At 39.9% G+C, this 72,089-nt stretch overlaps 3 protein-coding genes across 3 annotated transcripts; all 3 read left to right on the top strand.

Annotated features, from left to right (window-relative positions):
* The first annotated feature begins 14,891 nt into the window (after window positions 1-14,891).
* LOC133788834 (L-galactose dehydrogenase) lies at window positions 14,892-17,232 on the top strand. The gene is made up of 5 exons (XM_062226455.1): window positions 14,892-15,178; window positions 15,383-15,611; window positions 15,793-16,092; window positions 16,383-16,511; window positions 16,694-17,232. Exons 1-5 carry the CDS (start codon window positions 14,997-14,999, stop codon window positions 16,823-16,825), a joined length of 972 nt encoding a protein of 323 aa, XP_062082439.1. The 5' UTR covers window positions 14,892-14,996; the 3' UTR covers window positions 16,826-17,232.
* A 3,525-nt stretch (window positions 17,233-20,757) lies between these two features.
* Window positions 20,758-21,574, top strand: LOC133817218 (auxin-responsive protein SAUR21-like). The gene is made up of 2 exons (XM_062249709.1): window positions 20,758-20,982; window positions 21,110-21,574. Exon 2 carries the CDS (start codon window positions 21,130-21,132, stop codon window positions 21,430-21,432), a length of 303 nt encoding a protein of 100 aa, XP_062105693.1. The 5' UTR covers window positions 20,758-20,982; window positions 21,110-21,129; the 3' UTR covers window positions 21,433-21,574.
* A 3,267-nt stretch (window positions 21,575-24,841) lies between these two features.
* On the top strand, window positions 24,842-25,257 carry LOC133817147 (auxin-responsive protein SAUR15-like). The gene has a single exon (XM_062249597.1). It carries the CDS (start codon window positions 24,842-24,844, stop codon window positions 25,244-25,246), a length of 405 nt encoding a protein of 134 aa, XP_062105581.1. The 3' UTR covers window positions 25,247-25,257.
* Window positions 25,258-72,089: the final 46,832 nt, after the last annotated feature.

Below are 72,089 nucleotides of genomic sequence, written 5' to 3'. Positions count from 1 at the left end.
TCGTATTATAAATTTTGTAATTTAAAATTTGATAAGTTATTGGTTTTTTATTTTTGTTATTTATTCATGTTATTATGTATACTTTTATTTATTTATTTTATTAGTCTAATATAAATCTAAAAATAAAATATAAAACATAAATATAATTATAAAAATAAAAATAAATAATTAAAACATATAATATATAAAATGATACTAATGTATTTAAATAGAACTATTAAGGGTATTTTGGGTATAATTTTTTTGCCTTCAAATGATTAGTGTTGCCTTCAATATTGAAGGTGCATAGTGCATGTCTTTATAATAAAGGTAAAATTGGAGCTAGGTTGGAGAGAGATTGTTGATGGATTTCATCTTTAAAGGAAAAATGCTTTTAGAGTAAAGGCTGGAGATGCCTAAAATTGTGGTCCAAACAATGCTTTTGTTATGTGATGAGTTGCTTCAAATTCCCCAAAAGATTCATTAAAGATGTGCATGGATTAACTGCAAAATTATGGTAGGGTTTTACTAAAAAGAAAACCAATATACATTGGTGCAAATAAAGTATCATTTGTAAAAGAAAGGAGCAAAGTGGTCTAAATTTCAAAGGTTTGGGCCTTTTCAACCAAGCTATGTCGGGGAAGCAGGTGTGGAGGATGATTAGGAATCCAGATTCTCTTTTGGCCAGAGTGTTAAAGGTTGAATACTATTCTATTGGTGATATTTTGCAAGCTAAAACGACGGCTTCTCCATCAAACAATTGGATAAGTTTCATTTGGGGAAGGCAAGTTGTTTCGAAAAGTTACAAATGGTGAATTGGTTTGGGGAGGAGTGATTAAGGACAAATGGATCCCAAGACCAAACTATTTCTTCTTTTATGATAAATTTGAGCTGACTGAGGATTTGAGAGTTGTGAATATAAGACTCGCAAACGTTCAATGGGATTCTGATTTCATTGATTGGAATTTCAATTGGATAATGCTAGTCTTATTAAAAGCATTCATGTGGGGTCCTTTGATCACAAAGATAATATTATATGGCACTTTAGTAAGAATGAAGAGTACTCTATTAGTAGTGGTTACAAATTAGCTTTGAATGAAATAGAGTATATTGAAGGTTCAGATATGAGACAGACAGAAAAGTGGGTGGAATTAAAGTCATGTGGAGTTTGAGTGTACCAAATAAAATCAAACACTTTGTCTGGAAACTGTGCCATCTTTGGTTGTCTACTAATAGTGTTATCTTTTGCTGGAAATTTTCTAACATTGATATTTGTACTAGGTATCATTGCAGCAAAAAAGAAGACTGGATCCATGCTATATGGAGTTATCTAAGAGCTAAAAGAATTTGGAAAAATAGTGGATTCAAGAATTGTATCAAGAAATAATGCAATAAGGATCATATATCTTGTTGTGAAATGCTCAGTGCCAAGAACAACAGAAACAAAAACAGAGAGAGATCACAGCATTAAAACTTGATCTCAAAATATGCAAATCAAGACAAAAACATGGACAAATTAAAACAAACATAAAACAGTAAAGGAGAGTAGAGATTACGTGGTTCGAACAAGGATAACAAAGTGTTATCTTGTCTACTCCACGGCCAGAAATAGCCCTTAGGGCCTTGAGATCTTTATTGAAAATTCAACCAAGATGTTACACCAATCTAAATCTGTCTTTGACAGATTTGAACACTCAAAAGAAGCTGTGCTTCTATTACAGAAAAACTCAAATGGGAGGATTAGATCAGACACACTAATCTCTCCTTACAACCCTCAAAGTTTCTCTCTCAAACTTTTCTTCTCTCTAAACAGTGATGTTTTCAACTCTCTCTAAACTTGGTTGTTGTTATCATTGCTCGATAGGATAGGAAGCTATTTATAGACATAGCCTAAGATTGATGACCAAGACTGTCATAACAGAATTAACTAACATTCTGTTATGACACTATCCACAAAGACTTGACTGAGCTAGGAATAAGGTGAGCTCATAATAGGATTAGAAAAAATGTGAAGCCAAACACAACAATCATCCACCTTGGCTTTACATTTGAGTGATGAGACCATGTTGAGAAAGGGACTATTCTGGTCTTGTATTGCTTAGCAGCTGAGTATGTTCAGCAAGTTCAGACAAAGCCTGAACTTTGCTAGAGGAACATACTTGGTTAACATGTCTGCAGGATTCTCCTTGGTTCCAATCTTTCTGACTTGTACCTCTCCCTTTGCAATCACATCTCGAATGAAAATGTAGCTTAATATCTATGTGCTTTGACCTTTCATGGAACATAGGATTATTCATCAAATGTAGTGCACTTTGGTTGTCACAATGCACTACTATGTCTTTTGAGTTGAAACCCAATTCTGTTGTGAAACCTTTTAGACAGATTGCTTCTTTGATTGCCTCTGTTGCAGCCATGTACTCAGCTTCTGTTGAGGACAGGGCAACTACCTTTTGAAGGTTGGATTTCCAACTAACACATCCACCTAAGACTGTGAATGCATACCCTGTTATTGACCTTCTAGTGTCAATACTTCCTGCATAATCAGAGTCTACAAATCCTGAGACTTCAGTGCCTTGAATGCTACTGTCATTGTTGTATTCTAATCCAAGATCCATTGTACCTTTAAGGTACCTTAGTATCCACTTTACAGCAGACCAGTGTTCATTTCCTGGATCTGAAATGAACCTACTGACCATGCTCAATCCATATGCAAGGTCAGGCCTTGTACATACCATACAATACATCAAACTTCCCACACATGAGGCATATGGAACTGTGTCCATTTGAGCTTTGTCCTCTTCTGTCTTTGGGGCCTGAGATTGTGAAAGTTTGAAATGAGGAGCTAGGGGCGTGGTAACTGGTTTTGATTCACTCATGCAGAATTTATCTAACACTTTCTGTATGTAGTCTCTTTGAGACAAGGTGATTCTGGTAGGTCTTTTTCTTCTGATATCTATCCCAAGGATTCTCTTTGCCTCCCCCATATCTTTCATTTCAAATTCTGTACTGAGTTGTTGTTTGAGCTTATCAATCTTTTGTCTTTCCTTTCCAATGATGAGAATATCATCAACATATAATAGTAACCAGATTGGTACACTATTACAGTAAACACAAGGATCATAGCTGCTCCTTGTAAAACCAGTTTCTGTCATGAACTCATGAAATCTTAGATTCCATTGCCTAGGAGCTTGTTTGAGTCCATACAAGGATTTCAGTAGTAGGCATGCTTGATTTGGCTTGTTACTTTCGAATCCATCTGGTTCAGCCATATAGATCTCTTCTTCAAGTTTTCCATGTAAGAAAGCTGTCTTAACATCCATTTGGTCCATTTCCAAATCAAATTTTGCTACCTTTGCCATCATGATTCTGATTGAGGACTGCTTTACCACTGGAGAGAATATGTCATTGAAGTCAATTCCCTCTCTTTGACTGAAACCCTTAGCTACAAGCCTTGCCTTGTACCTAATCTCTTCACCTGGTAGACCCTCATTTTCCTTAAAGATCCATTTGCATCCAATTAGTTTCTGTCCAGGTGGTTTAGGTACAGTAACCCATGTCTTGTTCTTCTTGAGCGATGTCATCTCCTCATCAATAGCTGCAAGCCATTTCTTTCTGTCCTTACAGTTAACAGCTTCTTGGTAGGTTCTGGGAACTGAACTCACCACTTCTTCTGCTGAAGCTAATGCAAAAGCGGTGCAGTCAGCAAAACCGAACCTATCTGGTTGTTTTATAGCTCTTCTTTCTCTGTCTCTAACAAGCTGATATCCCTGTGATCCACCTTGATCTGTCTCCTCTTCATCTACTTGTTCAGGTTCTAAGTTCTCAACTTGATCCTTTTCAGGTGATTCTTCAAGTTGAACTTGGACATTCCCAGTGTTTTCTGTCTGAACACCATTCTCAGTATTGCTTCTTTTCATGGGCATTTCATTTTCATTGAAGACCACATCCCTGCTGATGATGCATTTTTTGATACATTCTTCTAAGCACCATAGCTTGTATTTTTTTCACCTCATCAGGGTATCCAATGAAACAGCATTTCAATGCTCTCGGCTCTAGCTTGTCTTGTCTTATGTGTGCATATGTTGTGCATCCAAAGACTCTCAGATGGTCAATTCCTGGTGCATGGCCTGTCCAAAACTCCTATGGTATCTTGAAATTTAGAGCTGTTGAAGGGCACCTGTTGATGAGATAACACGCTGTTTTTAAAGCTTCACCCCAGAATTGTTTTCCTAACCCTGCAGCATTGAGCATACACCTCACTCTTTCAATAAGAGTCCTGTTCATCCTCTCAACTATGTCGTTTTGTTGAGGGGTTTTGATTACAGTATTGTGCCTTTTTATTCCCACTTCTCGGCAATACCTGTTAAACTCATCAGAACAAAACTCAAGACCATTGTCAGTTCTTAACATCTTGATTTTCTTACTGGTTTGATTCTCTATCAAAGTTTTCCAATTAACAAAGGTATCAAAAGAATCATTTTTGTTTTTGAGTAAGAAAACCCAAACCTTTCTGGTATAGTCATCAACTATACTTAGAAAATAGCTTGCCCCACCTATGGTTTTTGTTCTGGAAGCACCCCAGAGATCTGAATGGAGGTAGTCCAATTTCTCTGTTGTCGTGTGCCTAGCCTTTGGGAATTTCAACCTGCAACTCTTGCCATAAACACAGTTTTCACAGAAATCTAATTTCTTACCAAGTTTACCTTTAAGTATGCCTTGTTTCTCAAGCTCATATAGTCCTCTCTCACTGACATGCCCAAATCTCATGTGCCATAGCTTGGTTTGATCCATGCTATCATTCTTGACAACCGTTGTGGCCTTTCCAGTAACAGTTTTACCATCTAGATAATAAATCCCATTTTTGAGATTGCCTTTCATCACAACTGTGGAATCCTTTAGTACTCTAAGAGAGCTATCAATCTTGATGCTGCAGCCTTTAAGAGTTAGTGCACCAATAGATAACAAATTTCTTTTGAGGTCAGGAACATACCTCACATCTCTAATGAATCTTTCTGATCCATCATGCATTTTAATCAGCACCGAGCCAATTCCTGCAATCTTGCAGGCCTTGTTATCTCCCAACAAGACTGAGCCATTGTCTTGATCCTTAAAGCTACAAAAGAAATGTTTGTTAGGTGTCATATGAAAAGAACAACCTGAATCTAAGATCCACTCATCACTAGTGGCTTGACATGATGCAACTAAAGCATCTACAGATTCATAACCATCAAGAACACAACCAGCATCACCAGAATCCTTTTTCTTTTCCCTGTCAAGCTTTGCTTTGAGGGCCCTACACTCATCTCTAAAATGACCTTCCTTCTTGCAATAATAGCATTGTTTTACTGCCTTTGAATTTGTGCTGGAACTCGGTTTAGGTCTTTGACCACTGCTATTTCCCTTAGAGTGATTACCCTTACTGTTTGTCTTGTGATTTCCACCTTTGTTTTCCCTTGAACCAGGTTTGCCTTTCACAATCATTCCCTCACCATTGCTGTCCATTCTTTCATCTGATTTCTTTTGAATCTCTTTTGAATTCAGAGCAGCCTTGACCTCTGACATTGTCAAGGTATCCTTCCCATAAAGAATGGTATCCACAAAATGTTCATAACATTTTGGTAAGGAACTCAACAACAGAATCCCTTGATCTTCATCTTCAATTTTTACACCAATGTTGCTGAGATCCAAGATGATTCTGTTGAATTCATCAAGATGCTTTCGAAGATCCTTTGAATCCTCCATCTTCAAGGTGTACGGCTTTTTCTTTAGATAAAGTTTGTTGGCTAAAGACTTTTTCAAGTAAATTGATGCAAGTTTTTCCCACAAACTTATTGTTGTAACTTCATCAGAGACTTCTCTGAGTACCTCATCTCCCAAACTCAGAAGTATGGCACTATGTGCCTTGCTTTCAATTTCTTTGATCTTCTTTTTGTCATCTCCAAGTTCCTTCAACTCCTCTTTGTCTATGGCTTGATATATCCCTTGCTGGACCAACAAAGCCTTCATTTTGATTCTCCATAATCCAAAATCATTAGTCCCTGTGAACTTGTCAACCTCATATCGTGCGGAAGCCATTGTTGAACAAGAATCTTGATCTTGCTTGAAGTTCTTGACTGATTCTTGGCAGATTGCGAACCTGTCTCTGGTACCACTTGTTGTGAAATGCTCAGTGCCAAGAACAACAGAAACAAAAACAGAGAGAGATCACAGCATTAAAACTTGATCTCAAAATATGCAAATCAAGACAAAAACATGGACAAATTAAAACAAACATAAAACAATAAAGGAGAGTAGAGATTACGTGGTTCGAACAAGGATAACAAAGTGTTATCTTGTCTACTTCACGACCAGAAACAGCCCTTAGGGCCTTGAGATCTTTATTGCAAATTCAACCAAGATGTTACACCAATCTAAATCTGTCTTTGACAGATTTGAACACTCAAAAGAAGCTGTGCTTCTATTACAGAAAAACTCACATGGGAGGATTAGATCAGACACACTAATCTCTCCTTACAACCCTCAAAGTTTCTCTCTCAAACTTTTCTTCTCTCTAAACAGTGATGTTTTCAACTCTCTCTAAACTTGGTTGTTGTTATCATTGCTCGATAGGATAGGAAGATATTTATAGACATAGCCTAAGATTGATGACCAAGACTGTCATAACAGAATTAACTAACATTCTGTTATGACACTATCCACAAAGACTTGACTGAGCTAGGAATAAGGTGAGCTCATAATAGGATTATACAAAATGTGAAGCCAAACACAACATATCTTTTCTTAGTGAAGTTGCGCCTAGTATAGAGTAGGAGAAATTTGAGTTGTTCGTCACAGTGGCGTGGCAAGCGTGGTATTGTAGATTGAGTTGTTAGTCTCAATCTTAAGGCAATTCTTCAATGAGCAGCTGAGTATCTTCGTGAGTTCAATCAAGCACGGGATAAGAAGATCTCTCAAACCAGTAAGGAGAAAGATATATGGACTCCCCTAAGGCAAGGCTGCTATAAAATCAATGTTGATGCAGCTGTTGATGAGAGGAAGGGGTGATACGGTTTCAGCGTTGTGATCCGTGACCACCATGGCATGGTTATTATTATTATTATTATTATTATTATTATTATTATTATTATTATATGTAAGTTATCTTTTAGAAAGAAAGAAAAACTCACTAGAAAATTATAAAAATTAAATAAAATTAATAGAAATGTGGTTGAAATCTTTTATATATCTATTAAGGAGATAACTTTAAGTTGAAACTTAATATAAATTTATAAAATTAAAACTTGAATGGAGTCGAGTGAGTTAAGATGTGCTCATAGGTATATCCTAGTGATACTACATCAAATTTACAAAAATATGGCCGATTTAAACTTAGTTTCTATAAAATGGACAAAAAAAAACTACTACCAAAATATGGCTTTTTCTGTTTTTTTTTTTTTGGGTAATTAGCGGCTAAAGTTTTTGTTCTTTTACAAGTGTAACATTTAAGTCCTTTTTATATATTTTTTTTTGTTGGAAAAAATCTTTAATGTTACATAATTGGTGCACATTTTCCCCAAACCATTATCCATCTATTAAAATGGGGAGTAAACATGAATATTAGGGACTATCGTCGTTAAAAAAAGAAAAGATCAATGACTTAAATGCTTCAATTTTCAAAGAATGGGGACTTTACCTGCCAATTTCCATATTTTTTTTCTTTCAAGAAGATCAAATGCTCTATAATTAATGTTGTCTTTGTTTTCACTAAGTGACATGCGGCACACATTAAGTGATTAGGGCTCCATGGAAGTTGTTTAAGGTTCCCTCAGAGTCTGTTTAAGTCTCCAAGGGAGTTGAGTCCATTCTCATCACAGTTCAACACCACCGGGGGAGCACACCCTCTGAAAAGCATTACCTCACGAGGACCTTGTCAAAGGATAATGCTCGAAGTCTCACAAAGAGACCACTTCCTCCATAATCACATCCTCCAGGAGCGCGAGAACCCTTCTCTTGACCAGAAGGACAGTCGTCAGGTGTCAAGCAAAGAGACTCTGGACCATAGGCAACCTTCTAACACCTACTATCACATGGATCGTGGTGTCGATTCTGTACAAGCGACAAAAAGGATGTCCTGCGACGCTGCTAGACATGGGAAAACATGCAGCTACCATTGTGAAAGTGTAAGTGGCGTTTTCCCGAATAAAGTAGTGGGCTAAACTTTCTCGCATTGGGCCTACCAAGGTACGATGAAGTCCACCAAATTATTTAATACAAAATGTTCATTTATGTTGTAACAAACCTCCATTACGGGAGGACAATTTTAATCAGCTCAAATTAATGAACTTAGTCGTCACAACTTCCTATAAATAGGGCTAGGGCACACATTGTAAAAGGGATTTGATTCATAGTTTTCAGAATGAGCAAAAACGCTGTCTGAAAACCCTAAGAGAACTTGAGTTGTGCAAGTTCTTCATATCCTAATACAAAAGACAAGTGGACTAGGTTTTTTTAATAACTTGAACCACGTAAAATCGATGTTCCATTTTCACTTTCGTTAAGATGTTCTATTATTTTAGTTGTTGGCGAAAAATCTAGCCAACAATTAACATATAAAAAAAATTCTTAGATTTTTTAAGGGGCTATTGACTACCATAGACAAGTTGTAGTTCTACCACTATATAATCTCATATTAATATTTTTAATTACAAAACTAAGACAAACTATATTTTTTTCACATTACGTCATTTATTTATCTGTTTCTTTATTTTTTTTCTTTACATTATTTAAATATTATATCTTTAAATATTTTTATTAATTAAAATAATGGAAAAGAATAAATTTGGAGAGATAAAGAAAAAAAATTGAATTAATATATAATTTTTAAAAATGTTTGATGGGGCTCTAACAAATCTATAAAGGATTTAATAATTTCCTTTTCTACATTTAAAGATTTATGTAGAAATTAGACAGTATACCCAGTTTTAGGAGTTAAGTTTTAATTACACATGCATATTATGTTTTAAATGATCGATAGCAACTTTTAAATGTGAAATGCCTTTCGTATCCCCGTTGCTTTATTTGTTTTCCTACTTTTGTTTTATTTATGAGGCCATTTTTTGTACTTCATTTATAAAAATAGGTACTTCTGTAAAAAAATATTAAAGCACATGAAATATTTGTTACACTACCAATAAATAAGGTATTTTCAACTAATCCCAAGATTTATAGAGCAAGTTATCTAGGGTAGTCAGTAGCCTCTTAAAAAATATAAGAAATCATTTTTTTATATGTTAATTATTGAGTATTTGATATTCTTGAAGAAAAAAAATATAAAAAAATTGACAGCTAAAGTTCAATTTCTTTCAAAATTGAAGCATTAAGTTCCTCGTCTTTTATTTTTTTGCAGCAATAGTCCCTAACATTCATGTTTATTCAACATTTTAACGAATGAATAACAGTTTGAGGAAAATGTTGTGTAACGTTAGGGACTTTTGCTAGCAAAAAAAAAAGACAAGTGACTTAAATGCTACACTTGTAAAACAATAGGGACTTTAGCAACTAATTTTTTTTTAAACATTTTTATGGTTTTTTGTTCCTCATATTTTGGTAAAATAATTTTTATTTTCTCAGTTTTTTATAGTAACCGGTTATCATTGTCAAATTAACTATTTTAAAAATTGATGTGGTAGTAACCGGTTACCATTATCAAAATAGTTTTTTTTTTGTAGTGGCAGTAACTAGTTACCACTATCAATTTTTTAGTTTATTAGTGATATGGAGGTAACCGGTTACCATTACCAAAATAGTTTCTTTAAAACTAATTTTATAGTGGTAACCGATTACCTGTGTCTAAATTAGTCATTTTAAAAATCAATATGGTAGTAACAGATTATCGAAAAACCCATAAAAATGTAAAAAGTCATAAAAAATGCACAAAATTGGAAACCCCATATTTATCAAACTTATAAAAAAAATACCATATTTCATGTAATTTCCAAATCTTATTATTACATGTTTTCATAAATATAAATATAATTTTTTTATATCAAAGGATAATGCTCTAAGTATCACAACGAGATCACTTCCTCCATAATCACATCTTCTAAGCGTGCGAGAACCCTTCTTCGGACCAGAAGGACAGTCGCCAAGTGTCAAGCAAAGAGACCCTGGACCATAGACAAACTTCTGACACCTACTGGCACATTGGTCGTAGTGTCGATTCTGTACAAGCGGCAAAAAGGATGTCGCGCGACGCCGTCTGACATGGGAAAATATGCAGCTACCTCCATGACAGTATTCGTGGTGTTTTCCTGAATATAGTAGTGGACTGAACTTTCTCATGTTGGGCCCACCAAGATACGGTGAAGTCTACCAAATTATTTAATACAAAATATTCATTTATGTTGTAACCAACATCCATTAAGGGAGAATAATTGTAATTAGCTCCAATTAATGAATTTAGTTGCCCCAGCTTCCTATAAATAGGGCTACAACACACATTGTAAAGAAATCTAATTCCTAGTTTTCAGAGTGAGCACAAACGATGTTTGAAAACCCCAAGAGAACTTGAGTTGTGCAAGTTCTTCATCATCCTAATACAAGTGAATCGTGGACTATGGTTTTTTAATAATCTGAACCACGTAAAATATGTGTTCCATTTTCATTTTCTTTAAGATGTTCTATTATTTTAGTTGTTGGCAAAAAATCTAGCCAACAATTAACATATATATATAAAAAAAAATATTAGATTTTTTAAGGGGTTATTGATTACCATAGACAAGTTGTAGTTATACCACTGTATAATTTCATATTAATTTTTGTAATAAAACTAAGACAAAATATTTTTTTAATAAATTTTTGAAGGAGCTCTAAAAAATCTATGAGTGTAGATAAGAAAATTATTAATTCCTTTATATTAATAATTTCCTTCTCTACATTTGAAGATTTATAGAGCAAGTTATCTAGGGTAGTCAGTAGCTTCTTAAAATTATAAGAAATCATTTTTTTATATGTTAATTATAGAGTATTTGATCTTCTTGAAGAAAAAAAAATATAGGAAAATTGGCAGCTAAAGTTCCCGTTCTTTCAAAATTGAAGCATTAAGTCTCCGATCTTTTCTTTTTTGGCTGCAATAGTCTCTAACACTCATGTTTAATCCCCATTTTAACAGATGTATAACGGTTTTGGGAAAATGTTGTGTAATGTTAGGAACCTTTGTCAGCAAAAAAAAGATAAGTGATTTAAATGCTACACTTGTAAAACAATAAGGACTTTAGCCGCTAATTACTTTTTTTTTTTTTAAAAAAACATTTTTATGGTTTTTTTTCCTCATATTTTGGTAAAATAATTTTTATTTTTTTCATTTTTTTTATAGTAACCGGTTATCATTGTCAAATTAGTTATGTTAAAAATTGATGTGGTAGTAACTGATTACTATTATCAAATTAGTTTTTTTTTGGTAGTGGTAGTAACTGGTTACTGTTGAGATTGGTTAAATGTAATGGTTAAGTTGTTTACACGTTGAGGTGTAAAACACTTAACGATTTTCACTTAAAGAGAAGTGAAAATATGAGATTGTGTAAAATTCATCTAAAAGTAACTTTTATGGGTCTAAATGATACAATGAAATATCCAAACATTCCCAAAAAGTTTGGTAACATTTGGAGCACTTTTAGGACCATTGAAGTGGTCCAAAGTCAGAGAGGGTGGTGATACGTCGCCCCTTAAGTGGCGTAGCATCGCCTAAATGCGAAGGGTTTCAAAAGCCCTAGCAGGCGATGCATCGCCTAAGCGGTCTTTTAGGGCTGTACAGTTTACGTAAAATGCTCCAAATGATGTGTTTTAAATGCTCTAATCCTACCAGTTAGACTAAAGATGATGCATACACTATATATATGAGTTATTAGAGTTGAAAAGTCTTGATCACACTTTCCAACTCTCTCTCTAAAATTCATTCTCTCTCTAGCTCTCAAGACCAAAGTTTTCTCCAAGAAACTCATCAAGCTTGCTTGACTTGCATGAGTTTCAAGACTTGTTAAATCTCAAATCTCATTCTACTTAGTTGAAGCTTCAAGCAATTGGGAAGATTTGGAATAGAGATTTTGGACAACAATATTCATATTGTGTATAGGTCTTAGAAGTTTCCCAAGTTGAAGATTAAAGTTGCTCAATACAAAGGTTGTATCTCTCTAACCCTAATCTTGTATTTTGTCATTCTATTATGTTTTTTATTGTTGGTATAGATGATTAAATGTATCTAAGTTTGTCTTATTATTTTTTAATTATTTAGTTTCTTATATTCAATATTAACATTAATATCATGAACATGTTTTTTATTATTATTAATAATTGCTTTCATACTTTGAATTTGAATCTTGATCAACATCTAGAGTTTGAAATATTGCATTATTATCATAATTCATTGTTGATTTGCAAAAAGCAAAGTCATATATTCCCAACAGTTACCACTATCAATTTTTTAGTTTATTAGTGATATGGAGGTAATCGATTACCATTATCAAAATAGTTTCCTTAAAACTAGTTTTATAGTGGCAACCGATTACCTGTGTCGAATTAGTCATTTTAAAAACTAATATGGTAGTAACCGATTATCAAAAAACCAATAAAAATATAAAAAGTTATAAAAAATGCACAAAATTGAAAACCCCATATTTATCAAACTTATAGAAAAAAATACTATATTTGTAATTTCCAAATCTTATTATTATATGTTTTCATATGTAAATATTTATATTTATAATTGAGAAGTTGTTCTTACTTAAAGTTTAGTAATTTTTTATAATAAACATTACTGTTAATCATAATTTTATTATGTTATACATGATAATAATTTATATATTATATTGCTAATTTTATGATCCAAATTATAAAAAAGATAATAGCTTTTGAGTAAGTTTCAAGAACAACATTTGAAATGATTTAAATAAAATTTGATTAGTATTAAAAAACAAAAATTACAATACAAATGTCTTGTATTTGCCTCTCACCACTAGTATAAATATATATTATTTGAGTTTATATTAGTAGAGGTCCCCAGTGTTTTCAAAAAAACATCACTTAAGTCTTCAAACTTTATTTTGTGTCACAAGAGCACTCCCAATGGAGGATCTAAAATGTCTAATTCTTTATAATATAGAGAAAAAATTGTTAAATAGTCTTCCAATGAGTGGTGTAAAGTTATATTTTTTTTTACCTAAATGAATAGTATTTCTCTATATGTAGTGAAACACTATTCATCAAGATATAAATATTTTATTATTTTTTTATAAACTTTTGTATATATATGAGTGTGATACAATTATATTTAATTATTTTATTTCTTAGAATGAATAAAATATTGTTTAAAAAATATAATATTTAAATGATGTAGAGAAAAATAGAGAAGTTGGTGTATGGTATAATGTAAAAGTTTGAGGTAAATTATAAAAATATATGTTTTGGTGATGTATTTTATAATACACTTTCTCTATAATATTTAGCTAAAACTCACAAGAACATCTTCCATCAACTCTTTTATACATATATTTATAATAGCTATGCACAAACTCCAATTAATCCATATCTATATTTACATATCATTTATATAATATTATTATTTTTCTTTATAAACTTTCTCTCCCATTTAATATATATTTATTATTTCTTTTTTCCTTTTCAATTATTTTATTTTACTTTAATTAATAAAATATGTTTAAAGATATCATATTTAAATGATGTAGAGAAATATATAGAGAAGTTGATGTATGATATAATGTAAAACTTAGATCTAAAATAGAAAAATATGTGTTTTGGAGAGGTATTTTAAAAGATGGAGTAGAGCATCCATTGTGATTGCTCTTAGGTCCTCAAACTTATTAAATGTATACCACATAGATCATTTCTATTGAAAAATAGTTTATAAATTGCTTTCCGCTGGACCATAGATCATTTTTTGCTGCATAGTCTGTAAATTATTTTTTAATTGAGAGAATCTATGTGATACATATTTAATAAATTTGAGGACCTAAAGTATGACTCCAATGATGTAAAAAGTGTGCTAAATTTGGCACATGCTAAAAGTTGCTAAATTTGGCACAAAATATAACATATACCAAATTTGGCACATCAATAAATGCTTTTATAATATAGTAGTCGATAATTAATAACTAACCATATATTATTTTTTATTTATATTTTTTAATAATAAATTTATTGGAGTACATAATTTTGATTTAAAAAACAATAAAAGAAATTAATTTTTGTATATTCTCAATAAATATTAAAAAAATTATTGCATTTTGTGTTAATTTGCATCTTATATATTAGAGTACACTTAAAAATATTTGAACAAATATAACATTAGCTAATTTTTTTATGCTAAATTTGTGACAAAATTTACATTTACATGTCAAGGACAATATTATAAACCGTTGGAAGTTGTGCAATGTACACATGAATCGTCTATACGGATGAGAGAGAGACCAAGTGGTCCAATTCACTTCAAAGGTTGATTATCAAATTAATTAATATATAATATTTTTTTAATTGCAGATTAATTTATTTATATATAGTTGATCTGACATTATGCATCACTTGATTCGGATTCGGCTACTTGGAAATATTTTATAGAATATAGACAAAATAATTATTAACAAAAAGTTATTGGAATCATTCTTTTTTTTATTTAATTAAATATTGGAATCATTGTTGTTCTATGAAGTTTTTTTTGCAAATTAAAAAAGTAGTTATTGAATTATTATTTCTAGCAATTAAACTCTTACATTTAATTTATTTAATTATGTTGAATTAATTACTAATTTATAATTACAGAGACTTAATTGTTAAAAAGAAGATAGTTTTTGGTCGTTAATATAATATTCATAAAAATAAGGTCCTTCCCAATAATAATAATAAATGTGAGGCTGTCCCGTTACCGTACCAAACTCCTTTGTTCTTTTCAGTTCGTCTCATCAGTCGGGCTTTCCCGGAAAATTCTTAGACTTTGATTTATATTTTGAGTTTTGCGTTGAATTGAAACAATGGCTTCTTCAATGGGGAAAGTTGAGCTTAGAACCCTCGGAAACACTGGCCTCAAGCTCAGCAGCGTGGGCTTTGGTGCTTCTCCTCTCGGCAATGTCTTCGGTCCCGTCTCTGAAGACGACGCTATTGCCTCGGTTCGCCTAGCTTTTAGTCTCGGCATCAACTTCTTCGATACCTCTCCGTATGTACTACTCTAAACTTGTTTAAAAAATGTAAAGCTGAAGGTATTGATTGCCTTTGTTCTTTCGTAATTGTGGATTAGGAATCGATAAAAACTTATACTTTATAGACTCTGATTTTCTCTTTGCTTAATTTTTTTTTTGGGTGCATTTTTAACCATGTCGTGATTTGGGATCCCTGACTTTTTTTCTTTCTTTCTTTGCAGATACTATGGAGGGACTTTGTCAGAGAAGGTACTTGGGAAGACGCTGAAATCAGTTGGTGTTCCTAGAAACGAGTATATTGTTTCCACCAAGTGTGGAAGGTATGCTGAGGGTTTTGATTTTAGTGCCGCAAGAGTGACTAAAAGCATTGATGAGAGCTTGGCAAGATTACAGCTTGATTATGTTGATATACTTCAATGTCATGATATTGAGTTTGGCAATCTAGATCAGGTGCTTATAATTTTCTATGAATATTTCGATTTGTACATGTGGGCTGTGGATTTAATTTTGTTTAGTATGCTACTTTATATCAACTTGGGTTGTTTAGTGTTATTCAGTATCTATCTTTCATAATGTTGTGTAATGTGATGTGATAATTAAGCTCGGATCTTTGGTTTTCTTATGTTGATAGATTGTCAATGAGACAATCCCTGCCCTTCAAAAGCTGAAGGAAGCTGGGAAAATCCGCTTCATTGGCATAACTGGGCTTCCTTTAGAAGTTTTTACTTATGTTCTTGATCGGGTACCACCAGGATCAGTTGATGTGATTCTCTCATACTGTCACTATAGTGTTAATGATTCAACCTTGGATGATTTAATACCTTACTTGAAAAGCAAAGGTGTCGGTGTAATCAGTGCTTCTCCACTTGCGATGGGGCTTCTTACTGAGGCTGGTCCTCCAGAATGGCACCCAGCTTCACCTGAGCTCAAGGTATATTTCTCATATTTCATTGCTTTAGTTTGTGCATTGGTGACCAATTTGCACAAATTTCAAATTTAGAAGTTGAAAAATATATATACCTACTCGATCTGTACTATTAGACCTGAGCAGCTATCTAGGAAGAGAATCATTTTTGTCTTTTTTATTTGTTCAACAGCTATTCTTGTGATGTATAACCAGGTTCAAAGATGGGTTTATCTTTATAGAAACGGGATTTTGTTTAATTCTTGATAATATATAACTTAAATGTTTAAGTCTTTTTATGCTATATATATCCACAGTCTGCGTGCCAAGCTGCTGCTGCCTATTGCAAAACGAAGGGGAAGAATATTTCAAAGTTAGCCATGCAATACAGCTTGTCAAACAAAGATATTTCATCGGTGCTGGTTGGGATGAACTCTGTCAAACAGGTCTGTTCTTCATTAGCTTTTGTTTTGAAGTTTTCGTGTTTGCTCATTCAAAACACATGCTAGATCTTTATCCTGGCTTTTAGCGCAATTGTTCTAGTTTTTGAACTGCCCTTAAATTTATTTGATGGCAGGGTATTTTCTCATTCAACTTTAGTTAACACGAATGGAAATTTGTTTGATAGGTTGAGGAGAATGTTGCTGCTGCAATAGAACTTGCAAATAATGGGAAGGATGAGGAAACTTTATCAGAGGTTGAAGCTATTTTAAAACCAGTGAAGAACCAGACATGGCCTAGTGGAATTCAGCAGAGTTGACATCTTTGGTGATGTTCTTACTTAAGCTTCTTCATTCACAGGTCCTGTGGTAACAACTTCATTCAACTAGAAGCTTAAATTTATTTTAATGGATCTATCCTTATGTCAGACTGAAACAGAAATTGAACAAAATATATGCAATTGAATGCTGGTGATCATTATGTTTATGTTACAGCTGTTGGGAAGAATGCTAGCAGGTATAATAAGTCTCATTTCTGATTCAAGAATGTATGCATTGGATCAAGTAAATAATGCTAGCACCCTTTTGTAATTTTATCAAGCATTTTTCATTAAGTTAAGAAGTATATGTTGTTGTGGCAGGGTGGCATTTATTCTAAACCATTGTACATTATGCAAACCGATCTTTTCAATGTTGATGATAAAGCTGTTATGTTGAAATTGTGTAATACTGGCTATTCATAGTTATTGTTTGTTCATTGTACATAACTTTTACCTATTTCCACTTTATCTGGACAATCTCCTGTGAAGGGTGCTTCCTACCTTTGTGCAAGATGCATAAGTACATGCAGGAGAAAAATGATGGACAGCTTTACTTGGCAAAGTCCGTACTGATTAATGAGCCGAATGTTTTTTGGGACCCACTTAGTACTAACAGTGCCCAAACTTCAATGTTTACTATTTCAAAGTAGAAATATAAGAAAGGATAAAGGCTCATTTGTACCGTTTATTGAAATACATATTTGACACTCTCTGTTTTTTATAATCATTAATGGATACTTTATGTTTACAAGTGTGTTTACACTTTTTAATATTCTAAGATTATTCTTCATTTTATTGATTTATTTTATTATTTTTAAATGATTTAAAAGTATTTTCAGAATTTATAAAATAAAATAAAAATATAATTAAAAATTAAATTTAATTAATTAAAAAAATTGGAATTAAAAAAATTAAAAAACTAATTAATTAACTTTAAATAAACTTAAATTTTAATTTAATTAATAAAAAAAAACTCATATTTCACCACGTCTTACCCTCACCATCTCAGTTTCTACCTTCCTATTCTCAACCACGTTTTATTTTTGTTTCAAAGTTGGATTGATTTGTTAATTAAATTAAAATTTATGTTTATTTAATGTTAATTAATAAGATTTTAGTTAGTTTTTTATTTTTTAATTCCATTTTTAATTTAAATTATTTTTTTATTAAAATGATTTCAAAGTTTTAATCAATCATTTATTTTATTTTATGAATTATGAAAATATATTTAAATCATTTAAAAATAAGAAAACAATTGATATAAAATAAATAATTAAAATGAGGGTATCGATTGATAATTATCAGAAACAGAAGGTACCAAATTTATATTTCAATAAAATATAGATACGAAATGAGCATTTACCCTATAAGATATAAACTCAACCTAAGTATTAGAGTGGAAAGAAAGATAACATAAGATGTAAAATTTTTGTAGAATGGAGTTTGGTTGAAATATAAAAACAAAAAGAAAGTTTTATCTCAGGAGTGAAAAAATTCATATACATTACTACAAATAACACAACTGTTCAACAAATTTATATATCCTATTGTCAACTTCTTTATCTTTTTCTTCCTCACCATTTTAAACTTATGTTCTAAGAAAGCTTCAATTCAATGCCAGCCTTTGGTGGCTGGAAATTTGATTTTTCTAGATTAGAAGGCTCATTTTTAACAATTCTGAGGAACAAATAGAAGAAAGAATACTGCTTTCAATGCTTTCTTTTCATTCGTTCATGCAAATTAGATTGATGAATGGATTCTCTAATCTCTGCATGGAATGGTGAGACCACACATTCGATGGTTGCGTACAAATTCTTCTTTAGTCAATTTTGAAAAGCAGGCTGATTTAAGCAATGCTAATATTGGTATCAAAAGCCTCTATTTTTAGTTTTCTATGAGATAAACTACTTATTGTAGACACTTACCCTTGTGTGGATCTTGGATTTTCTCATATTTGGATTCAAACAAAAATTGAAAATTCTTCTTCTAGAAAAAATTAAACTTATATGTAGTATAATTTAGAGCAATTGTAAATATATTCGAAAAGAAAAATATTAAAAAAAGTATCCTTATAAAATTCTAGGAAATATTTTCCTCCATTTTTTCTCTATTATTTTCCCTCATAAAATTAACAAGTCTTTAAAGTACACTTAAATGTTACCTAGACCATAGCATCCCTTAAGGACATCTACAATTGACAATGTTACCTATACCAATGTTTTCACTTGTGAACCTCTGTTAGAAAATGAACAAAGAAAGAAAAGATTAAAAAAACAAGAGAAAGTTGAGTGGGTAATCAAGACTCTGTTGCTGATTTTGCTTTTATATGTATATATATATGGCTATGTGGCATGATAGGAAGAAAGTTTTCATCAACATGTAAAGTGAGGTGGGCCTATTTTGAAACATGAGCTGGTGAGGAATCACATGGAGTTGTCCTCTTATTCATCATTGTAGTGATAGAACTTAGACGAAAACATACTATTTTGTGGGGTAAATAGAGCCAACACAGACCTCCACTCTGCATTAGATAAGAGATTTGGGTTAGAGAAAATTGGATTATAGATAAAGACTAAATAAAATAAAAAATGAATGAATGAGTACATAGACTTTCTGCATACTTAGCGCGCACGGTTGAGAAATTATTTCAGCTAAAGGTGTTATCCCAATCCAAAATCTGTGGCAGATATAGAATCAATAGAGAATCATTTAGGTTTAGGGAATTAATCTTAAATGGAGTGGTTGGTATAGAGACAATAGCAAATGGTGTTTTCTTTAGAAAATATGTCTAGACTAATCACATGCAATTGTCACCCCAACTTGATGATGATATTTAATATATCAAACTAGTTTGCTAACTTGTTTTTTGTGTGAGAAAATTATCATGGCCTTCAGGCCTACCATGTATGAAAACAGTGTACGGTTTTGAAAAGTTTAGCTATAACCAATGCACTACACTGCTTTGATCAACATTATACAGACCATTTGGGCTAAAAACATTAATTTGAAGGGACTACTAGACCTTTGGATGCTTGTTCAGCAGACAATGGTATTCAGAATATATGTTTTATTATCATATTAATTTGTAATTAGCCATTGTGTTACAATGTTTTGTGACAAGAAGCAAGTCAGATGTTGGTGATAATGAGTTTGTACCTGAAATCAAAGCACACATAACAAAGGGCTAGTTTAGTAGATTAACCAGCTTAGCCTCTAACTAATATCCTCTTCCTTTCATCCAATATTGCCAAACACTTGACAGAAACCTTAGCTAAAACCTTTTCTGATTTGATAGTGATCTTCAAGGTACATGTGCCTGAAAAAACTATATCAGTAGTGTCTTGGGGATTCATATTGGGTAAATCTATGTCCCACAACACATAATTACTTGGTTTTTAGCAATGCTATAAACAGATTTAGATTTATTTATAATCCAACTTTTTTCCCTAATATTAAATATGCAAATTTGAACTAACTATCAAACATTTTTCCAGCTGGCTTTAGTCTTGAAGTAGACCCAAACTTCTATTATTTGGTCAAAGAACCTTTTTATCAGTACCTGGACTAGAAAAAAGAGAAAGTGCTATGATAGGAAAATGAAAAATTCTCGTGCTGTTGTGCATATAAAATGGCTCTTGAAAGATACTGGTTCAACTAAAATATGCCCATGTGAGGTAGTCAAGAGGGGACCCAATAAAATGATATTAGCTAGAGCAGTAAGCTATAGTGAACACAGACCAGGTTTTGGATAATTGCTGGGGCTACCAATCAGCTAAAAGGCTTATTGATTGGTCCTCACTTAGAAAATAGAAAAGCCACTAAATAGTCCAAGACCAAGTTCAATGCTTTGATGAAAGAGTAAGTGAATCATAATGGCTTCTTTATTGATTCTGCCCTTTATATGTCAAGGACATTCCTAGCACCAAAAGGGCAGTCCTTATTATTTGAAAGATATCATCACATAAACAATGTATATATATATTTCAAGTTGCACTTTTTATTTTTATTTTTGTTACAGGTTTGGTGGTGGGGAAAGATGTCTTGGAACTCATTAGGACAAGAGCATGTGAATCTTCAGCTAGGCCTTCACTTGACAATGTTTCTAAACATTCTTTCATTGAGCTCTCTCACTCACCACAGTCCTACTTATTTTTAAGGTTAGAAGTCTCTCTCACACTCCATATATATATATACATATGTAGCCACTGATAAATGCCAACTCAATTCAAAGTCTTGACTCAATCACTACCTACAACTTCTCCATCACTAAATACCAACCTTAAGTTGTACTCAATTTTCTCAAGATGGGCATTGGATTGAAGGGCATATCTCAAGCCAAGCATAAACTTCAGAGAACTCTTTCAGCAAGATATGGGACAATTTCAGCCAATGGTACTAATGATGTTCCCAAAGGCCATTTTGCTGTTTATGTAGGAGAATCACAAAAGAAGAGGTTTGTCATTCCAATATCTTACTTGAACCATCCTTTGTTCCAAAATTTGTTAAACCGAGCTGAGGAAGAATTCGGATTCGATCATCCAACTGGTGGCCTCACAATCCCCTGCAGTGAAGACTACTTCATCAGTCTAACTTCATCTCTAAGTTAACTATAGTTTGTCCTAATGAAGCCTCTTTTTTAACTTGTATTTCCTCTTGCTTGGTTAAAAAAAACCGAGACTGATCTCTATTAATCCCATATGTGATGTTTTTGTAATCTTAATGAATTAAAATTCTTTTATCATTACATCATACCATGGTGTTTTCTCTAATATTGCAATCATTAATTTTAGATTTACAGCCTTCTCTGTTTCCATCAAATGAACAATATTAACAACTCAATAAACATCTGTTATAGTAAAGTGGTAACAAGCTGTAAATATTCATTGTTCACTACTCCAAACAGAAAGAAAATTTATTAAAAACACAACATCTAAAGTTACAAAGGGAATACTAGAAACTGGTCTTGCTGTCATTTTTTTTAACTGCAGCCAATTACCTTTTAATCAGCAGTAAAATTCAGGATAGAAAAGGCTAATTAGGCAATTCTCAAGATTCAGCAATGAGAGTCCGTGTAATAGTTTTATGGTCGAGAAATATAGAGTTAGTTGTGGTAGTTACATAACAGTTGTTATAGTTTTCTCGTAGAGAAATATAAGATTAGGTGGGAAGCCTAGTTTGGAGAAGCAGATAAGAAATAATATATTCTCTTGTATATGAAATAGCAGAAGCAGCCTCTGTTGTTTGTAGTTCAAGTTTCGGAGAATTTTAATTAATGTTGATGAGTTAATGAAGCAGGTTCCCAATGTAACTGATATCTACTGACTATACTGACTATTGAGCTCTACTGAATCTCAGCTCATCAAAACCACAACATATGATACAATAATATCATTATCGATCCTCACTCCTTAAAAGACTCTCATCAATGGTTGTGATTGAAAGCCGTTATTAATAATGTTATGTCAGTTTTGGTGATCTCTACTAGTTTGTGGCACTACACTTTTTCTTCTGGAGTACTTGTGTATTAGTATATATATTTATATATGCGCATCACTTCTTTATGGGATTATAAAACATGGGCAAGCCAGTAAACTTTGAATTGAAGTCTTTATAATATTCTAATATATATATATATAAATGCGATTATTATAAGCTTTCTTTTCGGCATGTGAGTTTAATCTCTCTGTTTGCGGGTTCTACGGTTTGTGTGTGTATATAACTATATATATATATATATAGAGAGAGAATATACTCATGATAGTCCACATGCCTGGTGCTTGAAAAATAAATATTCACATGAAAGGGTTACCACTTTTGAATTCCAGTCTAGGCTTTTTGGTTTTCCCAATGCTGAAAAGGATATGAGAATCCCAGTTGAGTTGAGACAGTGAAGAAATATATTTATATAACAAAGGGAATATTATTTTACGACAAAACTATGCATCTATATTAAGCCAAATATATAGGATGTGTTATGACATCAAAAAAGTGAGACATGTCATCATCAGAGCCAGAGGCTTTATCAATATATATATAGTTTTTTTGTGTGTAAAATATGTAGTTAAAAGGATTTTTTTTATTTTAACTGAATATATTAAATATTTAACGGGATGTAGTTTTAAAACTAATGAAAAATAAATATTTATGAATTATATTAATATAAATTTTAAGTATTATAAAATATTATTATTATAATAATATTTAATATAAAATTAGATATTTATTAATTATATTGATATAAATTTAAATGTTATAAAATATAATTATTAAAATAATATATATTACAAAATTAGATATTTAATAATTTTATTAATATAAATTAAATTATTATAAAATATTATGTAATAATATTTAATATATAATAAATACATTATATATAAGTGTTGTGTGTACTAATAGTATAATTATGTAACTAAATAAGAAATTAAAATAATATTTATCATCTATTAAGAATAAACACGTTTTTTTTCTTCATTAATTGAGAAGTCATTTGAATAATATCATGAATATTTGTACTTTAATAATATAGTTTATGATTTAAAAAGTTATCACATGTATATTTTTTTTAAATTAGAAGTAATATTTTGGATTATTTATTTAAAATTTATATGATAATCATAAGTTAATAAATTTCTAACCCGTGTATATTTATGATTGAGATCTCTAAAGAGAGAAGATATAGAAACCATGGGCGAAGTTTGGTTATGTAAAAGTTGGTGACGAGCAAGTTGTGGTTCATAACCTGAAACGACCGCAAGTGTTATGTATGTATAGTACATGTTCAGAAGTACCTTGCCAATTTCTTATTCTACACTCAAAAACAAAAACATAAAAGTCTCAGTTAGAAGAAGATCAGATTAATTAGTTTGCCTTTTTCTGGGCACTATTATATGTCTAGTCATTTTCATGATAATAATGTAGACACTATATATATAGATAGACTAATATTATTCTCTGATTAAATATATATCTAAAGGAAAATAAAACAGAAAACAGAGATATATAACAGAAAACTCATCTCAGATCATGATATTATTGATAAATGATAAGATCAACTTCAAATTAATTATTTAGATGTTATAATTGATATTATTAGAGGTATATATATATATATATATGTACAAATAAAAGAATATATAATATATAAATAGATCTATGTGTGCATGGGAAACGATATTGGCCGCTATTTAAGCCAATAATATGTAATCTGCATGGTACAATGATTAGGGATCGAGCCCCATGTATTGACTTTATAGTGATGCTCATATAGTCGTCATCTTCGTCAAGTACGTAATTTGAGCCACACACAATCACCAAAGTTATTGTAGCAAAATTATATATATATATATATGACATTTAATTATTTATAAATATATTATATATGTTGTATCATTGTCAGATTCACATGCATACATCGATACTTCCATGTGCACTATATGCCAACAAAATATTCAGGTGGTTTGGAAAGGTATGGGGGCAATACAGTGAGCAAGGAGAGCCAATTCGACCATGTTCTACGTCTATATATATATTATAATATAAATATATAGTAAGATAAGAGGGAAAATAATAATGATATATAATTGTATCTATTCTATACCATATCATCATGAATTATATCAAAGATATATATATATATATAATATGTGTAACTGAATCATCAATCGAGTAGAGCAACAGTTGATCATCTCATCATGTCGTTATCATATAGATATTGCATGTACACCAAAAATGTGAATTTAGTATATATATATATATATATCAAATGGTTCTCGACAATATAACAACTCTCTAAGATAATCTTTCTTACAAAGTTACAAGTTGGGCAAGTAGTAACAATACCACAAACAAACAAATCAATCTATTAATTTCAAGACAATTTTTTATTTGTTTATTTATTTTTATATAAAGTAAAAGCAATATTTGCCACTATATATAAGAAAAAGAGTATGAGTGCCTTACACCAAAACATATATATATCCAATCTAGCTAGATATCTAAACACAAAACAACAATATGGGAATTCATCGTCTACCGGAGATGGTTCTTCATCATGCTAAGCAAATCATTCGACGGCGGTCGTCGGCGGTTTCTTCGAAACACCGGTCATTCTCCACCGTTGATCATGATGATGATCATCATGGTCATGGGGTGTCAAAAGGGCATTTTGCAGTGTATGTTGGTAAAGAAAGTGAAGTGATGAAGAATAAGCGGTTTGTGGTTCCAATCTCATATTTGAAGCATCCATTGTTTCAAGATTTGTTGAATAGGGCTGCTCGAGAGTTTGGTTTTGACCATCATTATCCAATAATGGGTCCCATTACCATTCCTTGTGATGAGCAAGATTTTATCAATCTCACTTCTTCTTTATTTTCCTCTACCTCTGCTAGGCCAGCATCATCTACCTATATATATGCCTAAATAATATTACAAGAAGTACTTAAATTTGTCTTTTACCTTATTATTACCTCTTCTCTCTTTTACCTTTAGTTTTTCTCATGATATAGTTGTGAATAATTATTTTTATATATATTTAACTGCTCCATTTTTGTATTATCTCTGAGTCCACTTTTTTATTGTTTTGGGTTCATTCAATGGTAATTAAAATAATTACTTTTATATATATATATATATATATATATATAAAGCCATAATTCAATGGTAACATATATCACAATAATAGTAGCCACAATTAATATTTGTATTAACTAAAAATATGGGAATGAATATTGGAAACTAATAATGCTTATCTTAACATCAAGACTCAATACAAACACACAAATATACATTAGCAATGGAATTGAATGTGATTTAGAATTAAAACTTTAAAGTAATAAAGAAAAGCACAAACAAAACTATGTGCGAACAGAGAAATCAACAAATGTAAAATCAATTCTTCATCTAGTTTATTCGATGTATTACACTCCGATTATTTTCAAAGAAACGCTCATTTTTTAGAAAAAAATAAATGTAAAATCAACAAGTAGAGATCACAACAATCTATCAGCGACCAAATAGTCACAAGCAGATCACAAGAACAACGAGCAGAACACTATAGGATATGTTTAGTTGGGAGTAATGAAAACATAAAAATATGAATGAGAATGAGAAATATAAATGGAATAAATTTTAATATGAACAACAGATTTAATAATTTTTTTAATTGTGCATGAGAATGACTATTCCATTTGGTTTTAGGTGGAATAGATATTCGACCAAAATGATTGAAATCTAATCATAGGGAAAAAATGAAAATAGATTGATTTCCATTTTGTTGTTCGTGTTAGTGACACGTGGCAGGCATTAAAGAGTACTTAAGTCTTCACAGAAGCTAATTAAGTCACCTAGAGCTCGCTTGGAGCTCCATAGAAGGAATGTCTTGCCTTTAATCACCGTTCACCACCATCGGAAGAGTATGTTCTCGTGGAAAAACTACTTCCCGAGGACCACGTTCCAGGATGTTACTCCAAGTCATTATCAAGACCATCTCTTCCACCCATGTATTCCAGGTCTGTGAGATTCCTCCTCCGGGCCTAGAGTAAAGCTGATAGGTGTCAAGCATAGTGACCCTGGACCACAAGCAGCCATCTAACATTCACTGTTGCACAAATCGTGGTGTCGATTCAGTACAAGCAACAAGCATGAGGTCTTACGATGCCGCCTGACATGGGAAAACATGCAACTATCCTCCTGACACTATCAGGAGTGTGTTACCCTATAAAGTAGTGGGCTGAAACATTCTAATTGGGCCCACTAAGATACGTAGGGGCCCACCAACACATTAATTGATGGAATTTACCATTTATTACTCATTTAAAATCATATTAAGGGAGAATAATTGTAATAAATCCTAATTAGGGAATTAATTGCCCTCAGCCATCTATAAATAGGGTTAAGACACACTTTGTAAAGGATCCCAGATTTTATCGTGTACTCAGAGTATTGCCAAAACGATGCCTAAAATCCTCAATAGAAGCTTGATACCTCCAAACTTTTATCATCATAATACAAGTGACTCGTGGACTAGGGTTTATTCATAATCTGAACCACATAAACCTCTGTCTCAACTTTCATTTATTTAAGCTTTATTATAATTAGTTGTTAGCGAAAAAGCTAGTCAACACATTCTATTGCATTTCTTTCTGCCCGAACCAAAGAGGTGATAGAGTTATATTGATTCAGTCATGAATTACTTACATCCGATTTTAAGCTTTGTCAACTCAAATCTTCACTATAAAATAAACATGTTACAATCTTTTACTGTTGGAGCAAATCGTATCACAATCAAGTACACAACTCACACACAAAAGTTTCCCTTAAACCCAAGTTACAATCTCTCTCAAACAAGGCTAACTCAAGTAGAAAGGCTTTCTCACACACTAGCTAGTCTCCTTTCAAAGAATGCAAAAAACTCACACACGTGTCTATCTTTACAATGAACTAATGTTAGCTATTTATAATATATGTATTACAAGAATAAGTGAAAGCTAATAACTAACTTAACAACCTACTATAATCTTTAATCTTGAAAAGTTTGGATTGCTGACTTTTGGATAAGTAGATTGTGAATTAATAATTAAATTTGGAGAATTAATATCCACAATTAATCGTAATCTTATATGCATGAAATAATAATTCATTCTTCTTGATTTCAGTATAAACATTAGATTTAATTCTCTATTAATATATATTTTAATTTTAGCAATCTGATCATGTAACGCCCTACTAATCCAAGATTGTTACATTGTGTGTTTAAAATAGTGCTTACTCGTTAAATGAGTCATTTTGACTCAAAAGTGTAATTAAATAAAAGCTTAGGTACTAATTTTTTTTGTTAAAATGTATAAACTTTTCATTAAAACTTTAAACATTTACAAGGGATCCCAAAAAGATTTATCAAAATATGATTACATTCAGGGTGTACAAAATAGATGGCCTAAGCGACAAAATTTAACTTTTATACTCTAAGTCCCACAAAATATCTCGACTATGGTGGCAGCAGGTCGAAAATGTAAGCGCCGCTCCGAAGCCCTCCAACTCATGGCTGGTCGACCTTCCCTTGCCCTTACCTGCACCATAAAGCACCCGTGAGACAAGACCCAGCAAGAAAACCCCACAAGGCATAATAATAATCACATTCAATATAAAAAATAATTTGCATGTTTTACAGTTTATAAACATATTCATTCCAAACATATAAATCATTAACACATTTCACAGCTTATAAACACGCTCAATCCAAACACATAAATCATCTCACGGCCGTGCCGAGCGACCTTGCCGAGTAAGGTGCGTCTCCCGGAACCAAGCTTATGGCCTATGCCAGGTGAGTGGGTACTATTCCCTCAAATTGACTCCGCCTTCACGACCCACGTTCCACATGATTGTCGATCAGCCCACGTTCTGCATGATTGCTGAATATAGATCGTACCGATCATCCACAGAAAAATCAATGTTAATAAGCATAGAAAAAAAACATGATCTATATGCATATGCCAGTTTTCTTACCTAGATTCTAACAATGACAATAAAATGGCCTAAGTGTGATCCCGTTCAAGCGTACTTAGCCAAACCTAAACAAAACTGATCAAAATTGATTAATACCAAGCTTAGTTCACAATTCCGACTATAAAATAATCACTTCTAAACTTTTCTTAGGATCTAGGACCGTAGATATTTTCCAAGCTTTCCAACCTTATAAAGAACGTCTAAATCTGACATCGAGGTCAAAAGTTATGGTCTAATTACAAAATCTGAAAATTGTGACCTAAAACAGGGTTAGCGCTGCAGTGCCGTACTATAGGGCCGCGCCACCACTGAAGTCAGAGAGCATTTTAGAGCCTAAATGAGATTCATTTGCACCGCGGCGCTCACCCACTTGAGCTGCAGCGCCACTGCGTAAAAACCCAGAAATTTTTGCGTTTTCTTGCGATTTCTCAACTCAAAGCGACCCCAAACTATCCCAAACCACATTTTAGTCAATCTTACACCAAACTCGACCCCCATAGTAGCAACATGATAACTCTAGAACATAGAGTTATCTTAGTCACTTTTAGGCTTATAATTCAATGAGATTAGAGTGATATTTTTTCTTTTTGTGTTTAATTTCACTTTATTTGTGTTTGTGTTAGTTTTGATAAGTATAGTGTTTAATAGTTATGAAAGGATTAGAAATGGCTCATTAATAGGTGAAAAATTATCTTGTGAATGGAAGACTTGAAAAGGCTCACTTTGGTTTTTAGTTTCTTTTGTTGAGCAGGAAAACTCAGAGATGCGATCGCATTTATTTTAACCGCATCTCCTGGAGCTATGTGGGGATGACGTGGCTGCTCACTTAAGTGACTGCTGAAGTGGCGTTTTTTAGGAGGACAGTTGGAATTCATCAATCTGCATCACCACTGGGTCCCATAACAAGTGGTGCACGTGAGGAGCAAGGAATTTTTCCTAATCTGGGCTAGAAAACCCTAAAGAGGAAAAAAAAAACACTAACCATGGACACACTATTTTCCCCTATCATCATTCACTACCATTGAAAGAGAAACCAACCGCCCCCACCATTGGAGAGACTAGATTTTGAGCTTCAAGAAGGAGGAAAGAAAGTATAAGGAAGAAGGAGAAGAAGAGACAAATTCATCTAGCTCTTAGTGTTTGGATTTTATTTTCTCTACTCGTAATCTTTGTATTTGAATTCCTTTAATTAACTCTCATGAAACCTGTAACGCTCTGGTTACCCCAGAACAGTTACGGTGAACGGTGAACCGGAAATTTGACTTGCTACTCGAGTTTTTTGGTTAAAAACGTGCATCTAAGTGTTATTAACAAGCTAAGGTGGAAAACCAATAAAAAGGAAATGATATATTTTATTAAATACATAAAACTGTTCATGGGCCCATAAAAAACATTTACAAGTTATTTACAACTCAAACTGATCATTACTGTTTTAAAGTTACAAACCCGCCGACCTAAGCGGCAAAAATAGGGTAAATCCCCTAGTTCCTCTGAGAACTCCTTAGCCGTGGTGATCAAGCGGCCGCATATGTACACATCACCACCTAAGCTCTCCACTCAAGGCTGGGTGAGATTTTCTTTCCCTTTACCTGCACCACATAGCACCCATGAGCCAAGGCCCAGCAAGAAAACACAATATAGCAGGATATAATATCAACAATGATCATAATAATCATTCAGGACTTTCAGTCCAAAACAGATGAGTGACAGTCGCAAAAGTCACTAAGTTGGGTATAGCTCCCTTTAGCCTTGTGACGATAGGGTCACCGGGGATTAACAGATAAGTGAACCTTTCACTAGCTTAAACATGATAGGTGCATGATGACTAGTCACCAACATAACCTTCCTCATGACTCTAGAGTCATAACTATGGAACTCTGTTCCCTAGCCATGCGACAAGCAGTCACCTAGGCCTTTGGCACTGGCTCTGAGTAACTAGTCTTAGACTAGCCAAGCGCTTATAAGTTTCATCGACTTTAGGTTCGGTCCAGCATTAATGCCTTAGAGCCATTCAATGCTGATATCGATTAGATCTAATCTTCATTCGGCCCTGCGTTCAGGACGCTTATGCCGTTTCTGACTCTTAGGTTAGTGTCCGTGACTAGTCAGTGCCATATACAAGTAAACAATATTTGCTAGCATTTAATATGCAATCAATGTCCTCATTTATCAACCAACATGCCTCAATAACAATCATTCATGTCACATACACAGGGTTCATTTTTCTTACCTCTGATTCAAGCGAGAATGAACAAAAGAACGACCCTTGAGAACGATCTGACTTTTAGTCCTTTAGCGGTCACCTAGTCCAAATATGGGACACCATCAATAAAATGATAAACAAGGGTTCCCAAACTAAGTTCTAGCCTCCGGGACATCAATCCCCACTAATTCGGGTAGTATGAACAATCCCGAGGCCTAAAACCAAGTTCCCGGGGCCAAAACACTCAAACGGGCTCAAACCTGTCCAAGGGCTGCGGCCCTAACACCTTGGGCCGCGGCCCCCAACCCAGAGCCATCCCCAAACACGTTCTCCTTCATCCCAAACCCTCCAAAAACATGCCTAAACACTTCCAAATCATCAAATCAAAGTTCCCAAGCTTCCCAATGATCCAAAACCATCAAATCCCAAGGCTCAAACAAACCAAAATCTCAACGATTCACAAAAGCCAATTCTAAGCTTAGAAACTCTAAAAAATCAAAACTTAAAACTTAGATTACCTTTGATTGGGTTGTTTCTCGTCAAATCCTTCGGTCAAGAAGCTTCTAATCTTTCCTAGGATCGCTATGCCTCGATCCTCGCTTGATTCCAACTCCTAGAACTTGAGATTCCTTCAATGCTTTGAACAGTAAAATGAACTAACGGGAAAAGAACGAGAGGTTTTCTAACGTACGTTCTATCTGACAAGCTACTTCAAGCTTAAGTAACCTCAAATAAAACCTAGTGCTCGGGGTCCCAAAAACACCCCCGGGGACATTATAGTCAAAACTTCCAGAATTCCCTCCTGATCTCAATAACTCCCAATTTATCATCAAGTAACATTCTCATTATCCAATATCCCAATAAAAGACCCCCGTTATGACAAAACCGCTAATCCATAATATAAGACCGTCTCATGCCAAATAGCTCGAATATATCTCCATAATAATGGGATCTCACTCACAAATCACAATATGCACCCAAATACACAAATATGCCCTCAACAGGCCAAATTACCAAAACACCCTAATAATCAAATGTGGACCCACATGCATGCATATAACATCATATTATAATATAATTCACATAAACATGCATATATTCATTTAATGACATAATTAAACAGTTATGACTCTCCCGGCCTACTAATCCAGCCATTAAACTGCATTAGGGATTTCGGGGCATTACAAAACCCATGGCATAAATTATTATAATTATTCTCTTGAATTTTAGTATTAACTAAAATTTTGTAGTTACAGATGCTAATGAACTCTAATATGTAATTTTGGGTGTGTGGGTAATTTTAATGTTAAAGTTGTTTTGAGGTTTTGTTCAATCAATGGGTATTATTGTTTATACTTGCTCTATGTTTGGCCAACTTGAGTAGGTAATTAAATTGGTATTGATGCTGGAAAGATTAATATTAATAGATACAAAGATTGATTGATGCATGTTCTTAACTTTTATGTTTTGGAAATTGTGTTTATATAGGAATATATAATCACCTTGCATGACTTTATAGGTTTGTGCTCAAATTGATATTCTTAACATTGATTGGGCATAGGAATATGTTAATTAATGCAAGAATTGAAGCTTAATTGCTTAGGAAAAAGAATTAAGACAAGTAGAAACCTAGTTAACATTACCCAGAATTGTGCCTGCATTGTTACCCACATCTGTGCCCAAAATTGCATATTATAGGGAATTAGTAGCTCTAACTTCCCATCATCGCTTGATTAATCATTTGCTTACTGTTTTAGTTTCGTTTTGGTCGTTAGCTCACTCATTTATATATTTCGTTTTTTATTTTTATTTTAGTTCAATCAACCTTATTGCTTATTTTTATTCCAAATTGTTGGGTTTTGATCTTTACAATATCTTGCTTAAAAAATCCCTAAGGAGACGATATTAAAATACCTACTATTATATTACTTGCATGCGATTGTGTACACTTGCACATTAAATATCATAAGAAAATATCGCAACACAACATAAACAATATATAACATAAAGGTACTATAAAACATCTCAAAAACACCTTAAAATCACAATTTAAAACTTTGAGTTTGAAACTCAAGCTTTTATCCCAAAAATTCGAAAATTAAACTTAAATTCTATAACTTAGCTATAATTAACCCTTTCCAAACAGTTATAATCTATTTCCTATCATCAATACACCCAATCACAGAACCTAGAACCCAAGATTTCCACAAATCCATCAGAAAAACCAATTTGCACAAAGAACATGAAAAATAAAAAGGAAAAACCTCAAGAACAACTTACCTTGTTCTGAATTCGAAAATCCTAGCTAAATTATGACCTTGGCAGTTGCTAAATCCTCCCCTTTGATGCCCCAATCCTTCCAAAGTCCTCAAAATCCCAAAAAATGGGTCTCTAGCTTGCCATTAGTGTGTGTGTGTTCTTGGCGAGCTCAAGCAAAACCAAAAGAGAGAGAGAGAGAGAGATAGAGAGAGAGAGAGAGAGAGAGAGAGAGAGAGAAAGAAGTGTTTGAACGTGAATGAGGAAACTTCAGCCTTAATTTTCATTTTCCCTCTATTTTCCTAGTCAAATGACCATATTCCCTTCCCCATAACTATTGGTATTAAATAAGAAAAAAAATAAGAATACGCAACAAAATAGATTTTAAAAATTTATTAATACCAGCCGGGATCATACATATATATTTAGATATATTAAATGACACATAAATAGATATAAGATTACTTCTAGTAGTCTATCAAGTTTCGTTGAATCTTTTCGTATAAATCAATGATCTTCCTATTCTTTGTTGAAAGCTCACACCATAGTCTTCCAAGTCAATCCTCTAACACACAAGGACGTGTGTGGGCACGTACTATGATTCAAATGTTGATTTAGAACTCTCTAGATGTACTTAGCACATGAGATCTAGAATGGTTTGAGAAGAGACAGGATATTGAAATTAGAATTTCAGGTTTAGGAAATTCTATCATTTCTTTTCTTAGAGAGAGTCTAATAGTATCTGCTTAATTAAACTTATGAAATATATCACTTCTTTTTAGGTTTATAAAGAGAATTAACTAATTTAATTAATATTTATTTTATTTAAATAAAGCTGATATTTAATTATTTAATTTAAATCATACTTAAAAAGAATAATTAAATATACAAATTAATTTGAAATTCAAAATTCAAAATCCCAAGGATAGAAATATCTCTGATATAGGGGCTACTATGTGGCTTTCCCTGATTTTCTCATTTGTTTGTTTAATTAATATTTAAGATAATATATTTATCCAAAAATCAATATCAGTCAATTCAAAATTGACTTTATCTTAAAATATCAGTTTTAAATAAATATCTTATTATAAATTTCTTATAATAAGATAATAATTAAACTCTCTCAACATTAATCAAAACATGATTAATATTTATTTTAACATAAATTTTTTCACAAATAAAAACTATATAGTTAAATAATTAATTAATTCACAATTAATCAATTGCCTATAATTATCACTTAATTATTTCATTGCCGTGGAAAATTAATTCATTTGCAATTTTGTTCGTCTCTCTATAAATTTTTCTTATGACATCCTTACCCTTGACAGTGTAGGATATATGTGACCTTAGGACCATGGACCTATAATAAGAAGCTCCAATAAACCAGATTATTAATTAAAATCTTTAATCTAATAATCTTATTTATTAATTCTATGATTACTCCACTATAAATATGGAATTGCACTATAAGTATTTATAGAATTATATTTACAGAGTTTTTTCTTCTAGTCCATTGATATAATCAATAAAATGTAGTTATGTCCTCCATTTATTGGTTCGTTAATTAGAGCTGGTCAAAATTAGCATTTTACGCTTCTAATTACCTCTTGTTCCTTAAGTATCATTAATTCTTTAGCAAATAATTAATCTATAATCAAATTATAGATTTAAGCTCAACAACTATTCAGTTTCAAAATCAACCCTTACAGGAACTAATATTTGATATGTTAGGAAAGCATGGATTCCATTATTGTAAATCATGTTCCCAGCCATTCATGATATTGAATCTCCAAAACAAAAGTATCTAGCCTCATTATATTAAGAGACATTAACGAATGAATCAAAAGATCCAATAAGCACAAACAGGAGTTCATGACTACTCAAGATTTAGATTGATCTACAAATTATCATCTATTATGATAAGAATTAAATCTTAATGCAAATGGTAAGTTTATAAAGATTGTTAATTCATATCGATCCTATCATATATAATCTCTATTATATACAGTACATTTACCAAGATGTCTATCGACATCAGTAATCTGATTCTAGATTACTTGCACCCCGTATGCTTAGTAACCATTCATTAAAGATTTATTACTTTAATATGTTACTGACTATTTTATTCATTGTATATGATCTTAATTCTCCCATACTAATACAAGATCATATCCTCATAAATGAATATGAGATTTTCTTGATATTCATATAAAATATTCAAACAATAATTATAACATTCAAATATAATAAAATGTACTTTTATTTAAATCAATAAAATGTCTTTACATGCTGTTATCCCCATTTCCTGCCTTGGGCCCAGCCCAGGCCCGCTTGGCAGGGAATGACTGGCATCAACGGCCCAAGTTTGGGTCTAGACCCGAACGGTGTCCAGGAAGGATGATCCAGGACGATCATCCGGGAGATGTATAGTTATTTGGGGTTACGGTCAAAATGTATGCAAACGGTCTCGGAGCCTGGTAAGCGATCCGGACCCTATGGAGACGATCCGAGCCTACGGTAAACGAAGAGAGACAGAGGTAAACGAACCCGGGTCAAGTCCTCAGGGTTGGCAGGATAAAGCATCCGTGACCCTGAAGCCGCCCCACGACGCGTGGGGGTTGTCCCCACTTTTCACCTACGGAAAAGGCCACCTCAGGATTGCACGCTGCTAGTTCAAACCTGCGCTGCCACTACACTGACTGATTTTGTCCTCTGAATCTGCCTCGTAACTCGGAATGCCCAGACCAAAAGCCCCATTTTGTCGGGTGAAATATAGGCTTTGGGCTGCCCCAGTGGGCTTTGATCATTCTTTGTCTTTCATATTTTTACCTTTTTGTATTGAGCTTCCGATAGGGAAGCAAGTGGTATTTATATCCTTGTTGGGCCCGGGTCAGCCCGGCCCAAGCCCAGTGCTCCTGTGAGCCTATAAATACAGGTGACAGAGCACTGGAGAAAGGACCTCTTCTTGGCTTGTATACAGTTACTCTGTTAAAACATAGAGAGAAACTCCATTGTTAAAGACTTTCCAAGCTCTAATACAACTGTCTCGTGGACTAAGGCTCGTTAATGCCCCAACCACGTAAAAACCTTGTTTATATCTTCCAAATCCCTCATCATTAATCTTGCTTAATTTTTGTTAATATCGTTTCCGAAAATCTCGGTAAACATTTTGGTGCTTTCATTGAGAGCCTGAGAAAGCTAGCGTTAATGTCAAACCTCTACAACAATGGTGAATACAAGACACACCACTTTCAACCCCACTAACCCTGAGCAGGGCAATGGAGAGCCGCTGCCCTCCCAACCTCTTCCTCAGAATCCACTTGAGAACGCTCCTCCTCAGACGTCTCACCTTGACGAGTCACAAGACTATGAGGGTGGAACAGAGTACGAAGAGGAGAATGAGGAGGAATATTATGAAGAGGAGGAGAATGAGGGGGAATAGCCTGACAAAGCTGTGGATCCCGAGATCCCAGGAGTGGATCCTAACTGGGAGGATCTAGAGGTGACTAGACTGAGGCAGCAAGTCCTGGACCAAGAGGCCAGGATTGCTGAGCAGGCAGAGGCATCTTGGCGGATGCAGGAGTCCCTCCAGGACCTACAGGCACATAGCTGCGTAGGGTCCGGCGACCAATCTCCCAGCTGGCATGCTCCGCAAGCCAGAACCGGAGCCCCCGAAGACATGAGGTCGGCCCCTCCCCCGGAACAATTTCATGAGCTAGTCCCAAGAAACCCGGACCGGGAGAAAAAGAAGGCCGAGGGAAAGACCCGAGAGAAAAACACCCCCGTCACGAAAGTCGGGACCCATTCCCGGCCGCTCCCTAGGAAAGAGATGGTACGCCCCATCCCAGGACAAGGCCACCCGACCAATCCGCAAGGGACACGGCCGCGAGACACTCGACCCCGGCATGCCCCAGGGCGAGACGGGCGGGAAAGGTCTTTTCACCTAGTGCCTCAGTAAACAAAAATCGCTGGGAACGCCCACGTAGCGAAGAGCGTCACGCCCTTAGTTCAGGGGACGACACGTCCCGGGTAGACCTACGTGACGGACTGAACGCTCGGAAAGAGTTGGCGACCTTAGGAACAACATCAATGACAGGAGGAACGAAAGAATCCCCCTGGAGGATGGCACGACCAGGTAGCTCAAGGAGCAGCTGGCCGCTTTGAAAAAGGTCACGGACTGTTTGGTCCGCAAGCAGGAAGGAGCGGATATCGACTCCGACGAAGAGGACAAAGAGCCCTGTGCGAGGCACATCCTAGACGCTGTGCTCCCCAAGGGGTTCAAAATGCCGAGCCTCACTACCTATACCGGGAACACCGACCCCAGGGATAATCTTTCCTGATATAGTTGGCTTATGACCGTGGCCCAGGTTAGTGATGACGGCAAGTGCCTCTGTTTTTCCATCACTCTAGGTGGTCCCGCCGAGGAGTGGTGGAAGAGACTTAAGCCGGGATCCATCCAATCCTGGTCAGGGCTGCAGTCGGTGTTTCGCAAGCAGTTTGTGGCCGCCATGAGGATGGATATGCAAATCAGCGCCCCCGCCAATATTAAACAGCTCCCCACGGAGACATTGAGGGCCTACATCCAGCGTTTTACCTAGGAGGCCTCCAAAACCAAGGTGGACGATGGGCAGCGCCTGGTGGCATTATAATCTGGGTCGGGTCCCCCCTCTGGGATGACATGCAGCGTAGCAAGGCGGCTACTCTAGAAGAATTCATAAGGAGGGCCCAGGGTTTTATCAATTGGGAGGAGGCTCAAATCCAGGCGTTCGGATGGCCTCCGACGCCTTAGCCCAGTACCCACGCATTCCCGGTGTACGGAGTGCAATTCCCAGCATAGACCTACGTCACTCCCCAATTGTCCCAGGTTCGGCGGTCACGGCCGGGGTTACCTACACCCCTACGGTGTACGGTCCTGCCTTTTCAGGGTATGCCCCGGTCCTATCCGCCCCCTTTTCTGGATATGGAGCCGCACCAGTGGGTCACAACGCCGCCCCCGTCGGGGACCAGCAGTCCTAAGTGGGGGGAACAGAGGCAAGTGTAAACCCTTCCTGGGGGAAGAGATCCGGCAAAGGCCAAAATCGGTCCGAGCCGACTAAGAAAGGCAAAAGGGGCTACGAACCCCAATATTCAAAATACACCAATCTAGTGGACACCAGGGAGAACATCTTCCTGGCCACAGAAATGGTGGTTTACTACCGGAAGCCTAGCCCCATGTTCAAAGGGGGGAGAAATCTGAGGGATACCAACAAACGGTGCGCCTACCATAAGGACGTGGGCCACACGACCGAAGAGTGTCGGCAGCTCAAGGATGAGATCGAGAATCTTATCAAGCTGGGGCATCTCCACTAGTGGGTCAGAATGCCCGTTGGAGTCCCGGGCCTGTCAGCAGGTCACGGACAACCCGCGATCCCGGGTGCGCCCAGGGCATATCCGCCTCAGGGAGGGTATGCACAGGGTCTGACGGCGCAAACCCCTCAGGGGGTCCCCGTCGCGCAAACACCCGGCCCTGGAATTCCTTATCCATCCGAGATGGCACCCCCTCGCGTGGACGAACATGTGTCCACCATCTCGGGCGGACCTTACCTTGAAGGGTCGTTCATGAATGATCAGAAACGCTACCTAAGCGAGCTCGACCATGATCAGGAGGTGTACGCTCTGGTCCAGGCGCCGGCTCAGCGCCCTAAACTGATGAACCTCCCTATCACCTTCACGGAGGACGATGCCCGCAACATCCATTTCCCGCACCATGACCCGCTGGTCATAGACACAAATCGCCAACAAGCTGGTGTCCCGGGTGCTGGTGGACGACGGGAGCTCCGTCAACATCTTGTTCAAGCCCGCCTTTCCACACGATTGGCTTGAATGAAGCAGATCTGGCCTCATGCCCAACCCAGATCTACGGCTTCAACAGAGATGCGTTACTCCCCATGGGAAAGATCCAGTTGCCCGTAACATTGGGGAATTAGTTACAACACTCGTTCAAGTTCTGCACCTTCGTAGTGGTGGATTGCCCCACTACTTACAATGTCATTTTCGGCCGTCCCACACTAGTCGAGTTCGGGGCCATCACCTCCATTCGTCATCTTTGCATGAAGTTCCCTTGCGACAACGGAGGGGTAGGGATAGTCCGGGGAGATCAGAAGAGCGCCTGGAAGTGCTACCACGTGTCTGCCCGACCAATATACATGGTCCAGGACGAACCCTTCGAGGAAGTCATCAACCCGGTTCCTCCTCCCCTTGCTGAGAGAGCGATCCGGGAAGAAGATGAGCTGGACCCGAGGATAAGAGACGATCGCGTCTTGGAGCCCATGGATGAGATTGAGGAGGTGTGTATTAGTGACACCGATCCAACTAGGGTAATCCAAGTCGGGAAAAATCTGCCGGCAGAGGTCCGAGCCGCCATAATCGCCCAAGTTAAGGAGAACCAGGATATTCTGGCCTGGTCTCATTCAGATATAACGGGGATCGACCGCAACATCATCTGCCACACGTTGAACATCGACCCGAACGCGACCCCGGTCCGTCAAAAATGAAGGCCCTTGAGAACGGAGAGGGTCGAGGCCCTCAAGCTGGAGGTAGAGAAGCTGTCATCAATCAACTTCATACGCGAGGTTGTATACCCTGTGTGGCTGGCCAACCCCGTTCTAGTGCCGAAACCGAACGGGACGTGGAGGACGTGCATCGATTTCACGGATCTCAACAAGGCTTGTCCGAAGGATTGCTTCCCGCTTCCCTGGATCGACCAAATGGTGGATGCGACATCTGGGTACGAGATCTTAAGCTTCATGGACGCTTACTTCGGCTACAATCAGATTTCCATGCATATGGAAGATCAGGAACACACCAGTTTCCAAACCTTCAAGGGAATATACTGCTACATCGTCATGCCCTTCGAGCTAAAAAACGTCGGGCCAACCTATCAGAGGCTCGTCAATTGAATGTTCCAGGCCCAATTGGGGCGAAACATGGAAGTCTACATCGACGATATGCTGGTCAAGTCCAAGACATCCGTGAAGCATTCAGACGACCTGGCCAAAGCTTTCGCAGTCATTCGGAAGTATGGGATGAAGCTGAATCCCAAGAAATGTACTTTCGGCGTGGCCTCCAGGAAGTTCCTGGGTTTCATAGTGAGCTTCTGGGGAATAGAAGCCAATTCAGATAAGATCAAGGCACTGGTTGATATGCCCTCTCCCCGGAAGCATAAGGACATGCAAAGTCTGACCGGGCGGATAGCCGCCCTAAGCCGTTTCGTCTCCAAAGCCACGGACAAGTGCATCCCGTTCTTCAACGTCCTTCGAGGAAGCCAACGGTTCGAGTGGTCAGTCGAATGCGAAGAATCCTTTCAAAACCTGAAAGAGCACCTGGCCCGAGCGCCGATCCTAGCAAAACCAGTGGTCGGGGAGCCTCTGTACCTCTATCTAGCAGTGACCAAGCACGCGATCAGCGCCGCATTGGTGCGGGATGAGGAAAAGGCCCAGCTCCCGATATACTACGTGAGTAAACGATTATTGGGCGCTGAGTCTCGATATCCGCTAATCGAAAAGCTAACTTTTTGCATGTTGATGGCGTCCCGAAAACTCCGGCCTTACTTCCAGGACCACGCCATAAAAGTCCTTACCAACCACCCCTTACGGCAAGTGTTGCAGAAGCTCGAGTCGTCGGGAAGACTCTTAAAGTGGGCCATGGAGCTAAGTCAGTTCGATATAGCGTACATTCCTAGGGTCTCCATCAAGGGGCAAGCCCTAGCCAACTTCATCGTGGAGTGTTCCGGTATCACTCAGGGGGACGATCCCGCAGCCCCCGTATGGAAGGTGTTCGTGGACGGGGTCTCGAATGAGAATGGGTTCGGGGCCGAGATCATCCTGGTATCACCCCAAGGACACCAGTTGCAAAACGCCCTACGTTTCCAGTTCAAGGCATCGAACAACGAAGCTGAGCACGAAGCCATGCTGACCGAGATGCGCCTGGCCCAGGAGGTAGGGGCCACGAACCTGGAGATCTACAGCGATTCCCAGCTAGTCGTCAGCAAGTCTCGGGGGAATATCAAACCAAAGGAGAGAGAATGGCGGCTTATGTGACTCAGACGAGAGAGATGCTGCAGGCATTCAAAAAGCACTCCATCCGCCAGATCCCCTGAGAGCAAAACGTGTTCGCAGACACACTAGCAAAGCTGGCCACCGACGCTGAAGCAGAGCTGGCCGGGCTGGTCCCCGTTAACCATCTCCCCATCCCAAGCATCCGAGCCTCTGTGGTCAACGCCATTGACCACTCCACGTCTTGGATAGGACCTCTTATCCGCTATCTGACAACCAATGAGGTGCCAGCAAACAGGGCCGCGGCCAGGAAGCTTCAGTACCAGGTCCACAGGTATGTCATGATGGACGGAAAGCTCTATCGCCGAGGGTTGTCCATACCTTACCTCAAGTGTGTGTCCAGGACAGAACTAAGCGCCATCATGCACGAAGTGCACGAAGGCTTCTGCGAAGATCATACAGCCGGACCCAGTCTATCCAAAAAGATCCTGCGCCAAGGATATTTCTGGCCGACCATGAAGAAAGACTGTATTGACTACGTTCGCAAGTGCGAGCAGTGCCAAAGATACGCGAAGGTCCCACGGGCCCCGCTGACAGAGATAACCTTAATGAATAGCCCTTGGCCTTTTGCGGTGTGGGGGATCGATCTGGTAGGATCACTCCCGACCGGGAAAGGAGGAGTGAAATACGCCATCGTGGCCGTCGACTACTATACCAAGTGGGTTGAGGCGGATCCCATGAACACAATCACTTCGAAGAAGGCCCTGTATTTTTTCATCAACAATATAGTGTGTCGATACGACCTCCCCTACAAAATTGTATCCGATAATGGGAAGCAGTTCGACAGCGTCCACTTCACAGATTTTTGTGAGAGACATGGCATCGTCAAAAGCTTCTCCGCGGTTGCCAAGCCCCAAGCAAACGGGCAGGCGGAAGCCGTCAACAAAATCTTGAAAGGGACGCTAAAGAAAAAACTCCAAGCCTGCAAGGGCAAATGGCTCGAAGAGCTGCCCCGCGTGTTATGGGCTTACCGGACCACCGAGAGGACATCCACCGGGCACACTCCTTACTCCATGGTCTATGGATGCGAAGCTGTCATCCCCATCGAAACGACCATCCCGTCTCACCGAAGAGACATGTATGATCCCGCCCAGAACCGCACTTTACTCCAGGAATCACTAGATCTCATCGAGGAGATCCGGGAGGAGTCTCAAGTGCAGCTGAAGATGTACCAAGGCAAGATCGCACGGCATTTTAACTCAAACGTAAAAATCTAAACGTTCGGAACCGGCGACTTAGTCCTGCGAAGAGTCTTCCCTGCTACCCAAGATCCGGGAGTAGAGGTTCTTGGCCCGAATTGGGAAGGTTCGTACGAGATCCAACACGAAGTGTGCCCCGGGACATACCGTTTAAAGCGGCTCGATGGCACGGAAGTCCCAAGAGCCTCGAACGCAGAACATCTCCATAAATACTATCATTAGTCAGGAGAACGTGTTCCAATTTTTTATTTTCGTTGTAAATAATGTATGCCTCAGGGCGATCCCTTGAATAATAAAAATGGCGTGTGCAAAACGCCATAAAGAAATGTTATCAGGCAATGAAAATTCCACTCAAGTGACCCCAGAACAGTCTCCGCTCACTTGTGGGGGGTATCCTCGGTATGAACAAATACCAGGCGGGGCGCAAGGCTCAGGCCTAGTCCCGACCCAGACCGACAAGGTCCGGGGGGTACAAACCCCGTAGGACCAAGCCTCGGGCTGGTCCCACCCCGGACGAACGATGTTCGGGGGTATAAATTAAAAGAGGACCAAGCCTGGGGCTGGTCCCACCCCGAACGAACGATGTCCGAGGGTATAAATTAAAAGAGGACCAAGCCTCAGGCTGGTCCCACCCCGGACGAACGATGTCCAGGAGTATAAATTAAAAGAGGACTAAGCCTCAGGCTGGTCCCGCCCCGAACGAACGATGTCCAGGGGTATAAATTAAAAGAGGACCAAGCCTCAGGCTGGTCCCGCCCCGGACGAACGATGTCTGGGGGTATAAATTAAAAGAGGACCAAGCCTCAGGCTGGTCCCACCCCGGACGAACGATGTCCGGGGTTATAAAATAAAAGAGGACCAAGCCTCGGGCTGGTCCCACCCCGGACGAACGATGTCTGGGGGTATAAATTAAAAGAGGACCAAGCCTTAGGCTGGTCTCGCCCCGGACGAACGATGTCCGGGAGAGAAGAGCATCCGGTATGCCCTAGGGCAAAGCCGTGGCCCGCGACTGGTAGAATGAGGGAACTAGGTTTCACAGTAAACTATTTGAACCTCGTTGGCCCAGGCCATCAGGGTTTCGAAGTTGAAGGTTGGACGCCCAGGCCGTTGGGCCCTGGATGACAAGATTGAAACAATTTGACAAGCTAAAGTCAAGAATAGTCTAGTCCAGGCTGTTGGAACTAGGACCAAACCCTCAGAATCAGTCATGCACGGTGATAAAAAAAAATTCTGAGGGATAACAAAAATAACATAAACTAGAGGAAGCAATACAAATTGTCTTGGACGTGTACGCACGCATAAAAGTTACAAAAATCATAAAAATAAAAGGGGCAAGGTGGGAATCCGGGCCTAGGCTTCATCCTCCAGAAGCTCTGCGTCTTCCTTCTCCTTGGCCTCGAATTCAGCCCACTTCGAGTCCGGGTCGGGAAAGATCAGGAGGTTCATGCTTTTATCTTTGCGCCAAGCCATGTAGATGGCCTCCTCAAAGGTGACGTGCAGGATGTCATTCGCCCGCACCTTTCCGCGGCGGGCCTCCTCATGCGCCATCATCTCCTCGCAAAGAGAGCCATCCAGCTCACGGATCCGGGCCTCCAAGCTTTGGACCTTCTCCCCGTCCCGGACGGACTGAGCCGCAACCGCCTCCTGTGCGGCCCTTGCTCTGAGAAGCTCCGCCTCCAGAAGGGCTACCTTCTCGTTAGCCTCGATTTCTTTCTGGGACATGGCCTCTTCAAGCCCAGCCTTGACTCGATCAAACTCTGCGCGGTCTGCGTCGGCCTCAGCAACCGCTTTGTGCAAGGACTCCCGAGCTTGGGCCGTCTCCCTGGCCAGGGCCTCCTTGGCGACCTCCCTTTGATTCAAGGCTGCCTCCAACTCCAGATGGAGCGTCTCCATCTTCATGGTCGCCTCGGCCACCAGGTCAGCATTCCGATGGGACAGTAGAGCGTCCTCGAACAAAGCAAAGTTAGAATAATCCTTACAAACAAATAAAAAGAGGGAAGAAAAAACACAAAGCAAACTTACAGCGGTGGCCTGATGGCGGAGGGCCTGGGAGATGAACAACATGTCCGGGTTGGCGATGGTGGCATACCGTTTGAGTTGGAGGTTGGGCATGGTGTTCTCCACCTGGTCCAACAAGTCCGCCGTGAAAGGGGTCGTGTCCTGCCCCGACTTTGGGAGAAAGCCCGTCTCGGCGGCTGGCCGATCCACGATCGGCTGGGGGTCGCTGAAAGCCGCCAGGCGCTCAGCGAACTCAACCTGACGACGAATCGTTAGGGCCTTGTACGTCTCATCCCTCCTTTCCCAGCCACTCTCCCAGGTCCGGGAAATGAGCCTGGACTGCTCGTCCCGCAAGATGGCTTCCCCCTCCTCGGGTAGGGCCGGATGTATGGGGATGGCCGGTGTTTCCGGAATCTCCTTCGCGGTGAGGCAGCTTTCCCTGTACGACTCTCCGGCCGAGCCAGCCCACCTCGTCTAGGGCCTCTTGTTCCCGGTTTCGACCTCTGCCGCGCCCAAATCCAAGGCCCTCTTCCCGGAACTCTGGCTTACCGCAGGTTCCGGCTCCAAATCGATCACCGGGGTTTGGGCGAGGTCGGGGACGGCGATCGATTCCACGGCCGTAACCGGGACCGCGGCCACTGCGACCTCGCGGGGTCGAGGATCCGCCCCTGGTGTCTCCTTGTTGCAGGAGGGGCCCGGGCCTGACACCTCAGGTGTTTTCTTGGCAGCCTTTTTTTCCACGACCCTGGCCGCCCTCGCAACCCGGACTTCGAGGAGCTGCCTCATCTCGTCCACGGGGTTATACATGTCGGAGTCTCTTGCAACAAACACAAATGAAAAAGAGTTAGTACGATTAAACAGGAAAATATAAGTCAAAACTAAGAGTGACCCGGGACGAACCCTTATCTAAGCCCCGGGCGTGACTCAACTCATCTAACGCAAAAAAGTAGACTCGATCCCCGATGTCGTCCGGGTTCAAGAAATTCCCATACTGAAGGAACCCGGACAAAAACATGAGAACTTCCGAGCCTACGAGAACAGGAGACGAAGTTCTCGTCTCCCCGTCAGCGTCGAACACGGGGCCTCGAAATGCTACCCTATCCCTAGCTAAGTCCCTAACTTGGGGAGCATAAGTTAAGATCAAAGGTGAGTTACCTCGCCCTGATACGCTAGCCCCTGGGGTACCCGTGTTCGGCAGGGCCTCCTCGGAGAGGGCTTCCAGGTCCTCAGAAGCAGCCGCCTCCGACTGGACCAAGTCCCTTTTCCGCTTGGCCGCGTCTGCCCGTGCCGCAGCCTCTACTTCCCCGATGTGTTCCAGGGCCAGCTGCTCCCTTATGGTGGAATTCTTCTTGCACTGATTTCCCCAAAGACTTGGGATGACGATAGTCTGGTGGGCCGCGAGCAGCCCGACCAGTCGGAGGTTGTTCGTATTGACGTAGCGTCCTACATCCAGGTCTTCTGCGTTTAGCCCGGAGTTAAACCTCCTCCGGTCCAAGATGAACTGGGTGAGAGGAGTCTGGGCAAAAGGTCCTGCCACCCGAAGTAACACGGTGAGAAACAAAAAAGGAAAATAAAAAGAAAAATCAGCTAGCAAAGGGTAGGGGAAGCACTTACCCACTCGCTAGAAGTCCAGCAGCAGCGTGGGGTTCTTCTCCACGAGGAACTCGGACGTCATGAACCAGTAATGTCAGACGTTTGGGGGATGCTTCCAGGTGCTTGTAGGAGCGGGGTAGCTACCCCGCGGCTTCAGCCTATAGAAGCCGTCCAAGGTCTTGTCCTTGGCATTGACCTGCGTTTCCATCTTGTAGAAGTACAAGATTTCCGCAGGGGTCGGCTCCGCGATCTCCTTCGCGACGCAGAAGACACGCCATCCCGCAAGAAGTCGGTAGGCTTGAGGCAGAAGCTGGAAGGGTGCAATCCCCACGTATGTTAGGAATTGGACGAAGTAGTCGTAAAGCGGGAGTGTGGCTCCCGCACTGATGTGGCCAGCGCTCCATGCCCCAAACCCATTCACGAAAGTATGCGACCGCTCCTCTATTCTGGCCAGGCGGTTGTGGAAGAGTCCGGGAGTGGACTCTATGCCCAGGTGCTTCTCCAGGATGTACATCATCCGGTAGTTCCGGAACAGATTCGGTACCGTGTCCATCTCCCATCTGTTGCCTTTGGGGTTCTAGGACCCGAGGAGGGCGAAGGGGGCCCTGTTGACTTCCTCCTCCGAATGAAGGGTGACACCCGACGTCATGGCTGATGATCTGGGAGCAAAGAAAAGAAAACCAAGCAGTCAATACCAAAACCCAAGAAATTCGGTTAAGGTATGGGGGGCCTCCTACGGACTGCTTGGAGTCCCTTCCGGATCAGGTCCGGGTTCACTAGAGAATCACAAGACCTAGATCGGGAACGAAAAAGGGGCCACTAAATAGGCTCCACCGCCTGTTCGGGAAGCATCCAGACCCGGAGCAACCCAGACCAGGCGGCCTTCCTAGCACTATTCCTAAGCGTAAACAAGTTCTAGCAGCCTAAGCATAAGAACAAAAAGACAGCCTACGTTCATTAATTTATCAAGGCGAAGGACAGAAGGACTTACTGTGAATAACTGGCCGTGAAAGATGGTGGTTGTCCGACGATAAGGACGGCAGAATCTCTTTCTTGAACTAGTAAAGGCGGTTCAGCAACTCGTCGACAGGACAGGCCCAGGACGTGCACTCAGGAAGAGGTACAGATGCTGGGACTGTTGGAAAAAGGAGACGGCGCAGAGTAAGCAGGCGGTGAAAGATGTCGTCGGCGAGATCGGACATAAACAGATCCTCAGTTCTTAGAATGGCTCGAGAGTGTAAAAGTTTCAAATGAATGTCTGAGGAGTATTTATAGAGACCCAAATCCTGGTCTTTGATCCAGCGGATAGGAAATCCCCCAACGGACGGTCCAAGATCGTGCAGGGGCATTAATGAGCACTCGAGTGCTGGATCCTCTCTATTTCAATCCAACATCCCAGGAGAGGATAATTTCAGAGGTCGCCCCATCCTACGGTCCACCTCATCGTAGAAGCATTAATGAAGGACCCCCATGCGGATGGGACGCTTCGGAATCCGTGCTGACGCACTAGCCTAGGCCTAGCGACCCTTGGGGTGGTTAGGTGACCTTTCGAGGTCAAGTTCCATCATTGCAGCAGTCGCTGGGTGACACGTGTATCCCTCGTCATGAAATGGGACTTTAGTAAACAGACCCGGACATTGGTAAATGGCCCGAGCTCCGCGTGCGCCCAACGCACACTGCCCCTTGCCACGGACCCACAATTCCAAGAAGGAATTGGGAAGACAACCTTGGAGTATCCGGGAGCAAGGCAAGCCTCCACCTCGTAGACCCAGGTGAAGGCTTGGGGGATAAATGCTATCCCCATTTCTTGCCTTGGGCCCGGGACGGTGGTCCAGGCCCGCTAACTAGGCAATTGGGGTTGGGCCCAGCCCAGGCCCGCTTAGCAGGGAATGACCGGCATCAACAGCCCAAGTGTGGGTCCATACCCGGATGGTGTCCAGGAAGGATGATCTAAGACGATCATCCGGGAGACGTATAGCTATTTGGGGTTACGGTCGAAATGTATGCAAACAGTCCCGGAGCCTGGTAAGCGATCCGGGCCCTATGGAGACGATTTGGGCCTACGGTAAATGAAGAGGGACAGAGGTAAATGAATCCGGGTCAAGTCCTCAGGGTTGGCAGGATAAAGCATCCGTGACCCTGAAGCCGCCCCATGACGCATGGGGGTTGTCCCCACTTTTCACCTGCGGAAAAGGCCACCTCGGGATTGCACATCGCTAGTTCAGACCGGCGCTGCCACTACACCGACTGATTTTGTCCCCTGAATCTGCCTCGTAACTCGGAATGCCTAGACCAAAAGCCCCATTTTGTCAGGTGAAATATAGACTTTGGGCTGCCCCAGTGGGCTTTGATCATTCTTTGTCTTTCATATTTTTACCTTTTTGTATTAGGCTTCCGATAGGGAAGCAAGTGGTATTTATATCCTTGTTGGGCCCGGGTCAGCCCGGCCCAAGCCCAGTGCTCCTGTGAGCCTATAAATACAGGTGACAGAGCACTGGAGAAAGGACCTCTTCTTGGCTTGTATCAGTTACTCTGCTAAAACATAGAGATAAACTTCATTGTTAAAGACTTTCCAAGCTCTAATACAACTGTCTCGTGGACTAAGGCTCATTAACGCCCCAACCACGTAAAAACCTTGTTTATATCATCCAAATCCCTCATCATTAATCTTGCTTAATTATTGTTAATATCTTTTCCGAAAATCTCGGTAAACACATGCTTTTAGGGCATAAATTCTAACAATAACTACTTCTCAAAGCACTACAAAGGGAAAAATGGTCATTTAGCTTAAAATTCCAACTAAACCTTAAATTACACCACTAATTCCCAACTTAATCCACTAATCTATCCAACCCAAATATTCCACCAATATATTACATTTACCAATAGTCCCAAAATATTGAAATTCCCAAATTACCTTTGGGCTTGTCCCAAGGTGAGTATTTATCCCAGTTAGGATTTTTTCGCTTAACCGCTCAAATGGATCCACTCATGCCAAAAATCACATACGTATCCATGTAATAATGTGGTCTCAAGCACATAACACATAATAATTACAAATACAACCTCAATAGGTCAAAATTACGATAAAGCCAATTTCTAACCAAAACGGGTCTTTAAACACATTTAATACACATAATCATGCATACTCAAGCATATAATAATATAAATCAATTAATTCACACATAATTATCCCACGTGCTGTCTCAACACACTAATCAAAGAACTTAATTCTATTAGGAATTTCAGGACGATACAACTATCCCTTCCGACTCTAGCTCGGGATACTGGTCCCGCATATCCGACTCTAGCTCCCAAGTCGCCTCTGATACCTTGTTGTTCCTCCATAATACTTTGACTAAGGGAATTATAATGCCCCAATTTCTCATAAATTACCGAGAACACATCGTTGGGTCATAATCGTAAATATTGCTCTTTTCTTGAATAAAAACTTGAAATAAATACATGGATCCATGGTTTTACAAAAATAAAATAATTGTCTTTAACATTAAAATGAACAACATTTAAATAAAACTTTAAAATAACATGCTTTAATAAAAATAGGCTTGCTTGATCTTCCTCGACTATATGATCCCCACGAGTATATCACAAAGCTCTTAGGTCCCACTCGCCACTGGCCTTTCTATCATTAATTGCCTGAAATAATAATATCATAAGTGGTGAGCTTCTAAGTCCAATAAGGAAAATACAAACAAGAGTTAGTCATATAATCATTTAATCAACATATCCTAAATTACACAAGAGTCATAACAAAAACTTATTTATACTAATCATATCACATCACAAAACCATAGGTCATATCATAACCTAAATCATATCTGAAATCATAATCTAAGTCATAGCCATAAATCATAAGTCATAGATCATAAATCATAGGTCATAATTCATATGTCATAATCATAACTATAGGTCATAGGTCATAATAACAAGTCAGATATAATAAAAAGATAAGTACGTATACAAGGGGGTGGAAATTAAGCCCCGGACAAAAGTCCGTCATACACCAGACATCACTTAGGTCTGTCATAAAGTTTTGGCAACTGAGCCTACCGGACATAGTTCGTCATACATCATTGGGCACCTTAGGTCCAGACACACTTACCCCTTTATTGTATCTGAAATGTTAGGTCATATAAATATAAACTAGATCATAAACTACATAAACTAGGTCATAATACAAAACTACCTAATTTTCCTTACCAAAAACCAGAAAATTGGAGACAAGAGCGGGATTGGAACTCCTAAAACCAAACATAAGAAACCATAAGTTTCCTAAAGAAAAAAAATAAGATGAAGAGAAGATCTAAACCATCGGGATAAGAACTTACCAAAAACTTTATGTTTCAAAGAAATTGAACACCTAACCAAAAGTCACTATCACAAGTTAGGATTTGAAGAAAAATGAAACTATAATGAACTAAACCTGAAGATAAAGAAAACCTTGGATGGCTTAAAACCTCGATCTATACCTCGAACACCGAAATCACACAAAAACTTACTTCCCAAGTGTTTATAAAAGCTTTAGATTTGAAAGCTTTAACCCCAAAACCCTAGTGTTTCTCTCTATAATGAACTTAGCAGCTTGGAGGCTCTGAACTGTGCTTGAATGATGAATAAAATGGCTGAGTACTAGGTCTTATTTATAGAGTGAAACTAACTCCTTTTAAAATGAATAAATAAAAGATTAAAAATTGAATAAATTTGAATTATCTGTTCAACAGATGGCCAGAACTCGGTCAAAAACGTTCAGGAATGAGTCAAAGTTGTTGAGGGTGGTTTCTAGTTCAGAATTTCACGAAAATTCAAAAATGACTATTGGAGCCGATATATCGCCTAGGGTAGGCGATATATCGCCCCTACCTATGCTCCAAGGGTCTGTGGTTTCGTTCATGCAAAGTCGACGTGTTTTCCGTATCAACATAGGCGGCATATCGGCCCCTATAGCTGTGATATATCGGCATACGCTAATATTTCAAACACATTTTTGCACACTTTCAGCGTACTTGAATTTGTTTAAACCACTTTGACTGAGTAAAACGTGATCCTAACAGATGAGGGAAGGTTCTAGACCTTCTAGATCTATACTCTTTAATAAATTTAACCATCTAAAATCCTTAATTTTTAATAAACATACATGTGAAAAGTGTCACATTCTTAATTATTCCATCTAAACCTTAGGTTATAATAAATAATATTTCTAGGACTAGCTATATTAATCAAACCTTATGTTAAAATTAATATTTCCAAACTATAGGTTAAACTTATAAAATTCATAACTATTTCTACGAGTTTCTAACAATATCCAAGAAAGCTAAAATTCTACAGCTACTACTACTACTACTATCTAGCTAAGTAAAATTATGGGATGCTACAGGAATAGTCTTGTTCCTCAAGACTTTGTCCTTCCAATCCAGAATCTGAACTGGTTTCTCCTCATAAGACAAGTCTTGTTGTAGCTCCAAGTTCTCATAACTCAGCATATGTGTTGTATCTAATACATGTTGGGGGAGAGTGAGATAACACCACCTCAAAAAATAGAATCTACAAAAAAAATAGATTGACAGTGACTTAAAAAATATTGAGAAAGAACTTGCAAACCCAAGTAGATCAATGTTGTTCTTCAACTTTGATGAAGCTTCAAAAACCCTAGGCAAAACCATCATTTTGAGCAAATCCTTTTAGAAAACCAAAAACAGAACACCAAGGCTTATACACGTTGCAAAATGTTGTCATGATACTCTATTTCCTAGCCACCATGGATGCTTGAGGTCTTCTCTTGAGGAAATGATAATCGAGATTGAACAAGCCTTCAAATCTCAAAGTCAAGCACTTTGTTTGAGATTTCTTGGAGAAAAAACTAGAGAATCTTGGAGCTAAAGAGAGAGAGAGAGAGAGAGGGTAGAGAGAGATTGGAGTGAGCGATCAAGTCTTCCAAAACAATATTTTGATCCTTATATATACTAGGCACCGTCATTAGGACTAACCAATAGGATTAGACTTGAAAAACACGTCATTATGAGCATTTTACGTAATTTCACGTACTACAGTAGGCAAAGCGTCGCCTGTTAGGGTTTCTTGAAACCCTAGGCAGCAGGCGATGCCTCGCCACTTGAGTGGCGATGTAATGCCCCAAATTTCCTAATAAGGTTTAGGACCTTGATTAGGAGGCCGAGAGAGCCATAATTGATTTATTATGCCATTAAATGATTATATGCATGTTTATGTGAATTATATTATTATATGATGATAAATGCATGCATATGGGTCCACATTTTATTATAAGGACATTTTGGTAATTGGCCAGTTGAGGGCGTAATTGTGTATTTTCATGCATGTGGGTGAATTACAAATAATACCACATTATATGTGGATTTGTTCGAGCCATTCGGCATGAGACGATCTTTGAATGCAAGTTTTCGGTCTAGTCATAACAGGGTTAATTTCGGGGCTCCGAAAATTAAAGGGTAATGGGATATGAATTATTGGCATTTGAGAATATTGAGAATAACGGGAATTGGAGGGTGTTAATTATGATTAACGAGATAGGCGGGAAAGGATGATTTTACCCTTGGTGGCTGTTAAGGCTTTTATTTAGGCATGAGGGCATTTAGGTATTTTCACCCTAAGCTTATAATTAGCCATTAGAAGGCTGTGGAAGTGAACCAAAAAATAGAGCATCATCCTTTCCTTCTCCCGTACACCGTTTCTTCTCCATTTCTTCTTGGATTTTGAAGTTTCTATTGAGGAACCAAGCCAGGGAACCAAGCTTTGATAAGCTAGGGTTGTGTTCCACCATTGAAGAGGGTGCTAAGCTGAGATTGAGGTGAGTTTCTAGCCATTAAAACCTTAGTTCTTGCTCTGTTTTCTCTTTGAGTTTCAGTTGGGCTTTTGGTTTGAAAATTGAGTTTCAAAGGGAGTTTTTGGCAAAGGATACTTGGGTTATGATGCCTAGGACTTGTGTATATGGTATTTGGGTTCATGTGGGGGTTTGAAAGAAGTTTGGAAGCTTGTTTTTCAGGTTGGAAATGGAGGATTCGAAGGAGGGGAAAAACCAGGGTGATCTGCCTGGTGCTAGCGCTACAGCGCCCAAAGGGTAGCGCTACAACGCTAACCAGGGAAAATTTCCCCTGGTTGTAGCGCTGCGGCGCTAGGGGGGCAGCGCTGTAGCACTACCCTGTTTTCTCTAATGCATGTTTTGGGTGTTTTAAAGGGTTTTTGGCTCGGGGTTTCAATTCCGAAGGCTCGGGATCGAATCTACTCACTGTTTGGGTACAATTCGGGGTCCCGGGAGTGAGGTTTAGCTCAAGACCCTATTATTGTTGATTTCATTAATCAGAGATTGTATTTGGTTATGACTAGGTGACCGATAAGGGATTAAAGGATCGATCATTCTCAAGGGTTGTTCATTTGTTATTTCTCGCTCGAACCTAAGGTAAGAAAGTTGCACCCTATATGTGACAGGCATGGTTATTATTGAGGCATGTTGAGTGTTTAAATGTGGACATGGATTGCATATCAAATGCTTAGCAAATCTTGCTTACTTATGAATGGCACTGACTTACTAGTCAAAATCGGAAATGGTGTCAGATCCGTCTGTGAAGCTGTGACTTACTAGTCAAGTTTGATAGCGGTATTGAGCACTAGTCGTGTGTTACTAACCTATGAGTCAAGAGCGGCATAAGCATCATGAACGCATAGCCGATAAAAGATTAGATCTAATCGACATCTGCATTGAATGACTCATCATGAGCATTAATGCTGGACCGACCTCAAGTTCGATGAAAACTAAAAGCGCTTGTCTAGTCTAAAGGCTAGTTACTTAGAGCCAGAGTCGAAAAGACTAAGGTGACCTACACGTCACATGGCTAGGAGGGTATGGGACCTCAGAGATTGACGTACTAGTCATCTGACCGAGATTGACTTACTAGTCATCTACCTCAGAGTGAGAGACTTACTAGTCATCTACTCAGAGCGCAGGACTCCACAAACATTTATTTGTACTTGCTTGCATGCGTGATTAAGGCTATTATTGCTAGGCATGCACATTATGATTTGATGACATGTTATTACTGTTCATGAGCATATTGAGTTTTCTTGTTGGGCTTCGGCTCACGGGTGCTATGTGGTGCAGGTAAAGGAAAAATAAATGTAGCGACCCAAATTTGCTAATAAGGCTTGGAGCCTAGATTAGTGTGCCTGGAGGGCAATAATTGTTATACTGTGTTAATTATGTGAATTTAAATGATTATGTGATTAGAATGCATGTTTAGGTGGAATAAATATGCATGTGGGCCCCGTTTGATTGTTAGGGGTAAATTGGTAATTTTAGCCGCTGAGGGCATAAATGTAATATATACGGGGAATTTATGATATAATGGTGATATAACTGTGATGCAATCTCCGAGACGATCCTAGGGAGTCGTTTAACTAGAAAGTCACAACGGGGTCAGATACCTGACTCGAGAGGAGCCTAGGGGTATTTTGGGAGTATTACAACTTGAGTTTGGGAATTTGTAAGTAATGGTTAGTGACATTTTGGTAACATGGGTAACCATTGGTAACCGTTAAGGATAACTATTCTAGGTGAGAAAATGGTATATTTGTAAGGGATGTGAAATGTCTAAGATGCCCTTGAGGTTTAGTTAGAAAGAGAGTTAGATGGAAGGGCAAAAGAGTCTTTTGGCTGGGATATAGATGAATTTGGCTGAGGAAAAATCATTCATGTTACTTTACTCTAAGTATAATCTGAATATTGTGTTGGGGAGCTCTAGAGGAAACTAGAGAAAATAGAAGGGAATGAGAGGAATTTCTGAATTGTTGTGGGATCAAGAAGGGAATTGAGGCCAGAAAACTTAGAGGATTGTTCTACATATTGAGGTAAGGGAATTCTGTGTGATTATGTTGTGGGATTCAGCTATGAATATCATGGTTTGAGAATTGAATTGTGTGTTTTGTTTGGTGAATTCTTGGGATGGATTGTGGTTAGGTTCAGCTTGAATTTTGTGAACTAAGCTTGGAATTTGATTGGGAAAAGCAACTCAAGGTCGAATCTTCACTTGAGGTATGGATTCCATGCATATTTGAAAGTTATTTCTAGTTTGGTTTAAGATTTTTAAAGGGAGGTTTAAGTTTTGAAGGGCTTGGTTTAAGTTTCTGAAGTGTTAAACCCAAATTGTGAATTGTAGGTTTGATTGTGTGATTGAGCTTATTGTTGATGTTTTTGAGTTGTTAGATGGTCTATGTGGGGTTTTGAATTGAATTTGGGACTTAGGTATGCTTTGGGGTTGATTTGGGAGTGTTTTGGCTCGGGGAAAATGCAGGGGAAAACCCAGAATTCTGGGTTCGCGAAGGGGCGTTGCGGCCCTGTTCTTCTGCGCTGCGGCGCTAGGTTGCATCAGGGAAGGAGGCCACGCTGGGCACCGCGGCCCTTGAGGGCTAGTGCCGCAGCCTTAGGCCATTTCTAGGCAGGGGAAAATTCAGTTTTTAGGCTTTTGCCCATGGGGCTCGGGGGACGCTTCCGCCACCTTGTGTGGGGGTCCGGGAGGTCCCGAGAGCTCGGGATTGGTTCCGGGAGATGTTCTTGAATTGGTTAGTAATGGGGATGCTATTTATGTGTTGTGACTAGGTTCTCGGAGAGGCTCGGATTAGAGGACCGTGCTCGAGGGTTCAATGCTCAGGAAGCTCGGGACTCAAGTAAGAAAACTATTGTTTCCCGTAGAGCATGAGTTGTAGGGCTCGGCCCTGTATGACTGTGTTGTGGGGTTTGACCCTTTGATTGAGTTTATGTATGCTTAGCTTGTTGATTAGCTTTATCATATGTGAATGTGTTGATTGTACGGCATAAGCCGTGCACGATGAAGACCGATAACGGTGAAGGCCAAGAACGGTAATGGACCGAGAACGGCGATAGGCACGTGGAGTGCAAGGCCGAGTGCGGCAAGGGGCCAGGGCCGGAAGCAGCGTTTAGCATGCGGAGTACGAGTTGCTAGGTTGAATCCTAAAGGATACCTGGGATATCCTCACGGTATGGACCGCGAGTCCAGGGCATGGTAAAGCGCCTGGGACGGCATGGCCGTATGTGTTTAGCCTATAGATGGCCTGTTTAATTGATGAGTGTTGATATGCATATGTTGTCTGTTTGTGAGTTTTGTTGCTGGGCTTCGGCTCACGGGTGCTCTGTGGTGCAGGTAAGGGCAAGGAGAAAGTCAACCAATCATGAATATGGCGAGCGTGAGGCGGTGTGTACATGTTTGGTCAGCCTGACTGCCACGGTCAGGGGCATTTTTGGGAGATGAATGTATAAAACTAGATTTTGTCGTTTAGTCGACTGTGATTATATTTTGAGTTGTAAATATTTATAAACTGTACTTTGGGATCCCAAATCTTAAACATTTTACGGTTTTTCAGTAAATGGAATTATTTTTAAAGTTTCTGTCTCTGTTTATATTTTGATTTCACATTTATCTTTAAACCTCGATTAGCGAGTTAAATGCACGTTTTAAACTCACTTAGTAACGGCTCTAAGGTAGTAGGGCGTTATAAGAAAGCTGGACCATTCTTGAGTTGGAGAGCTTAGATGACGATGTGTACATATGCGGCTGCTCAACCGCCACGACCGAGGGTTGAAAGAGGAACTAGAGCTAAACCCTGTTTTTCCGCTTAGATCGGCTAGTTGTAAATATTTTCTTGTAATTAAACTTTAAATTGTATTTTTGAGATCCCAATGTATATAGTAGACGTTCTAATGAAACGTTGTCTCTGAACCACAATTTTTAACCCTAAATCGCTAATCATACTTAGTTACACAATTATGGTCAAATGACTCGATTAGCGAGTTTAACACTGTTTAAAATGCACACCGTAACGGTCCCTGGAGTTTAGGGTGTTACAGGCGACGTATCACCACCTTCTCTAATTTTTGACACTTCCAAACGTCCTAAAAATTCTATAAATGCTACCAAACTTTTTGGGAACCCTTAGATACTCTCATGCATCACTTTGGACCCAAAATAGCATTTTATAAGTGTTTATAAAAATTGTAGATGTGAATTTTACTAAGTGTTTATACCTTGTTTGTATTTTAACACTTATCATTTGTAATTAACCAATCATAACAATCCCCCACTTGGTTAAATACAAGCCTCATTCTCTAGCTTAAAACATTTTTGGTGCATAAAATAAAGTGTCTTTCGGTTTGAACTTAACCTTAGTGAAAATACCACAAGGTCTTTTCGAAATCATTAGTTGCTTAAAACTTGAACCAAGTTTTCCATATGATAAAACTGATGATACCTCATATACCTACGCCAAATCTTTTGTTTTTCCCACTTTCTCGCATACTACTATCATGGCCATGTGCTCATCTCTTCATGAACTTTCCACGGAGAAACTCAAACTTCCATGAGAGGCGGCACCTCCTCTAAATCCACATAGGTGAAGTTCTTACAACATCTTTGCTACCTTTATAGATGCTTGTTGCACTCAATTGAACCTCATTAAAAGCCCTAGGCTTAATCCTAACTCGATAGCAACCAACACTAACCATCTCGGATGGAACTTATCATAAATTTTAGTATTGAAACTATTCACTTATACTTGTTCTTACCCATTGAACTCTTTCCCTTGATTTGTACAAGTTGAGAGTTGGGTTTCCATCATTATTGAATCTATTATTCTAGGAGTTTCTATCCCATCCCTTTTGAAGTAGAACTTACTAACTGTTATCCAATAAATTAGCATTGGTGACATGGCAAATAATCTCTTGACACGCGGTTGATACCTGGGAGCGTCTGATAGAGTATCGACCAGGAGACACAGTAGAAGCAAGGCAAGACTGTATTACCCGCGACCAGTCTGGTCGGTAGTTCCGTATACAAGGCAGCATTTATGGGAAGATCTTTATGAATCCCGAAATTATCTCATACAATCTTCTGGATACCCAATTATTCAGGGAAGAATATCTATAACAATCTCTTGTAACCCTCCTTGAGCCTATAAATAGCAAGAGATAGCTCAAAGGAGGGGATCTCTCTCATTTTTAGTCATTAAAAAATATAGTAATTTTCCAAGTAAATTTGTATTGTTCTTAAGAAGAAGGTGAAGCTCATTGAACCCTGGTTCCTTGATCATCCTTATGATTTTACAGCAATATTATTCTAAGTGGACGTAGGTCATTACCAAATCCTGGGGCCGAACCACTATAAATTATTGTGTTTTCTTTACATTTGTCATTGCGTTCTTCTCCATAGATCTGTCCATATCAATCACGTTTTGACTCCGTGTCAGTTAGCCAAATCTTGGGTCAACATTCTGGTGCTTTCATTGAGAGATTGATTTGTTGCTGTTAAGAAAACCAATGGCGAAAGCAGGAAGGAAAACTGGGAAGGCAACTGCCGCTGCACCGTCGAACCCACCACCTCCTCCCCCCCTGCAAGCATGGCAGAAGATGAGCCGCAACTAGATTTTGAAGAGGAGGAAATGGACGATGCGACGCTGAAGAGCACCCTGGGCGCGTTGCAAGAAGAATTGGCTAGTCTGAGGGCCAATCAAGAGACTGCCACAGAAGTTATGGCGCGGCAACAGTAGGAGATTGATCGACAGCGTGCGGAATTGAGCGAGAGACAGGCGGAGGTGGATCGCCGCCAGACTGAAGCCATGGCCGCCCTCGAAGCAGCCTTGCTGTTGGCTAGAAATCAGGCCGCACCTGCCTCGCAGCCTGACCAACCCACGAATGGTCCACCCCAAAAAGGTCCCAATCCTAGCCCACCAGTTCAGCCTTCAAGTCCGCAAAGTCCTGAGCAGCCTCAGACGCCCCATGACGATGTCCCGTTGGACCTCGAGGCAAATCCGCCATCCCAAGCTGCTCGGGGTAATTCCCCGCAACTAAGGCAGAATAGGACCGAGCGTCAGCCTCGTAGTCCTAGGCGCCATGAGAATGACAGGCCAAACCAAGTGAACAGAGGTCACTACCCTCTTGGTAACAGGAGGGACTCGGAACTAGGCTCTGCGGTCCGTGGACCCCCACGACATAACGATGCACGGGGACACCGCGACCAGTGCAAGCCACCCTCTAACGCTCGGGGCGTTTCTGCCAGAGACGGGAACAGAGGGAACAGTCAGTCTCACCACAGCCAGTCAAGGTTCAGAGATGGTCATGGGTACAATGAGGCCGACTCAGGCAAGGGTAATGATGGTGGGAGGAATGGAGAAAGAGGTAAAGGCAGGAGCCAAATACCTCAAGGTAACCAGCCAAATAGACAAGATGCTAGGGGGCAGCCCAGACAAAATAATGTCTTCAATCGGCTCGGAGGTAGCGAGCAACGAAGAAGAGAAGAGGATCTGAGAGATGTACTCAACGATCGTCGAGAGAGGCACGGCGAGAATGTCCCCCCAGCCACAGAGGCCACCACAATTCCTGCCGCAGTGCAAGCCCAGATAGACGCACTCAATCAGGCTGTGCAGCAGCTGGTCGGAGGAAGGACTTCTTACATAGACCACGACAGAAGGAAAGGTACTCCTTTCGTCCAGAGGATAGCTAACGCCGAAACTCCCAGCAAGTTCAAAATGCCTACGCTCCCGAACTTTGATGGATATGGGGACCCAGTCTCGCATGTGAATAAATTTGAGATTCAAATGGATATACAGAAAGTGTCCGAAGACGCTCGGTGCAGGATCTTCCCTGCAACACTTTCTGAAGCAGCGCAGGAGTGGTTTTTTAAGTTCCCGCCTGCAAGCATAGTTTCTTGGGAAATGTTTATAAGGGAGTTCTATGGGCAGTTCTATGCGGGTCGTGTGCACCCAACCGAAGCAAACCAGCTGGTCGAGATTCGCCAGCAGGACGGAGAGTCAGTGAAGGATTACGTCCAGCGCTTTATGCGAGCGGCGGGTAGAGCGAAAACAGTAGGAGACGAAGGCAAGATGATGGCCATTACCGTAGGGGTAAAGCGTTGCTCTCCCCTCTGGAAGAGTCTCCGAAAGGAAGGAGTTAAAATGACCCAGGAGTTCTTGGACCAAGCTGATCGTTACATCAAACTTGAGGAAGCCATTGCTGATGATGGGAAACCCTCGAACAAGGGTAAAAAGGCCACCGAGCCTGCCAAAGCCGCCAATGGTTCCAAACCTAATGGCAACGACAAAGGCCACAAAAACGGCAACGGTAATGGAAAAAATGGTGGGAAACGGCCGTATAACGAGCCTTCCACCTCCGACAACAAACGGGCCAAGGGTAATCGTTATGAACCTAGGTTCACTAACTACACTGCCCTCGTCGAGTCTCGGGGAGAGGTTTATCAGGCCACAAGCTCTAGTGTGCCTTACAAGAAACCATGACCCATTCGAAAAGACATTTCGAAAAGAGACACCACCAAGTTCTGTCGTTACCATAACGACTACTGACATGACACTAACGAATGCAACCAGTTAAAAGACAAAATCGAGTTCCTTATTAGACAAGGACACTTGAGAAGGTATGTACGGGCCTCGGGAACTTCCCAATGAGAAGCTCCAGGTAGCAACGAGCAGGCGTCTACACGCCAACGCTCGCCACCATTACAGCCTGCCCCCGTGGCCGGAACACTTTTAACAATCTGTGGAGGCCCGCACCTCGCGGGAAATAGCAGAAAGGCCAGAGAACGATATGCTCGGACTCTACGTCATGACCAGGACATCGAGATGATGGCAGTGGAGGACCGTGCACCAAAAAAGGCTCGGTCAGAGGAGGGTGAGATAACCTTCTCTGATGGTGATGCCCGGCACGTTCGATTCCCACATTCCGATCCGCTGGTCGTAGACGTCCAAATGGCCAACATGATGGTAAAAAGGGTACTGGTCGATACAGGAAGTTCAGTGAACATCCTGTATAAATCAACACTGGAACGCATGAAGTTGTCCGTAAAAGACTTGGAGCCCTGCAATCAAACCATATACAGCTTCTCTGGAGAAGGACTCGCCCCAGCCGGAATGGTCAAGCTTCCAATAACGACGAGTACAACGCCCGCAACAAGGACATTACTCACCACTTTTGTAGTGGTCGATTGCCCTTCGGCATACAACGCCGTTATTGGAAGGCCCATACTGGTTGATCTACGGGCCGTCATCTCTATGTGGCACTTAGCCATGAAATTCCCAACGGACGCGGGGATAGGACGCGTCGTAGGGAACCAAAGGGAAGCCAGGGAGTGCTACAACGCCTCGATCACAAAGGCGAAGAATGGGACGTCGAGGAGCACTACCCCAGATCGATTGCAGATGGCAATAGACACGTAAGCCCAATCCGGTGGAGAAGCCACCAAATAGGGTGTTGCCCAAAGTGAGGATAGAGATTTGGATCCTCGCTTTGGGGATTTTGAAGAAAATATTGGACCTGTCGAGGACCTAGAGGAGGTCCAACTCGACAAAAAAGACCCGACCAGAGTCGTAAAGGTTGGGAAGAACTTAGAGCCTACTATAAAGCAAGCACTGGTGGAATTCTTGCAAAAGAACCAGGAAGTTTTCGCCTGGACGCACAAAGACATGGTTGGAATAGATCCTGCAGTAATTAGCCATGTCCTAAACATAGATAAAACCTTTCCACCCGTGCAACAAAAGAGAAGGCTGCTCGATAAAGAAAGATCAAGGGCCTTGAAAGAAGAAGTCGAAAGGCTCAAGGAGAACGGGTTTATCAGGGTAGCGTTTTATCCGTCATGGGTCTCCAATCCGGTGCTGGTCCCCAAGCCTAACAGCAAATGGCAGACTTGTGTGGATTTTACGGACCTCAATAAAGCCTGCCCAAAGGACTGCTTCCCGCTCCCAAGAATCGACCAGCTGGTCAATGCGACTGCAGGACATGAGATCCTCTCATTCATGGATGCATATTCAGGCTACAACCAAATCAGCATGCATCCCCCTGACGAGGATCACACAACCTTTCGGACCGATACAGGCTTATACTGTTACAAAGTGATGCCCTTCGGGTTGAAAAACGCAGGTGCGACTTACCAACGGCTAGTCAACCACATGTTTAAGGAGCTGATCGGTGTAAACATGGAGGTATATGTGGATGACATGCTGGTAAAATCTAAGAAGGCAGAAGGACATGTGAGGGATTTGCAAGAATGCTTTGATGTACTAGACAAGTACTAGATGAAGTTGAATCCCCTCAAGTGTTCCTTTGGAGTCGAATCAGGGAAGTTTTTGGGTTTTATAGTGAATTCAAGAGGAATCGAGGCCAACCCCGACAAGATAAGGGCCCTGGTCGACATGAAGTCGCCAGAAAGAATTAAGGATGTACAAAGATTAACCGGAAGGATCGCGGCCCTGAGTAGATTTATCTCGAAATCAACTGACAAGTGTGTGCCATTCTTCAATCTACTCAGGGGGAATAAGAAGTTTGAATGGTCGGAAGACTGCGAACAAGCATTCCAGGCCTTAAAAACTCATATGGCGCAACCTCCCATCTTATCAAAACTAATCGAAGGAGAAACTTTGTATATTTATCTGGCAATTACCGAGGTTGCTGCCAGTGCAGTACTAATACAGGAGGAAGAAGGCGTACAGAAAGCAGTCTATTATGTCAGCAAAAGGTTGATCGGTGTGAAATTAAGATATCCGCCAATCAAAAGATTAGCGTATTGCCTAATTCTAGCCTCCAGAAAGTTGCGTCCTTACTTCCAAGCCCATCCTATCACAGTTCTAACCGACCAGCCCCTTCGGCAAGTCCTCCAAAAACCTGAGGCGGCTGGAAGACTATTAAAATGGGCAGTCGAACTAGGGCAGTTCGATGTAACTTATTCACCACGGGCAGCAATAAAGGGACAAGTCTTGGCCGATCTTGTCACGGAGTTCACCGAACTCCCAGGCAGTGAGCAGAGCGAACAGCCTGAAGCGCCTATACCTCAAGACAAAACTCCTTTGTGGAAGCTATTCACGGACGGTTCATGCAATGAATCCCACGCTGGAGAAGGAGTGATATTGATAACGCCAGAGGAGCATTGATTTCACTGCGCAATCAGGTTCGATTTTGCAGCATCAAACAATGAAGCGGAATACGAAGCGCTCCTAGCTGGATTGAGAATGGCCAAAGATATGAACATAAAAACGCTTGATATTTACAGTGACTCTCAGCTAGTTGTAAATCAAATCCTAGGAGAATATCAAGCGCGAGGATTAAAGATGGTGGCCTACCTGAATAAAACGAAGGATTTGCTAGCCCAGTTTACAAAGTACACCCTCCAGCAAATCCCGCGAGACCAAAATTCGAATGCAGACGCCTTAGCTAAACTCGCAAGCGCGAAGGATGCTGACACTTTGAACATTGTGCCAGTGGAAAGATTGAGCAACCCAAGTATACAAGCAACTGAGTCCAGTATGGAAATTCGAATGGAAGATACATGGATGGCACCTTACTTGGAGTATCTGACAAATGGTGCACTACCAACAGATAGAAATAAAGCCAGGACTCTGCAAAGGCGAGTCGCTAGGTACATACTGGTCGATGGTATTATGTATCGAAGAGGATATTCAATGCCACTGCTCAGGTGCGTTACACCAGAAAAAGCTAAGGAAATCATGAAGGAAGTGCATGAAGGCTTCTGCGGAGACCATGCTGGGGGGCAGAGTTTGGCAAAAAAGGTTCTAAGACAAGGTTACTTCTGGCCAACAATGAACGAGGATTCAATGGAGTATGTACGAAGATGTGACAAATGTCAGAGGTTCTCCAAGATCCCACGAGCAGCTCCGAATGAACTAAAAGAGATGCAGAGCCCATGGCCCTTCGCAGTGTGGGGGATAGATTTGATTGGATCCCTGCCAACAGGGAAAGGAGGAGTAAAGTATGCAGTCGTGGCAGTCAATTACTTCAAAAAATGGGCCGAAGCTGAACCACTCACAACCATCACAACCAAAAAAGTTCTTGACTTCGTCATCAAGAACATTATATGCCGGTATGGATTGCCCAGGAAGATAGTTTCAGACAACGGGACCCAATTTGACAGTGATTTGTTCACCGATTTCTGCGAAAGGCATGGAGTCATTAAAAGTTTTTCTTCAGTCGCACATCCCCAAGCAAATGGGCAAGTCGAAGCCGTGAACAAAACTCTTAAGGACACCCTGAAGAAAAGACTTGAAGAAGCCAAAGGAGCGTGGCTAGAACAACTGCCTGAAGTCCTCTGGTCGTATAGAACATCCCACCGAACAGCAACAGGGCATACCCCATTTTCTCTAGCCTACGGATATGAGGCAATGTTACCTGTCGAGTTAGATCCCCCCTCACATCGGCGTTTGGCTTACGACCAGGACGTGAACAGCCAGTTGATGATGGAGTCCTTAGACTCGATTGACGAGATACGAGAAAAATCTCAACTCCGAGTTGCTGCTTACCAGCAAAAAGTCGCCCGGTACTTTAACTCCAAAGTTAAAGAAAGAAAATTCAACGTCGGAGATTTGGTGCTACGACGAGTTTTCTTAAATACCCGCGACCCCACTGCTGGAGTGCTCGGACCTAACTGGGAAGGACCTTACCAGATTGAAGAAGTCCTTCACCCAGGCACCTACAAACTTGCACGCTTAAACGGAGATCTCGTTCCGCGCTATTGGAATGGAGAACACCTGCGCAAGTATTATCAATGAACAACCCTTCTTAAAGGACTGGCTTGTTTAAATTTCTCTTTTTAATTTTTACAAGTTTTGCAAAGAGGGTTAGCCACGCTGTATGGCTAACTGCTCGTATATGTAAGATTCTATTTCAGAATCACTCGTAAAGACATGTTTAGTCCATTTTTAATACGAGATTATAAGGGACTGTGCTCAGCCAGTCATTCTTGCCAACCTTTGTGAATTTATATTTACAAGTATTTGTTCATTACGTGTGTTGTTTTGCTGTATTACAAGTATCAGTTTTACTACGAACAGGAACGTTCGAACAGGTTATGGTCAAGGCAAGTGACCAAGGACCTAAAGCTCCTCGATCACTTGGGGGGCATATAAGGCACATCGATAGCAAAGCATACTTCTCAAGGTATGTAAACACATGAACAAAATAAGTGAAAGCATGCTACAGTACTTAGAGTATTTTTCAAAATTTGTGTTTGATAAATCATGGCAAAGTACTATGCTAAGTTCGGTCATACGAACAAATGTTATAAATATTATAACATCAAGATTTAAGTTTGGATATAACTGTTCAAAGTAAAAAGATTTGCTGCCCGTACAACAAAGTTTAAAAAAGAAACTACTGTCTTTACACCACGACCCTTGGGTCGTATATCCAAAAAAGAAGAAAAAACAAATAAGAATTCAAGAGGCATTCGGGGCTGGAGGGTCCTGGGCAGCATCCTAGTTAGTCACGTCCTCAACAGCATCTTCTTCTTCCAAACCAACAACGCTTGGAGTGGCAGGGGTCGCGGCTCTTGCTTCCTCCTCGGCCAGTTGGGTAGCACATCGGGCCAGCTCCGCAGTTCTGACCTCCTCTAAAAGGTAGATAAAGTCAGCACCCTGATTGTGTTTCCAGAAATTGTAGAAACATCGGAGTGTTGTCCTCTTATACTTTTCCAGATTCTTGGAGTTGTCAAGCTCCAACTGCTTCACTTTGCCCTCGAGGGAGAGAATAGCCTTATCCTTGGTCTTGAGTACCTCCCCCAGATGCTTGATTTCGCAGAGATGGGTTTTGTTGAACTCCCAGTACTCTTGCCTCAACTTGATCGCTGCTTCCTTCCCAGCTTCAGCCTCGGACAGCTTAGTCACCGCTGCATCCCTCTCTCGGATCACCGCCTCCAACTCCTTAGCATGCTTAGCCTCAGCAGCCGAAAGCTCCTCAGCCGCTTTCACCTGGAACCTCTCGATGGCTTTGGCCTCGGCCTGCTCAAGGTAAGCCTGGGCTCGGGTATGGGCAGTAATGGCAGAAAGTAAGGCATGTGCATAAAGAAAAAGGAGTTAGAACTTATCACGAGGACTAAAAAACTAAAGACTCAAAGAATAAAGAAGCACTTACGCTGGAGATTTCGTTCAAAGCCCTGTTCATGATCTGGTCGACTGGCAGCTCTTCAGCTTGAACCATTGCGGCCCTAACACGCTCGCCTTTACCAATGCGATCGAGGCGGTCCCTGGCGGATCGGATGGCACGGCTCATAAGTCTGGCCCCATGAGCCTCTTCACGAGAAAGATGCTCCCTGGCAGGCGCAGCTGGAGGATTCGGCCGAACAGGAGTAGTTTGCTATTCAGAAGGAGCTGGAGGAGGAGTAGGAGTTCGCCCAGTCGGCGCAGGACTTTTCCCAGTAGGCGTACCCTGAGGAGGATCTTCTGGTCGACCCTTCTTGGCTGGAGGGCCTTGACTGGATTCACCAGTTCTCTTCTTAGGCTTTCGTTAGAGTTGAGGAACTTCCTCTTCCTCCTCAGCCTGGTACATGTCGAAAATGTTGGGGGTTGACATATCTGCATGAAGATAAACATAGCAAGTTTATAAAAAAAAGAGGCAGGTGAGAGTAAGTTAGACAATTGAAAGGAGGTAACAAAGTAAATACCCGAGCTACAACTACTGGTCGCTACACTACTGACTCTATTAGTCATATACTCATTATCTGGCATGAAGAAGTCTGATCCTAAGTTTGGAGCATATGTAAAGTTACCATCCCCATCAAACAAGTGACAGGGAATCGGTAAACCATTTAAAAGCGAAATAACTTTACCATTATCGTCGGAAGATTCTCCCAAGTCAACAATGGGTTCTTTGGCCTTTTCTTTCCCATTGCCTTGGGGAGCAGAAGGCCTTTCTGCGGAAGGGCTACCCGTGGGTTCCCTGATAGTAACTCCTGTTGGCCTCCTCCTAGGAGGAGGCACAGGAGGTTGCTGCTCGGGAACCCCCTCGACGGTGGCATCGCCCACAACGGGCCCTCTATTTTCATGGCGAGGAGCCAGGAGGCCAGACGACCTCAAGTTCTTTTCGAGTGTCAGGGTCTTGACACATTTTGCTGCATCAGACATCCTGGCCAGAGTGTTAGACCTCGACACCATGCTTGGTGAAAGGAAACACTTTATGTTAAAGCATCGACCTGACGAAGACAAATTTATACCTCCTCTCGCAAAGGCCAAGTTGTCACTGATTATGTCCGGAGTAAAGAAGTACTCCTTGTTGTAATGCCCCACGTTTGATATATGGGTTGTGCCACTCAAGAACGTCCGGCTGGTTTCCTGGTGGCAGAAGTGGAAAAAGCCTGTCCCGTTGTGCTGAGGGTTGGACTTGAGGTCAAAAAGATAGTTGACCTCGTGGGGTGAAGGTTCTGGCCATTTGTTAAGTTTGTACAGAACATAGAGTGCGACCATCATCCTATATCCGTTGGGAGTTATTTGAAAGGGAGCGACGCCGAAATAATTGGCCACCCCCACAAAGAAAGGATGAAGAGGGAGATAAGCTCCCGCCTCAATGTGATACCGGGACCAGGCGCTGTTCGCCCCTCCTGGACGGTTAGCCCTCTGGTCCGCGGTGGGACGTGTAATGGTTACCCCCGTGAGGGGGAATTTCCTGAAGCAGTTAGCAACCATTCGGATGGTCACTGAACTGGCTGGGGGAGTATACCACTCGACATCAGGCGGATTCCGATGACGAGGGCGAGCCCTAGTTTGGATATTAGGGTCAGGAACAATATTTTCTCGACCACTGGTCGAGGGAGCCCTAGCCTGCGAATCAGGCTGGGCAGGGAGAGTAGTGTTGCTTTCAGACTCGGGCCTCTTCTTGCCAGAAGACTTGGAGCGGGCCATTGGAGAGGAAGGATGTGGTCTGGAAGAGGGTCGCGAAAAAGGAATCTCGTGGACACGTACTGCTGGTTGTTCTTCCCCCTTGAGCAGCTGGGCAAGAAGGTCGTCGTCGATGGGTCTTTCACCTCCCCACAAATCTGGCATTAAAGTCTGCAAACAGAAGAATGGGGAGGTGAGGAAATAGAACTCTAAAAAGCTTGATAGAATAACGTTGGTCGAGTATAAAAGTTAGGCTTTTATACAACAACATTCTATCAAAAAGCTAGTTTTTCTATACGAACAGTTTGAAAAGTGGATCAAAAGGGTGAAAGTAAAAAGTTTTTCTGTAAAAGCCTTTTCAACTCCCCTTAGGGCGGGAAAAATTTATTTTTCAACTGGCTTAAAAATCGAAATGTTACTTCGGTTTTACATCCTAAAAAGCATGATCCTGGGTTTTTAAACTAACTCGTAAAACTTTACTACGCCTACAAAACATTCTGTCTACAAGCATTTTAAACAGAAACAAGATTTAAACAGTATACCACCAGAAGCATGCATCACGAGAAATTAGAAGCATGGGGTTTCGAAAACTTACCAAGAAAAGTGATCGTGAAGGTGGAAGAAAGGTCTTCGGAGATTAAAGAGTCCGCGGTCTGAGTCTTGAAAATGTAGGAAAACGGTCTCCGAAGAAGATTAAAGCTTTGGTTTTTAGGGTTTTCTGCAAAGATAATGGCGTGCGTAAAAAGAAAGAAGGGGCTCCGACGGTCTTATATAAGTTTGTCTCTGATATTAAAAAAGTGTGATCATTATTTTTCCTTTTTCAAGGAATGGGGGAACGTGATGGCCGTCGAAATCGTTTCTGGGGAACTGAAAAGGCATGATTAGACAGAAGTGGGTTGCTTTTTTCGAGAGCACACGAAGGGTTCTGACACGTCAGGAGGGGTTACCGAAGAGTCGTTCGTTCAAAGTTTATTTACTGTTCGTATTAAATAAAATTTGGGGGGCAAATTTTATCCAATAAATTAGCATTGGTGACATGGCAAATAATCTCTTGACACGCGGCTGATACCTGGGAGCGTCTGCTAGAGTATCGACCAGGAGACACAGTAGAAGCAAGGCAAGACTGTATTACCCGCGATCAGTCTAGTCGGTAGTTCCGTATACAAGGCAGCATTTATGGGAAGATCTTTATGAATCCCGAAATTGTCTCATACAATCTTCTGGATACCCGATTATTCAGGGAAGAATATCTATAACAATCTCTTGTAACCCTCCTTGAGCCTATAAATAGCAAGAGATAGCTCAAAGGAGGGGATCTCTCTCATTTTTAGTCATTAAAAAATATAGTAATTTTCCAAGTAAATTTGTATTGTTCTTAAGAAGAAGGTGAAGCTCATTGAACCCTGGTTCCTTGATCATCCTTATGATTTTACAGCAATATTATTCTAAGTGGACGTAGGTCATTACCAAATCCTGGGGCCGAACCACTATAAATTATTGTGTTTTCTTTACATTTGTCATTGCGTTCTTCTCCATACATCTGTCCATATCAATCACGTTTTGACTCCGTGTCAGTTGGCCAAATCTTGGGTCAACACTAACCTTCTCACAAGAGGTTTTGTAAATGGATCTGTTCACCTGTCTTAACATATGAGATCGATATGATTCCACCTTGAATCAATTGTCTCACATATTCATGTCTTAGACTAATGTGTCTATAATTTTCATTATACACACTATTATATGCTCTAGCAAGTGCGGATTGGCTATCACAATGTATTGAAATTGTAGATACCATATCCGTGGTTAAAGGAATATCCATCATGAGATTCCTAAGCCACTAGGCCTCTTTGCCAATTGTTGCTAAAGATATAAACTCTGCTTCCATGGATGAGTGTGATACACAAGTTTGCTTCTTGGAGCCCCATGAGATTGCACCTCCTCCAAGAGTAAACACCCAACTGGTGGTGGAGAGATTATCTTCAACTCCCGATATCCAATTGGCACCGGAATATCCTTCAAGTATCTTTGGAAAATTTGTCTAGTGAAGACTATACTTGTAACGCCCTGGTTACCCCAGAACAGTTACGGTGAACAGTGAACTGGAAATTAGACTCGCTACCCGAGTCCTTTGGTTAAAAACGTGATCTAGGTACCATTAACAGGTTAAGGTAAAAAACCAATAAAAAGGAAAGGGTACATTTCATTAAGTAAATAAACTGCTCATGAGCCTTTTAAAATGTTTACGAGTAGTTTGTATTACAAAAGAGTTGCTACAGTTCCAAATTTACAATCCCCGCCGACCTAAGCGGCAAAAATAGGGTAAACCCCTAGTCCCTCTGAGAACTCCTTGACTGTGGCAGTCAAGCGGCCATGTATGTACATTACATCGCCCAAGCTCTCCACTCAAGGCTGGCCAAGCTTTTCCTTTCCTTTACCTGCACCACATAGCACCCATGAGCCAAGGCCCAGCAAGAAAACATAATAAAACATGATATAATATCAACAACGATCATAATAACCATTCAGGACTATCAGTCCCACAAATAGGTGACAATAGCCAAAAGTCACAGTAATGAGCATCGCTCCCTCTAGCCATGTGACGATAGGGTCACCAGGGCTTAACTGATAGGTGATTTCCTTCATAAGCTTGTTCAGGACAGGTGCATGGTGATTGGTCACCAACATAACCTTCCTCACGACTCTAGAGTCGAAACTATGGACAGCGTCCTTTAGCCACGTGACAAACGGTCACCGGGGTCATATACCTTGGCTATAGTCATCTGGTCGTAGACCAGGCAAGCGCTTATAAGTTCTTTGACCCTAGAGTCGGTCTAGCATTAATGCCATAGAGCCATTCAATGTGTGATTCTCGACTTTAGAGTCGGTCCCTGACTAGTCAGTGTCTCAAGCAGGTAATCAGCGTTCAATAGCATTTAATATGCAATCCATGTCCACATATATCAACTAGCATGCCTCAAATATCAAATCATACATGCCATATATCTATATAGGGTGCAACTGTATTCATACACTGTTTTCTTACCTCTGGTTCGAGTGAGAATAGTTATACAAACGACCCCTGAGAATGATCAACCTTTAAATTCCTCGACGGTCACCTGGTCATAACCAAATTATAGGATTTATCAATAAAAAAGATAGCCGAGGGTTCCCAAACCAAATCCCAGCCCTCGAGACCTCAAATACTACCCAACTGGGTACTAGGTTCAACCCCGAGGCCTATGGTTTAAATCCCTAAGCTAAAAATCACATTTTAGCAAAATTGACCTTAAGGGCCGCGGCCCTCCCCTGATGTGCCGCGGCGCGCCCTTCAGACAGAAAGGCTCCCTCCTGACAGACACCAAGGGCCGCGGCGCACCCCTGCTGCGCCAAGATAAAACGAAAACAGGGAATAACTTGAGTTCAATGATCAAAACTTACCTTAAAACCTGTTTTGAACTCCCACACAAGCAGAACCAAGTCTACTAACTCAGCCTTGAAGTTCCTTAGCTTGATATCCCACCTTGAACTCAAAACACCAAGGAAAGCAATGGAGGAAGTGGTGTGTACGGGAAGAGAAGATAGAGCCTCTGTTCTTACCCTGTTTATTCTACAGCCTTCTAAGTCACTTAAGTCACATATATCCTTCCAAAAAGACCAAAATACCCCTTGTGTCATCTTAAGCCTCTAAAGCCACCCCAAGGGAAAAATTGGTACTTCCCGCTTAACCCGTTAATTATAATTAACGCTTCCCAATTCCCGCTAATCTCAATATCCTCAAACACCAATAGTTCATATCCCGTTACCCTAAAATCCCCGGTAACGCTATAACCACCAATATCACCCCGAGCCCCGAGCTCAAACCTGTTATGACCAAACCGATAAATCATGTCTAAAGATCGTCCCATGTCGGAATACTCGAACCAATCCACATTATAATGTGGTCTCACAATATATCATTATCATACAAACAAATATTCAATTATACCCTCAACGGGCCAAATTACCATAATACCCCTGATAACAAGGGTGGACCCACATACATGCATTTAACATCACATTATAATATAATTCTCATAAACATGCATAAACTCATTTAATGGCATAATTAAACAGTTATGGCTCTCCCGGCCTACTAATACAACCATTAACCACAATAGGGAATTCGGGGCATTACAATACTCTTTGGTACCTTTAAGATAACCAAGAATTATCTCAATAGTTTTCCAATGCTTGATACTTGGATTGCTAGTAAACCCACTAATTTTACTAACCACATATGCAATATTCACTCTTGTGCAATGAGCGACGTACATTAGGCTTCCTATTGCACTTGCATATTCCAAGTGAGCCACTGCTCTTCCTTCATTCTTTTTAAATTTCATGTTTGAATCAAATGGTGTATGTGCCTCTTTGATTTTAAGATGACTGAATTTGTCGAGCACTTTCTCAACATAGTGGGTTTGACTCAACACAAAACCCCCACTATTCCTTCTAACTTTGATACCTAGAATGGTATCCACATTTCCAAGGTCTTTCAGTTGCATTAGTTGGCACTAAATCTGCTGCGAACTTGGCAAGCCTATTAAACTTTAGTCCGTACTCTGTCACCGTCATATTCCCTTGAGTCAAGGTGGCAAAGTTATCCACATTTGACGCCCTTACTGCAGCATTGTAGTACTTGTCAT

This window comes from Humulus lupulus, chromosome 1 (genome assembly GCF_963169125.1).
Source record: "Humulus lupulus chromosome 1, drHumLupu1.1, whole genome shotgun sequence".
Classification (NCBI taxonomy): Eukaryota; Viridiplantae; Streptophyta; class Magnoliopsida; order Rosales; family Cannabaceae; genus Humulus; species Humulus lupulus.
Note: the sequence above shows the minus strand (reverse complement) of the source record. Positions and strands in the feature narration are given on the sequence as shown.

Excerpts from the sequence above, each read along its gene's own strand:
- LOC133788834 (XM_062226455.1), top strand. The coding sequence starts at position 14,997 with ATGGCTTCTTCAATGGGGAAAGTTGAGCTTAGAACCCTCGGAAACACT. Across the intron at positions 15,179-15,382 it reads AACTTCTTCGATACCTCTCC|ATACTATGGAGGGACTTTGT; the intron begins GTATGTACTACT and ends CTTTCTTTGCAG. Across the intron at positions 15,612-15,792 it reads AGTTTGGCAATCTAGATCAG|ATTGTCAATGAGACAATCCC; the intron begins GTGCTTATAATT and ends TTATGTTGATAG.
- LOC133817218 (XM_062249709.1), top strand. The coding sequence starts at position 21,130 with ATGGGCATTGGATTGAAGGGCATATCTCAAGCCAAGCATAAACTTCAG.
- LOC133817147 (XM_062249597.1), top strand. The coding sequence starts at position 24,842 with ATGGGAATTCATCGTCTACCGGAGATGGTTCTTCATCATGCTAAGCAA.